Source organism: Eubalaena glacialis, chromosome 2, assembly GCF_028564815.1.
Source record: "Eubalaena glacialis isolate mEubGla1 chromosome 2, mEubGla1.1.hap2.+ XY, whole genome shotgun sequence".
Classification (NCBI taxonomy): domain Eukaryota; kingdom Metazoa; phylum Chordata; class Mammalia; order Artiodactyla; family Balaenidae; genus Eubalaena; species Eubalaena glacialis.
The window spans coordinates 131,267,914-131,328,861 of NC_083717.1; the positions used below are offsets into that span (position 1 = coordinate 131,267,914).

Here is a 60,948-nt window from a genome sequence, read left to right on the forward strand (position 1 = left end):
AAAATGCTGAACTCTGCAGATGCATTCTATAAATGTATAAGTATGGCAGAAAGCCAGAAAGTTCCTGGAAGACAACAGGATGTCAGCCCAGCTTTATGAAGCATATGTATTGTCATCACATTCTTTGTTTTTTCTATATTTTCAAGTTGTCATAGTTTTCTTTTTTTTTAAATAATGCATTACTGTCTTTTTAAAAAATTTATTTATTTATTTATTTATTGGCTGCGTTGGGTCTTCATTGCTGCGCACGGGCTTTCTCTAGTTGCAGAGAGCGGGGGCTACGCTTTGTTGTGGTGCACGGGCTTCTCATTGCGGTGGATTCTCTTGTTGTGGAGCATGGGCTCTAGGCACACAGGCTTCAGTAGTTGTGGCGTGCGGGCTTCAGTAGTTTTGGTCCACGGGCTTAGTTACTCCGCAGCATGTGGGATCTTCCTGGATGAGGGCTCGAACCTGTGTCCCCCGTATTGGCAGGCAGATTTTTAACCACTGCGCCACCAGGGAAGCCCTGTATCACATTCTTTAACAGACCAGGAGGAAGCAGAGGCATGGGCCACATCTTTGACATAATGTATTTCTGCAATTCTAAGGTACACCAACAGCATTTGGGAGAAACAAAAAAGGCAGTGCATTAAATGTTCACACTAGCAATAGGCTACATCCATCCTGATTTCGGAACTTTAAAGTGAGAACAATAAAACTGTATCTTAGAAGTAAGGAGTATTGTACTTTCTGTTTAGGTCTTCTACAGCACATTATTCTATATCCTGAAGAAAAAGTTATTTCAATAATAGTGTTGCTAAATACATGCAAAATTGGCTTTCAAATAGAAACGATAGAATCAGTACATTCAAAACTAGGCATAAGGTTAATTGAATAGTCTTTTTCTGGACTCAAACTATGGAATATAAAGATTTGGTAAGACTATGAATAGTAGAGACCAACTTCTCTAAGCCTAGTTTTCTCATCTACAAAACGGGTAAATTAAAGTACCACCATCATCAGATTGGTGTGAAGACTGAATGAAATAATACATGTAAAGTGCTTAGCATAGTGCCTGGAACACAATACTGTCTCCTGCTCTGAAGAAATTCAGAAGGAACTGCAAAGAAGGGGCTGGGGGATTACTTATTCCTGGTACTATTCAATCCCATCCAACAAGTATTTCATGACCGCCTACTGTATGCTAAGAATTGGGCTGAGAAGTGCGTTAGGAAGAAATAAAGAAGAGTGTTGTGCCCATCTTGTCTTAGGAAGATGAGAAATATTGGGTACATTTAATTTTATTAACTGAACTTTGTATTTAAATATTGACTGCTATACTTAAGTTATCAAATATTATTAAACTTTAGGTATTAAGCATGTTATGTTGCTCTAAATATACATACTTAATTTAATGTATACTCTTTTATATACATGACTTCGGGATAATTTTGTATTTGTCAGTAATGCTAACCAAAGAATATTTTATTTTTAAGTGGTACTCACCCTTGCTTCTGCAAGAAAATTAAAATAAATGAGCCAATTGGAGTAGAGCTCTCACCTCTAATTACTGGGCCTTAGGAGTAAACAAATGAAAAACTACCCTTTAGTTCTGAAATAGCAAACTTGGAGATATACTAGGACATGGCAGGTCCTTGTTCCTGATGATAAGGGTGAATGGCCTTGAAGGACATTTGAAGATTAGATGTTATCCTAGGTGTGTGTACTAGTCAGTTTCCAAGATGGCCCCCAGTGATCCTTGCCTCTGATAAGAGCTGCCCCAGTCAAAATCTGATTGCTTTCTCATGGAAGACCCCAAGCAAGAATTTCCTGGCCAAGCCCTTTCCAAATTCCTGACCCATATGTGACTGCAGTTGTTTGAGGCCACTACATTTTAGGATAATTTATTACTGATACAGAACGTATTGAGGTAAGGTTAAGTCATTGAAGGTTACTAAATAGAGAAGTAAATGGTCAGACTTGCATCTTAGAAATAATTCTGCCTGCAAGGTGGAAGTTGGATGAAGGAGGTGGACGCTGGGAAACTAAAGGCAGGACACTAGTGAGGGAGCGATCATACCATCCAAGGATGAGGTGGTAGGGACTGAAACTGCATGGCAATCAAGCTGGAGGCTAGAGAAACAGATTGTTAACCAAAACTTCAGAAGCGGAGACCTGACTGAAATAAAAAGTGTTTATTTGTGGTTTGTTAGGACTGCATCCGGGGAGACACAGATTCTAGAAGCATTTGAATTGTGTTTGGCCGTACAACAAAGTGGGGGAGGCTTATAAAGGCAAAAACTGCAAGGTTACAGTCAGTTAAATGAGTTTTTATGGCGAATTGTAATTTGGAGCTGGCAAGAAGTAAGGGTGCTTATTAAGTAAGGATTGGATGGGGTCTGAGATCGTTGCACAGTTATAAGGGGAGACCCTGAGACCATAACGTTGCAGCTGGCAGGTGTTGTTCTGAAGACAGCTGGTGGTGTCCTTGGGTCTGCTATGGTTCAGTAAAGTTCAGGTTCTCAGTGGTGCAGAGACTGTCTGAGACCAGATCCTCAATGGCTCCCCAACTCCATTTTTGTATGCCTGAACTACGATTACTCCATTATAATTTCTACTTGTCATCAGGATCAAGCAGTGTTTATAAAAGATAGAACTGCCTCCATTAAGTGACTGATCGCCTGTGGCAGGAAAGGTAGAGACTAAAATGGTTTCTGTGTTGTTTTTTTCTTCTAGGATCTTGCCATATTTATAGATTCCCCAGCTTTGACTACTTGCTGAAGAAAGAGTCAGTCTCATGCTACTTCTCCATCTCAGCTCAGAAATCTCCCTTTGAAGGTCTCACTCTTTTATCCAAGATAAATGTATTTACTTGCACTTCGTGGATTTATAATAAGTACTAGCTATAAATACCTTCCCATAACTCGGGGGGTATGTGGGTGTTTTCCTTAAACTAAGTGTTCTTTAAAATATTTCGTTCTTCAAGATTTTTCTCACATCAGCAGTTTTCTATTTATTTGAAGAAACCCTAAAAATGTAGTCTGCATTTCATATGTTCTTTTAAGCTACTTAAACAATATTTTTAAGACATCAGTGATGTAATCTGGTTTTAAGTTTTAATTGACTTACTTTAAATTAAAACTTAAACATATGCCCATTAAGAAATTAGCCAAGAAAAAACAGTAACATTAATCTCCTAAGGTTTTGTTTTTTAAAAAAGGTTTTCTTTTTAACTTTGCAGAATCTTTTGGGAATAACTAGTTTTTACTTTGAAGAAACATTTATCGGAAGTTTAGCAATTCTTTCTATTTTAACTCAGGCTATCCCCTTGGAACCAATGCATGCCTCTGGACCCGTTATGGCTTTGACTCTAAACAAGGCTCTCCTGGGGACTTCCCTGGTGGTCCAGTGGGTAAGACTCTGCACTCCCAATGCAGGAGGCTCGGGTTCGATCCCTGGTCAGGGAACTAGATCCTGCATGCATGCTACAACTAAGAGTTTGCATGCCCCAACTAAGAAGCCTGTGTGTTGCAACTATGAGCCTGTATGTCACAACTAAAAGATCCCACATGCCACAACTAAAGATCCCAAGTGCCACAACTAAGAGCTGGTGTAGCCAAAATAAATAAATAAATAAATATTAAAAATAAAATAAAATAAACAAGGCTCTCCTTCTTTGCTCAGGCAGTACTGTGAGGGATTTCCCAGCTACCTGTGTGAACCAAAGAAACTATAACTCTTCCCTGTAAAAACCCCTGTGTTTGGGGCTTCCTTGGTGGCACAGTGGTTAAGAATCCACTTGCCAATGCAGGGGACACGGATTTGAGCCCTGGTCTGGGAAGATCCCACATGCCGCGGAGCAACTAAGCCCGTGCACCACAACTACTGAGCCTGCGCTCTAGAGCCCGTGCTCCACAACAAGAGAAGCCACCCCGGTGACAAGCCCACACACCACAACGAAGAGTAGCCCCGTTCATTGCAACTAGAGAGAAAGCCCGCGCACGGCAACGAAGATCCAACACAGCCAAAAATAAATAAATAAAAATAAATAAATAAAAATAAAATAAAATAAAATAAAAATCCCTGTGTTTGAGCACATAAAACTCAATAAAAACAAAAACAAAGAAAACAAACAACCCAATCGAAAAATGGGCAGAAGACTAAATAGACATTTCTCAAAGAAGACATACAGATGGCCAACAGGCACATGAAAAGATGCTCAACATCACTAATTATTAGAGAAATGCAAATCAAAAGTACAATAAGGTACCACCTCATGCTGGTCAGAATGGCCATCATTAAAAAGTCTACAGATAACAAATGCTGGAGAGGGTGTGGAGAAAAGGGAACTTTCCTACACTGTTGATGGGAATGTAAATTGGTGCAGCCGCTATGGAAAACCGTATGGAGGTTCCTCAAAAAACTAAAAATAGAGTTGCCATATAATCCAGCAATCCTACCCATGGGCATATAATTCAAAAACATACATGCACCCCTATTTTCATAGCAGCACTATTCAGAATAGCCAAGACATGGAAACAACCTAAATGTCCATTGACAGATGAATGGATAAAGAGGATGTGGTACATATATACAATGAAATACTACTCAGCCATAAAAAAATAATGAAATAATGCCATTTGCAGCAACATGGATGGAACTAGAGACTATCATACTAAGTGAAGTTAAGTCAGAAAGAAAAAGACAAATATCATGTGCTATCACTTATATGTGGAATTTAAAATATGACACAAAAGCACTTATCTACGAAACAGAAACAGACTCACAGACATAGAGGACAGACTTGTGGTTCCCAAGGGGGAGGGGGGTGTGGGGGGAGGGATGGATTGGGAGGTTGGGATTAGCAGATGCACACTACTATATATAGAATGGATAAACAGCAAGGTCCTACTGTATAGCACAGGGAACTATATTCCGTATCCTGTGTTAAACCATAATGGAAAAGAATGTGAAAAAGAATATATATATATGTAAAACTGAATCACTTTGCTGTACAGCAGAAATTAACACAACATTGTAAATTAACTATACTTGAATAAAAATAAATTAAAGAAAAAAATCCCTGTGGGGAATTCCCTGGTGGTCCAGTGGTTAGGACTCAGCGCTTTTACTGCCAAGGGCCTGGGTTCGATCCCTGGCCAGGGAACTAAGATCCTGCAAGCCACGCAGTGCAGCAAAAAAAAAAAATCCCTGTGTTTGAATCATTTCAAAGAAACATAGAGCATAGATCACAGTAAGGTTCACTTCAGGATAAGCTGTGTGGTATGAGTCGGGGGCACTTGGGAAAACTCCCTTCCAGAGACTGCTTTTCCTTTGTTTTTCCACAGAAACTGGGATCCCATTATTAGATAAGCATGATTCTGGCACTAATTCTGATGGGTGGGTTTTTTCCACCACACTAAGCAATTCTCCGATACCAGCTGAGTGTCCTGCAATTCAACTCAATTCTGACACTATCTGCCCAAAGATAGCATCAGATCCCACAGGTTAAGGGTTCTGTCCTGCAAGACTGTCCCTACTTCAGATGCCAATCACAAGTCCAGGTTGTTACCTGTGCTTCTGACCCAACAGCTATAAATTAGAGGTTTCCATGACTCCCTTCTTGGGTTCGATTAATTTTCTAGAGCAGCTCACAGAACTCAGATACCAGTTTACTCACTAGATTACTTGTTTATTACAACGGATATTAAAGGATTCGAATCAACAGCCAGATATAGAGATATATAGGGGGAGGTGCCCAACAAAGGAGCTTCTGTCCCCATGGAGTTTGGGGCCCAGCACAGTGGCATGTGGAAGCATTCTTGTTCACCAGCCTAGAAGCATTCTTGTTCTCCAAATCCCGTCCTTTTGGGTTTTTATGGAAGCTTCATTACATAGGCACAATTGATTAAATCATTGGCCACTGGTGACTGATCAGCTTCTAACTCCCCTCTCCTCCCTGGAAATGGGGGCGTGGGACTGAAAGTTCCAACCCTCTAGTAGTAGGCCAGGAGAATCAACCATATTCTCCTGGCCTACTGCCCTCAATCTGAGGTGAGGTCCAAAAGTCACCATTAACATCACAAAAGACACCTTGGTCACTCTCTTCACTTGGGAAATTCCAAGGGTTTTAGGAGCTCTGTGCTAGAAAAAGGGACTATGACCAAATATATATTTCTGATTATGAATAACAATATCACAATGAGTCATTATTAGATGACTCCAGTAGTCCCTTACTAAATTGTATGTGACCTTTGTCAATGAAAAAATTAATCAGTAGTAGATCTAAGAAAGAAATGGAAAATTGTATTGGTGCCAACCTGAGGATTATAACCTGGGAGACAGTCTTTCAGAAAGCTCTGAGGACTATTTCCCTCTTTAGAGGTCAAAGTACAGTTATCTTTGAGACAAAGGGCTATAGTCAATTGACAGTTTACACAATCCAGATTTACACATGGGTCTTGGCCCTTTACAAGATTAAGAAGGAAGGTTATCTCGTTTATGAGATTAAGAAAGAATGTTATCTCCTAAAGAGGTCTGGTTAAAGCAGATGCACAACATGCACCAAAGGGAAGGGAGGCGGCCCAAACAGGCAAAGAAAAATTTCATGTTTAAATTTTTCTTATCTTGCCATAAAATATGAATTTTATTTCATCACCTTGTAGAAAGGGATTTTCCACTGCCCCCTAGGTTCATTCTCCACCCTTCTTCGCCCTGATTTGTAGGGTGGCTGATCCGTACAGACTAGTTCAATGCCTTTGACTTCTAGTTGGGTTCAACCAATGAAGACCCCCAGGAGAGATCAGAGGAAGAGTGGACAGTGAAGGTGCTGTTATTATTATTTTTTAAAATTTATTTATTTTTGCTGCGTTGGGTCTTCATTGCTGCGCACGGGCTTTCTCTAGTTACAGGGAGTGGGGGCTACTCTTCGTTGCGGTGAGCCGGTTTCTCACTGCGGTGGCTTCTCTTGTTGCGGAGCATGGGCTCTAGGTGCATGGGCTTCAGTAGTTGTGGCACGCAGGCTCACTAGTTGTGGCTCTCGGGCTCTAGAGCACAGGCTCAGTAGTTGCGGCACACAGGCTTAGTTGCTCCGCGGCATGTGGGATCTTCCCAGACCAGGGCTCGAACCCGTGTCCCCTGCATTGGCAGGCAGATTCTTAACCACTGCACCACCAGGGAAGTCCTGAAGGTGCTGTTATAACTGCCCAACTTCAACCCTGAAAGGTCACCTTGGGCTGCTTGGGTCCCCTGACCAAAGGTCACGGCTCCTCTTCTGGCAAGCTCCATGTCTCTCTGGAGAAGCTGCTCCCTCCCTTCATCCTTCTGGGACTAGGGGTGGGAATAGCCCTGGGACTGCTGTTCCTTGTGGTCTCTCCCTACACACTACACACACTTGTGTAAATAGTACCTTTATTAAACCCACCTTGAATTATCCTAATTTGAGTGTGCCATCTGTTTCCTCCTGAGACTTTGACAGATACTCCTTGATAGAAGCAATTTACCAAGCTATTATTGGCCATAAACATCCAATTATAAATTATGAGATTGCTTTACAAGGTATAACTACCAAATGGTAGTGGGACTAAGACAAACAAATCTTCATAGAGATAAAAAAGAAACAACACAAAGCAACAGAAAGAGCAAGAGGTTTGAAATTAGGAGATCTCAGTTTGAGTTCCAGATCAGCAGTTTACAACACTTCTGGGCCTCATTTTTCTCACCTATAAAGTATGAGTTTTAAAACAGATCAGTGGCTTTAAATTTGTATTTCACAAAACCCCCCAGTTTCACAGAGGTACTTCAATGTCCACCAGCGTGGGAGGGGAGAGAAGCAAAGAAAAGATAGGAGGAAAGAGACAGAGCCCCATCCCTACTCCAGCTAGGGCAGCTGTGTTGTCAGATTTATGTGGAACAAGATAACCAAGGACGTGACTGAGGAGTCCAGATCAAGGACAGGCTACTTTGCTCTGGAGATTTCTCAGGTCATGGATGCAAAACTGGGTATTCCTGCTGCTGGTCCTCTAGGGAAAGGTGGGCTTTCATATGTGTGTGTGTGTGTGTGTGTGTGTGTGTGTGTTTAAAGAGCAGTTTGGGATTTCTACCCTTTGTGTGCAGTAACACTGGGTGGGGAAGAACACCCTCCCTCCCTCTTCTAGGACCCATTGCAGGTATCTGTGGTGGAGGACAATCCAGGCAATGCTGGGGGTGATGGAAATCAGCCTAAATCTGAGTCCCCAAACTCCCAGCAGGGACCAGTAGGCAAACCAAGTGGAGGACTGGGTCCCAGCCTGAGTCAACCCTCTGATGTTCATGGATTTATTACTGAGAGGAATTCTGGGGAGGGAAAAAAAAAAAAAAAAGATTTTCCTGGGATTGGGGTGTGTGTGTGTGTGTGTGTGTGTGTGTATGTTGTTAGTTTTAATGTTAAAAGGAATGTGACTGAATTTTAGATCCGTATTTGGTAGGAGCGACATATATTCATGACTATGTGTAGCACGTAATAGGTGCTCAATAACTGTGGAATAAATGAATGCATGGATGAATTCTGGGTAACACTGCATTAGAAGATAAAAATTCTGCTTTTAAACACATGTATGAAAAGCAGTAATCTAATTCACACTGGAAGTCCGGTTCGCTCTGATGGCCGACGAGCATGGGCATACCTCTTCTGGCTATATCTTTGCAGGTTCCTCAGGGACTATCAGGAAGGGCTACTGGCCACGAGCAAGAGGAGAGCAGGGAAAGAAAAAGAATAGAAAAATCAAAATTTCAATTGATGCACAATTTTTTTTTTAATGCTAATACTCTTTTTTAAAAAAAATAATTAGGCTGTGTTGGGTCTTCATTGCTGTGCGCAGGCTTTGTCTAGTTGCAGAGAGCGGGGCGGGGGGTGGGGTGGGGGGGTGGGGGGGCTACTCTTCGCTGCGGTGCGCGGGCTCTAGGTGCACAGGTGGCTAGCGGGCTCCAGAGCGCAGGCTCAGCAGCTGTGGCGCCCCTGCATTGGCAGGCGGATTCTTAACCATTGTGCCACCAGGGAAGTCCCACACTTCTTTTTTTTTTTTATCTTTGTCTTTGGTATTTTCTTTCCATTACGGTTCAATAAGCTCAAAAAAAGCTTTAAATGATTTAAAGCTGCAAAGTAAAGTCACTAGATTTTTTTCCAGTTTTTCATTTTGAAATCATTATAGATTCACAGGAAATTGAAAAGCTAGTACATAGAGACTAGCGTACGCTAGAAACTGTATACCCTACAACAAAATATATTTTTTAATGTAAAATCCAGTTAAATAGTTTGGGACCACTTTATTCCATTTAATTATTCTTCTGAAATGCTGATTAATTTATTATTTTTTATAATTAATTAATTTATTTATTTTGGTCTGCGTTGGGTCTTTTTTTTAGCATTTAAAAAAATTTATTTATTTTATTTATTTAATTTTTTGGCTGCATTGGGTCTTCATTGCTGTGTGCAGGCTTTCTCTAGTTGCGGTGAGCAGGGGTTACTCTTCATTGCGGTGCATAGGCTTCTCATTGCGGTGGCTTCTCTTGTTGCGGAGCACCGGCTCTAGGTGTGCGGGCTTCAGTAGTTGTGGCTCGCGGGTTCTAGATCGCAGGCTCAGTAGTTGTGGCACACAGGCTTAGTTGCTCCGTGGCATGTGGGATCTTCCTGGACCAGGGCTTGAACCAGTGTCCCCTGCATTGGCAGGCGGATTCTTAACCACTGTGCCAACAGGGAAGCCCTGCATTGGGTCTTCGTTGCTGTGCACGGGCTTTCTCTAGTTGCAGCGAGCCGGGGCTATTCTTCGTTGCAGTGCGCGGGCTTCTCGTTGCGGAGCACAGGCTCTAGGCATGGAGGCTTCAGTAGTTGTGGCTCGCAGCCTCAGTAGTTGTGGCACGTGGGCTCAGTAGTTGTGGCTTGCGAGCTTAGTTGCTCTGCGGCAGGTGGGATCTTCCTGGACCAGGGCTCGAATCTGTGTCCCCTGCATTGGCAGGCGGATTCCTAACCACTGCGCCACCAGGGAAGTCCCTGAAATGATGATTACTTTAATACTTAGGATCCAATAGAGTTGATCACATTTAAAATGGTATGTCAGACACACTTCTGATTAAGGAATCAAGCTGGTACCAAAAAAAGTCATGACGCTCTCTCTTTCAGATGATAAGCCTTTAGAAAAAGGTCACTCAATGGGAAAGTTACAGAGATAAAGGGTTGTATTTATGGTGTTTCCAATAATTTGAGTCCTCTGTGAAACTATCAGCTGCCTGGCTTTCTGGAAGGTAACCAGTAGAGGGCACTCTAGGCCTCAAAGACTGCAGAAAAAGCTCCAGGATTGCCAGAAGCCTTAATCGTTTACCTTCTGCAAGATACTTTCACCTTATTATGAGCTTGCCTGTTGGATGACTGCAGAGTAGGTTTTTTTTTTTTGTGCGCATGTGATGAAAATAAAAAATTATGAACTCTCAACCATGTTAATATTACACAAATAATTTTTTTTTTTAGATCCAATGTTCTTGCATCAGTGTTCCCTAATTATTCAACTTGGTTTTTGAATCAGTTACTTTTATGATACAGGATTCCTGGACATAACCTACCCACAATTATCAGGATTTCATAACCCTGAACACTCTTGCCTGAATCCATATACATTGCCTGAACCTAAGTACAATGTGGATCTATTTCTACGACAGCTTTTAATTATCCTATAAAACACTGACGTGCTCCCAGCAGTTTGGCAGGGGAGCAAAGCATGCTCTTTTTTCACCTTTTATAAACAGTGTATAAAATAGGATTATAACTTCCCCATGAACATGCAGATACAACTAGAACTTCACCAGAAACAAACCAGCGGGTACTTTAGATGCATCAAATTTCCTCTGGAAGTGGGAGGAAAACTAATATTTGCCAAAGATCCAGCATACGTCAGGCGCTTGCTAGGTGTTTCCTGCACACGAGCTCATTTCAGGCTCCTATTGTCGTGCCTACTTTACACCTGGGGAAACAAAGGTGCTCAAGGACATCCAGTTAGCTAGTGGCAGGGGGAGAAGCAAACCCAGATGTTTCTGGCCTCGTGTGCCTTTTTTTCCCCCGGGGAGCTACTCTGGTCTCTGTTCAGCCACTCTGCCACCATTTTCCCTGTCACTTTCTGGGACTGTACTTCATAGGCGGGTTCGTTTTCAGTGATTCCTGGTTGTCTATATTTTGGAATTTGCCTGTTGATTGAATATGCCATCTGTTGTTATGAAACTGACGAAACTGCCCCAAACAAGGGTAATAGAGGTTTAAAAAGAAAAAAGAACTTTTTTGTAGGGGCTGAATGTTGGGAGAGGGGGGTTGGGCAAGGGCGGTGAAGGGAGACTTTTGTTTTTCAGTCTGTTATTTCTGTAACGTTTGAATATTTTATGATTTGAACATATTCATGCAGTATTTTTTTTAATAGAGAAGGAGAAAAAGAAACTTTCCGGGAAAATATGAAAAAACAAGGTAGAAAGGGCCACAATACAGTATATATTCTATTTTTATGATATATTTATAGTAATTTGAAGATAAAGACCTCTTTTGAGAGAGCGAAAAAGACCAAAGTTTCATTATATGGCTATTCTCTTCTCTTCATCCCTCACACCCTATACTCAGAAACACAAACAAAAGCCTCTTTTTGTTTCCTCTGATGGAACAATGATGACTAAGTGAATAAATCATCCAGTCACCAAAACTTCATTCCCAGTCATTTGACACCATTTAGGGAATACTATGTTGGAAATGTGCAGCTGTTCGAATCCCCACCAGCACCACCCCTTCAGATGAGCACATCTGAGGAACAGGAAAGAAGTAGTCAATACTACAGTTTCTAAATGAACGGTGGATGTTCCATTTAAACAGTTATACTGTTAATTTGAAGGTGAAAAGGGTGGAAATATGTTTCCCTCTTTCTTCTCCTTAACTCCAGCACAGATTATCTTCATAATAAATTGAAGGAAACAAAGTTAAATTTTTTAAGGTTAAATTTACAAACTACAGCCTCTTAAATTCATTCACGGTCCTGTAAACAACTCTAAAGTAAGGTTTGTACCAGGAAACTGAAGTACGATGGTGTTAAATTTTAGACACGGAAAGGGTTTAATAATCTCCCCCTGATGATTCAGTATCTGCTGAGAAGAGTTTACCGCAGAGAAACTCGACAATAGGAACAGTGTCACCACACTTCCCCCTCCTCTATTACTCATACTGCTTTGAAACCTTATTAAAGCTGGTGCATTGTGAAAGCCCTATTTATTCTAGTTATTCTGGCAAAAATTCCCTTGTTAGGTAGCAAGAGCACCTCAAACCTCTTTACAACTTTCAGCAGTCAGTATCCTACTTTCCCTCGTTCTCACCACCTGAATAACCTGGAATGCTTATGTATTCAGCAGTGCTTCCTGGGTGAGGCAAATTTTGTACATATATATTATTATATATACACATGTATACATATTGTGTGTGTACACACACATGTGTATATGCATACGCATTACACATATATGTATATATGTGTGTGTATGTTCATATGTCTATCTTAAGAAACTGAGGGCCTACAGAGCAGATTTTCCTTTTGCCTGCCTTTACTGGTTTTCTCTCTGATCCTTTTAAAATCACTGAGTTACTGGCGGATAGATTTGTTCTTCACAAACCTTTCAAGGTAATCATATGTGTAAGATCTAGCTAACAAGCTGAGTGGATTTGCTGCAGTCATTGTGACTATGTCATGTTCACCTATTTGATATTTTTACTTCATTCTCTTGGTTCTCAAGATTTCTTGGCAAATATGCTTTTCAGAGAGCTTCTTAATTCATCAATTTAGGTGGCCTTTTGTTTTTAATAGTATGAAAATTTATTATTTTACGTAACAAGAAGTCCAGAGGTGGGGCAGCTTTGGAGTTGGTTAACTCAGTGGCTCAATGTTGTCAAGGACACAGATTCTTTCCACTTGTTCCCTGGCCATCCCAACTGAATTGGCCTTTGTCCTCCCGTTTGTTCCTTCATGGTCTCCTCGGCAACTTCTCTTCCTGATAATTATTCTGGATTCTTTCTCCGGTTTCCTTACCTGAAGCAGTTTTGCATCAGGAGATCTGTCTGGGGTTTTGCACCTCTAGCTTGCCCACCACCCTCCCCTCCAGAAGGTTACCTGATCTGACTCCAGCTGGTATAGCTCTGGGTCCCAAGGTCCCTCTCCTGGCCTGATCTTGAGAAATAATTTGCACCTTGAATTTAAAACCATACGCAGCTAAGGGGTGGGACTCATTGTTTCTTCCTCATTACCTGGGCACCCCACCCCCTGGTTCTTCTGGGTCTCCAGCGTGTCCTGCTGCTTCTCTGACCTGGAAGTCTTCCAGGGTTCAGACTGGTCCTTCTCACAGAATGGTCTCTCCCCTGGGAAAGTCACCATTCTGTGGCTCCCCCTCTCACTCCTCCGTGACTCTCTTCACCTTACCTAGGGAGAGATTCCGGTTCCCATCTCCAATCATGGCATGTTGGTCTTGTCACCTGCATGTTCTGTCATTACTGTGACTTGAACGTGCCCCAAGCTGAATGCCTCATTCCTTCCCCACCCAGACTTGTCATTGTGTAGCTGCTGTTAACATTTATTATTGTATTTCAATGTGGTTTAAAGCTAAGATCTGAAAAATAGTGGGATTATGTTCAGTACAAGCCACTTCTTTAAGAAGTACATGGGCCAAAAATGAAGATGAAAAATTGCTGCATTTAGTTATGAGGTCCACTGATGTAAATGAAAATTAAGAGGAAAACAATAGCTCTAGCTCCAAAGGCTGAAGGCCTGAATTTCAGAGTGACTGGATGAGACATGACAATTAAATGCAATGTGTGATTTTTTTCCCTTTTTTTCCTTTTTGAAATCTAGATTAAAAGAAAAAAAAACCTACAAAGGATATTGTTGGGACAACTGGGAATATCGGAATATGGACTGTATTTTAGATTACACTAGTGCATTAATGTTAAATTTCCTGAGTGATATTCTTATTCCATGTAGGAGGAATGGCCTTGTTCTTAGGAAATACATACTAAAGTATTTTGGGATGAAGTGTCAGTGTCTATAATTAACTCTTTTTTTTTTTTTTAACCATAAGCTCTTTTTTAAAAAAATTTATTTAATTTATTTTATTTTTGGCTGCATTGGGTCTTTGTTGCTGCACGCGGGCTTTCTCTAGTTGCAGCAAGAGAGGGCTGCTCTTCGTTGCGGTGCATGGGTTTCTCATTGCGGTGGCTTCTCTTGTTGCGGAGCACGGGCTCTAGGTGCGCGGGCTTCAGTAGTTGTGGCACACGGGCTCCAGAGTGCAGGCTCAGCAGTTGTGGCGCACGGACTTAGTTGCTCCATGGCATGTGGGATCTTCCCGGACCAGGGCTCAAACCCATGTCCCCTGCGTTGGCAGACGGATTCTTAACCACTGCACCACCAGGGAAGCCCTATAATTAACTCTTAAATGGTTTAGCTGAAAATTAAAAATTAAAAAGCAGAAAGAGAGAAAGCAAACGCAGTGAAATTCAGTTGATAAATCTAAATGAACAGCATATGGTGTTCATTGTGCTACTTGTAACTTTTCTGTTTCCAATTTGTTTGAAATTTTTCAGAATAAAAAGTTGGGGAAAAGCAGTGACTGGTGGAGAAAATCACTTTTCTGATTCAAGGACTCCGTGTGTGTGTGTGTGTGTGTGTGTGTAGGGGGTATCAAGGTTTAAGTTTATATTTAGAAATTTCGGAGGTATAATCATTCAAGAAACAGATGTGATCATTGTCTGTTTAAAACCAATAACAGTTTGAACTGTTCTAATGGGTGGAAGGGCTGCTTAGGAATGCTTCATGAAGACAGGGGTTGCGTCAGTCTGCTCTCTGAAGGCCTCTACCACTTGGCAGACAGCCCTGTTCTCTGGACATACGCCCCATGAAGGAATTGGGCTGCATATCTCAACTGCAGTGCTCAGATACAGGAATGGTCGCCTGGCTCTGTCCCACGGATTGGGTCACCATGGGAGGTGGGAAGTAATGCACTGATCCTGTCAGTTGTCAGGCTCTGTTCTAGGCTTTCATGTACATCATCTCTTACCATTGCACAACTTCCTGGTGTGGTAGGAATTATCATTCCTGGCTACAAATGAGAAAACTTTTTTTTTCTTTTTGAAAACACAGTTGAAACTAGATATGGTTTTTATTTCCTTTTTTTTCTTTCCAGAAGAAAGGTTTTTTTAAATTTTAAAAGTAATATTTTTACCAGATCAAAATCTGTAACAAGAGCTGCTAGTTGTTGATATGGCATAAAGTAGTCTGATTTATGTATATTATGTCATTTGCCTCTTGCTGCAACCTCATAGGTAGGTATTCCTCTGAAGGGAGATTAAGTAACTCACCCAGCTCACTCAGCTACTAGGTGGCAGAGGTAGAGCTAGAACTGGAACTCAGATCAGGCTAACACCAAAGTCCATGTTCTTACTTACAGCTGCCTTCTAATTATAAAAATGTATGTGTTTATTGTAAAAATATTTGAAAAATACAGAGTCTGAAGAAGAAATAAATTCCCCTGAAATCCTGTCTACCAAAATAAATCGCCAGTAACATTGTTTTCAATCTTTTTCTCTGCATATACCTTTTGCATATATAATATATATATTTGCATAAATATTAAGTGAAAAGCAAGAGACAAAACTACACTGAATAATTCTACTTTTCAAAAATATGTGGGGCACTTCCCTGGTGATCCAGTGGTTAAGAATGCACGCTTCCAATGCAGGGGGTGTGGGTTTGATCCCCCATCAGGGAACTAAAATCCCACATGCTGCGTGGCATGGACAAAAAAATAAAATTAAAAAAAAAAAGAAAGGCTTATTTAAAAAAATGTGGAAATGATAAATAAATAGGACTCTTACTCCACATTCATTTTTAATCTAACATTATGTAATGAATGTTTCCCAATATCATTAAATATTACTCAGAAGCATGATTTTTTAATGGCTGCATATTTCATTGTGTAAATTTTCTGTAATTTAGCCTTTATATTGATTCTTTTTTTTTCCATCAAAAAATGGTGGGAAATATCTACATAAATTTTTGTTCTATTTTTATGAATGATCAGATATACACTGAGCTCCTACTGTGTGCCAGGTACCTCTGTGCTCGGCACGAGAGACAATGGTGAGCAAAAGAGGCACAATTCCGTCCTTCAGGGAATTAGCAATCTAGTGGGGGAAATTTAATAAACATTAATCCACTGATCATATACAAAATTGTACATACATCCTGTGATAAAAAGGGAAGGCACATGTTGCTGGACGGCACACACCACCAGAAAAACCTGCCCTAGTGTGTGGGATCATGGAAGGTCTCCCCAAGGAAATAATATTGGGCTTGAGATCTGAGTGAAAAGTAGGAGCTAGCTGAGCAAGGAAGCTGGACAAGAGCATTCTAGGCAGTGGGAACAGCGGATGCAAAGTCCCTTTGACAGGAAGCAGCACAGGGCATTGGAGGAAGAGTCAGTGTAGCAGGTTTACAGGAGGGGGTACAATCCTGAAGCTGGGTTAGGAAATCTCTCTTTTTCTTTCGTAAAGAACCAGTTTTTACAATCTTGGTTTAACTGAAAATTTAAAATTTAGGAGTTGTTTAATTTCCACATATTTGTGAATTTCCTAAATTTCTTTCCATTACTAATTTCTAATTCCACTCCATTGTGATCAGAGAACATACTTTGTTTCAATCCACTGATTCAAACTAGAAAAGCAAAGATAATTTTTTATTTGTTTTGTTTTCCTTTAATCTCCCAAGCCTTGGCACGGCACATAGTGGCAGTAAATAGAAGGACCAAAGTATCACCCCCCAGATTCGCTTACTGGTTATAGGGGAAAACACAGCTTTGTAATGAGAGGGATCAGACTGCAATCGTATGACTGCACTGATCGATCTTGGCCTCAGTATTGGTGGGGCAACCAGATATTGTGTGCACCTGACATGATGTAGTATAAAGGACACAGCATTACCTATGAAGTATTCTCACCAAATATGTTTAACCTGAATCTAACCAACCTTGTATATCCAACTACCAGCTTACAAGGAATAGAGGAACAAGGGAAATGACATCCCAAGGAAACCATCAGACAAAGTGAGAAGGTAGGACATTCTTCAGGACATACTGAGTTCTTCAACAAGTCAATGGCATTAAAAAAAAAAAAAAAGTGTTGGAGACTATTCTAGATTACAAGAGACTTCTGAAGAATAAAACGAGGGGCTTCCCTGGTGGCGCAGTGGTTGAGAGTCTGCCTGCCAATGCGGGGGACACGGGTTCGAGCACTGGTCTGGGAAGATCCCACATGCCGCGGAGCAACTGCGCCCGTGAGCCACGATTACTGAGCCTGTGCATCTGGAGCCTGTGCTCCGCAATGGGAGAGGCCGCGATAGTGAGAGGCCCGCGCACCGCGATGAAGAGTGGCCCCCGCTTGCCACAGCTAGAGAAGGTCCTCGCACAGAGACGAAGACCGAACACAGCCATAAATAAATAAATAAATAAATTTAAAAAATAATCTGTTTGTACTTTAAAAAAAAAAAAAAAACGAAATGCAACATGTGGATTTTGTTGGACAGTGGTTTGAACACTCCAGCTGTAAATGACATTTTGGGGAAAACTGGGGAAATTTTAATATAGATCAGGTATTAGATTATATTAAGAAATTGTTAATTTTGTTAGGTGTGATAAAGGTCTCTCTCTGATGCACAGCCAGGGCTCAGAATCTCAGGTTCGGGCTCAGTGAGACTCAGGCAGCAGACTTAGGTGTCCACAAGACCAATAGTAGTCCTAATCTCCCTGGATTTACCTCAGCAGGGAGAGAAAACCACTGCTACAGGAATATCTCTGGATAAAAAGAAGTGGTTGCTAAAGGTCTGATATCTGAAAAGTATGGATGGCAGGTCTGTAATACATAAAAATTCCAGTAAGTCCAATAGATCCTTGGGAAGAACGTGGATTTCACTGGAGTGAAAATTGTTCTGGAGCCCCCAAGGATCCAATATTATGATTGATTCTTCAGAATAAATCAATAATAAGTAGAGTCATGCGCTGCCCTATTTTTCACCTGTTCTATGTCACTGTCCAGGAAGAAACTAACACTTCCTGTTGGAATTTTTGGTAGAACTTCAGCTTTGGTCAGTTCTCTCTCATAACTCCTTCCTCATGTCCACACACAAAATGTGGGGATGTGAAAAAGCCTGCATTAGTAAATGGGATTTCTTATTTTGCCTTAGAATAGGCTTGTTTGTGCATCGTATGAGCTGAAGTTCATGCTACCTTAAAAAAAAAAAAGTTGTGATAGTTTAAACTGTTTTGTTTTCTGTTAATTTAACTGTTCATAGAATCCATCACCCTAATAAAGTTAACCACAAATCGGACAGCTGGATCACCACAGTTTGGATGGCCACCTACCTAGTTCCACTGACTTTGATCCAGGAATACTGCAGAAAGTAAGGTCCATGAATCTTTATTTTAGATCTCACTTCTCTTATCTTGATGTAGAGCTTGCAGCCCCAGATTCTACATAATGTTTCTAAGTATTGGGAAAAGGAGGAAAGGAGGACATTCACATGTATTGAGTAGCTATTATTGGTCAGGCATTATACTAACTACTTAATCTATTTTCAATCATTTAATTGGGGATGAACATAAAGTAGTAGTTAAGAAGGTTGACTCTAAAAAAATGAAATCAGAGGGAGAGAGAAGGATGGAGGGAAGAAGCAGGGATGTAAAACTGGTAAAATATTAACAATTATTGAATCTAAATGGAGGGTATACAAGTACTCTGTACTATTCTTTCAACTTTTGAAATTTTTCATAATAAAAAAAAGAATGTCTTTAAATAGTTAAACATAGTTGTCATGTGACCTAGCATATGACTGCTAGATACATAACCAAGAGAAATGAAAGCCTGCATCTGCATACAAAAAAACTTGTACACAAAGGCTCACAGTCCCATTACTCATGATAGCCAAAAGCTGGGAACAACCCAAAAGTTGATGAATAGATAAACAAAAGTGGTATATCCATACAATGGAATATTATTTGGCAATAAAGAGGAATGAAGTCCTGATATATATGCAAAAACATGGATAACTTTTGAAAGCATTATGCTAAGTAAAATAAGCCAATCATAAAAAAACACATATTTTATGATTCTATTTACATAAAATGTTTAGAATAGGCAAATCTATAGAAACATGAATTAAATTAATAGCTGCCTAGGGCTCGAAGTAGGGGATTGGAGGTGGAGTGGTTGTTAATGGATATGAGATTTCTTTTAGGGGGTATGAAAATGTTTTAAAATTAGATTGTGGTGATGGCTGCATAACTTTGAATATAATAAAAACCACTGAATTTTACACTTTAAGTGGGTGAATTGTATGACATGTGAATTATATCTCAATAAAGCTGTTTAAAAAAAAAAAAGAATGACAAGTCTGGAGTCAAGACTGCCTGAGTTTGGATCCTGCCTCTACCACTTCCTTTGTCATGTAAACTTGGGCAAGTTATTTAACCTCTAAGCAACAGTTTTTAACCTGTAGAGAAGTACTAGCACCACTACTAGCCTTGTTTGGGGGGATAATCTATTAGAAAGTCTACGTGAAGTGCCCACAGTAAATGCTCAATAAATATTAGCTATTATCAATATTACTGGTTATCCAACAACCCTAGAGGTTGGTATTAATCCCATTTTTCAGATGAGGACTCTGAGGACCCAAAAAGTTAATACTTTGCCTATGGTTACGCATCTAATAGAAAGTAAGAGTGGGCATTCTGATGACACATGACTGCAAAAGCCAGGCTTTTCCACCATGTAATTTTGCCTGCCAGAGTATATGTATCTTTTGTGGTATAATATGCATTTATAGAAAGTGCTTTAAGAGTCATGTAACTCATGTGAGAAATCAATATGCTGAAAAAAAACCACTTCTAATTTTGACATAGCCTTTTATGCCAAAGTGATATTATTTAATATTCCCCAGACTTCTCTAGCTTAATCATCTGATATAAAGGGGATCAATAAGATCACAATTCGTCTTTGTGAGAAACAAGCAGACTTTCCCTCTATTCATGTGGTATTCTGAATGGCCCTGGGCTATTTTTACAGCCAGGTTAATGGAATTAATAACATATTATCTAAGCACAGCACTGAACACTTTCCACCTGTGTTAAAGCTGTTGACATATTTCTTCTCTTCCCCTTCTCAGCCAAGCTCCTTTAGGGCGGTTAAGGATTTTATTTTATTTTATTTATTCATTTTTTGGCTGCATTGGGTCTTCATTGCTGCACGTGGGCTTTTCTCTAGTTGCGGCGAGCGGGGGCTACTCTTTGTTGCAGTGCGCGGGCTTCTTACTGCAGTGGTTTCTCTTGCTGCGGAGCACGGGCTCTAAGCGCGCAGGCTCAGTAGTTGCGGCACACAGGCTTAGTTGCTCCGCGGCATGTGGGATCTTCCTGGACCAGGGATCGAACCCGTGTCCCCTGCACTGGCAGGCGGATTCTTACCCACTGCGCAACCAGGGAAGTCCCTGGGCAGTTAAGGATTTTAAACATAGAATGTATTCAGTAAATTGTTTTTGAATGAATGAATAAATGAATGAAGGAACAAATACATGCAAGCCACACCCTTCAGCAGTCATTGGCTCTAATGTGGCAATAGATTTTCCTACAGATTGGGTACTTCATATTAAGGACCAGATGGAGAATAAGATTTACAACTAAAGAGTCAAGGTCCTCCTCATCCCAGAAATGGGCAAAAAGCCATAATAATCCATATTAAGCTGTAAATTCAACTACCACTTATTTCTGAAAAATACTAAAAGTTCCCTTTAATCATCTCCCTCTCTACCCCACTCCCAAAACCAAACACATATATACAGCTGGGATTTTCCTGTTTCCTCCTTAAACCTGTTAAACAATGTCTGATTAAGGTTAACAATCTAGAATATGATGTACTTTAGTGGCATAAGTGGTCTATACTATGGAAAGCCTTCCAGCTACCATAGGACACAAGTCTGTGTGAATACTTAAATACAGAAGTCTAGCCTGCTACACCAATTAGACCTGAGTTTTGCACCTCCCTAGAGGGAAATTATATACCTGGCACATGTGTGTCTGGCACGTACTATGCATTCAGCAGTAAATGTCTGCTGCCTGAATGACAGAAATAGTCCGCTTTTCTTTGGTTCCTATTCATATTGCCCATATTTTAGATTAGAATTCTCATTTTTTCCAGTACAAATTTGAGTTCCACTGTGCGGGTTATGGGCAATGCTATAGATGAGAAAATAAGAGGAGGTTTGAAAATCAGTCCCATTAGAGAAAGAGGAAAGTGAAGAGGTTTATGGAAAACCAGAGTCCTTTATACTAGATTATTCTCTCGGGTTTTAACTCTCTGCCAGTCAATTCAGTTCTCCTTATTCTGTGGTCATGGTATGGCCTCAAACCTGTCTAGACTTTTTTTTTTTTTAAGTAAATTTATTTATTTTATTTTTATTTTTTTTGGCTGTGTTGGGTCTTCGTCGCTGCACGCGGGCCTTCTCTAGTTGCAGCGAGCGGGGGCTACTCTTCGTTGCGGTGCGTGGGCTTCTCATTGCGGTGGCTTCTCTTGTTGCGGAGCACAGGCTCTAGGTGTACGGGCTTCAGTAGTTGCGGCACGCAGGCTCAGTAGTTGTGGCTCGCAGGCTCTAGAGCACAGGCTCAGTAGTTGTGGCGCACGGGCTTAGTTGCTCCGCAGCATGTGGGATCTTCCTGGACCAGGGCTCGAACCCGTGTCCCCTGCATTGGCAGGTGGATTCTTAACCACTGCGCCACCAGGGAAGCCCTAGACTTTTGTTAATGAATGCCCACAAAGCGGGGAGAGGAGGCAAAGCAAGAGGCAAATCCACTCCCAATTTTGAAAAAACAAAAAAACAAAACAAAAACCCCTCAAAGCACAGGTCTTACTAAGTAAAAGTCAGTGATGTCATCTTTGAAAACAGAGGGCAATGATTTAGTGCACTCAAAGACTGTGAAGATTGTGGGCCTCCCTGATAATTCCCTGACCATAGGCAAAATAAATATCCAGAGATAAATGAGGCAGGATATTCTACTGTAAAATCTGGAAACACAGGACCACTAAGATCCTCCCCAGTTCATATGAAATTTCATTCAATTGTTCAACAACCTTTTAATTAATTAATTTTATTTATTTTTTTGGCCATGCCATGCAGCTTATGGGATTTTAGTTCCCTGACCGGGGATCAAACCCGGGCCCTCGGCCGTGAGAGTGCCAAGTCCTAACCACTGGACCGCCAGGGAATTCCCAGCAACCTTTTAATTTAAGTGCTTTCTATGTACCAGGGAACTATTTTAGGTGTTGAAGATCCAAATTAGGGGCTGAAAAGAATGTGAAACATGAAGAACATTAGGAGACAGTTGTAAGAAATAATATTGGTAGAAACCTTCTCTCAACCCTATAAGGCCCCATAGAGTACTGGCTATTCTCCCTCTTCCTTGACAGGTAAACTTCTTGAAAGAATAGTGTGTACCTATGTTACTGTATAGAATTATGAATAAGCGTTCAGAAGCTTGTACAGCAATGTGAGATGGTCATGACACCCAAGCCTGTCATCAGTGGACCTGTCTTGTTGAAAAGAGTCTAGATCAGTTTGGTTGTCATCCAACCCTTAGGGTACCTTACACCTGGTGCAAGCGGCATGCTAATCACGCAGAGCCATCAGTCCATGACAGGTTAGAAATTACAGATACTGTGCTTCACCACGGACATTTGAAAAGCACAGGTTTATACCACACATTCTCCACATCATCGCTCGTTCAGTCTTCAAGCCCTTTCAATCTGGCATCTGCCCTCCTCACTCTGCTGAAAATGCCATAGGAAAGGTCACTCTCCTCCTTATGGCCAGGTTTGGTGGATTCTTTTTTGTCATCATCTGTGACATCTCAGCAGCACTGACATTTTTTTTTTTAAATAAAATTATTTATTTATTTATGTTTGGCCGTGTTGGGTCTTCGTTGCTGTGTGCAGGCTCTTCTCTAGTTGGGGTGAGCGGGGGCTACTCTTCATTGTGGTGCGCGGGCTTCTCATTGCGGTGGCTTCTCTTGCTGTGGAGCACGGGCTCTAGGCACACGGGTTTCAGTAGTTGTGGCACGCTGGCTCAGTAGTTGTGGCACACGGGCTCTAGAGCGCAGGCTCAGCAGTTGTGGCACACGGGCTTAGTTGCTCCGCGGCATGTGGGATCTTCCCGGACCAGGGCTCGAACCCGTGTCCCCTGCATTGGCAGGCGGATTCTTAACCAGTGTGCCACCAGGGAAGCCCCCCTTTGCTTCTTTAACATTGCAGAAATTGTGTTCTCCTCCTACCCCTCTGACAACTCCTTCTCTTTGTCTTCCTTCCAGGCTTCTCTTCTTCTGGCTTCTCCTTGGCCTGTTCCTCATCTCAGGCTACATGCACACAGATTATTGCTGGGCAATCTTACTGATGTTCCATGCCTTCCACTATATCCTGCTGACTTCTAAATCTCTATGTATAAACTTGATGGTATACTAATGTGCTGAGAATGTTTACAAAAGAAATAAGTTTTAAGTTAAAAAAGCAAGATAATCAAGTTTTTTGTTTACAATTGTTTTCAAAATTACACTTTAGCCCCAGAAACCATTTTTATTCCAAATGAAATTTTATATGAAATTCTAATACATAAAACAAAATAAAAGCAGTTTCTTTGAAATGGAGGTGAGCCCTATTCAGTCTTTTACTTTCCTGGGGCTTCTCAATAATCACTAAACTACAGGGTTTCTTAACCAGAGGTCTTTGGACCCCCAAGGGATCCATGGAAAGAATTCAGAGGACCCATGAAAAATTACACCTTCATTTTAACTAATCACTATTTGAAAACTACTAGTTCCTTCAATTATAAATATAGGCCATAAACCACAGTATTATCAACAGTATCTATGTGTTCATCACCAATAGAAATCACAGACACATACAAGTCATCCTGTGTTGTTGCAGATATCTCAAAGTATCATTTACCTTCTTCACAACATATTACGGTAGTTATTACTGCCCTAGATATTGTTGTACAATGTGTTAAAAAAAGCATATGTATGAAGGTTATCACTTTTGATTGATACATAAGAGGTATATTATTAAAACATTATTCAGAGAAGGGATTCATGGGCTTTACCAGACTGCCAAAGGGATTAATGACACAAGAAAATGTTTAGAACCCCTGTGGAAACTCAGGGCTCCACGACAATTTACCCACATGGAACACAGAGCTTCCAGAGTAAGGTCTCTACTTTGGCCCTAGTCCTCCTCCAAACTGATTTAATGGAAGTGGTGATAAAAAGGCCCTTTTTGGGGCTTCCCTGGTGGCGCAGTGGTTGAGAATCTGCCTGCCAATGCAGGGGACACGGGTTCGAGCCCTGGTCTGGGAAGATCCCACATGCCACGGAGCAACTAGGCCCGTGAGCCACAACTGCTGAGCCTGCGCGTCTGGAGCCTGCGCTCCGCAACAAGAGAGGCCGCAATAGTGAGAGGCCCGCGCACCACGATGAAGAGTGGCCCCCGCTTGCCACAACTAGAGAAAGCCCTCGCACAGAAACGAAGACCCAACACAGCCAAAAATAAATTAATTAATTAATTTAAAAAAAAATTTTAAAAAAAAAAGGCCTTTTTTGTTTTTTGTTTTTTGTTTTTTAATTTATTTATGGCTGTGTTGGGTCTTCGTTTCTGTGCGAGGGCTTTCTCTAGTTGTGGCAAGCGGGGGCCACTCTTCATCGCGGTGCGCGGGCCTCTCACTATCGCGGCCTCTCTTGTTGTGGAGCACAGGCTCCAGACGCGCAAGCTCAGTAATTGTGGCTCACGGGCCCAGCTGCTCCGCGGCATGTGGGATCCTCCCAGACCAGGGCTCGAACCCGTGTCCCCTGCATTGGCAGGCAGATTCCCAACCACTGCGCCACCAGGGAAGCCCCCTTTTTGTTCTTGATGTTAAGGAGATATTCTCAGTGAAGAGCCTCTTGGAACCTCATTTTAAGTAATAATTTTATATTTGAAGTGAAAATATCTTGATTTTTAAAAAATATTTACTCCCAGTGCTGTTTAAAACTCACTTATAGGAAATCTTTTCTCTTTTGATCCTTCCTTTTTGCTGCATTCCCTCAATGTTTATTCAATTGTTTATCACTGAATACTTATTAGTTCACAGGTCTATCTTGTCTCTCCAGCTGGATTATAAAAGTGCCCTTGAGAAGTTTATTTCTCAGGATGGCCAGAACAGTATTCTACAAATAGACACTCAATAAATGCTTCCTGATGAGTGTAAGGCTTTTCAGAAAAGTGAACTTATTTGCCATAAAAGCAACATTAAAAACCAATATGGCTGAGCAATTTTATTACAAGGTGGTAAAAAAAGAGGAGTCTCAGATTCTGGACAGTACCTGTGAAAGGAATTAAGACACTATGTTTATAAATAACTTTTATTTACTAGTAAGGATTAAAAGTCTTCTTTAATAGAAAGTGATCCCTCGGATGACCTGAAAATTCTATTTTCTTTCACCAGCAGAGTGGGCCAGGCTTTCTCTAATGAGCAGATTATGTGATGAAGAACATTGCTAAATTCTTTCTAAAGTCTTTGATCCAGGAATTCAGCCATGGCTTATATGTGGATGGACACGAGTTTTACAATCAAAGCTCAAGCACAGAATAATGGAAAATACAACCATGATTTTTAAAACTATAGGATATTCCATTTCAAAGATGCTATAGCTATGGTAGATTTAAATTTTCCTTATCTATTGAAACCACTGTTGTACGAAAATTACTGCAAATCAGGCTTGTAAATCTAAATTCAAATAGCAGACCTATGACATTTTAGTTATATGATTTATTTCATGCTTTCAAAATGTTACCTTCATTAAAAATGTATTTAATATTTTTTTCTTTCCAAATTTCCTGTTAAGTCTTTTCTGAGCCAATCTGATGCTTAAATGATCTCAAATGTCAACAATACTAAAAAAACAGCTAACATTTTTCTAAACGATGATTAAAGCCTTGCACCCTTTCATTTAATTATGAAATTAATCAAGTCCTGTCAATTCTCCTACATACCTCTCAAACATACCCACCCCAAATGCACTTGCCACTGCCTCAATCCAGGCCTAATTGCCTCCAATTTCTTCACTCTCCCATACATTCTCAGTATGGTCACAAAGTAATCAGATTTGTGTTTCAGAAAGATCACACCACCCTTCTGCTGAAAACCCCGCCCTGGCTCCTCACCATGCACAGGCCTCATGTTCGTTAGCACGGTACCCATGGCCCTCAGTGATCTAGCTCATACCCACCTCTCCTGCGCTTCTGTCGTCACAGTGCTTCACACTAGACTAATCAGCTATAAAGAACTATCTGCAGGGCCCTGTACAGCTTTCCTTTCTCCAGGACCATCCTTTCATACTGAGTTCTGGTGAAGTCCATCATCCTTCACAACCCAGCTCAAACATGACTTCTTCTAAAGGCCTTCTTGAAGCCCATCCAACTCCAAAATTAATCACTCTCTCTTCTAAATCTTGTAACATATCATTGTACTTACCATGTTGTATTATAATTGTTTATAGGCTGGCCTTTTCTACATTACTGTAAACTTTTTGAGACCATGAAAGGTATTTCATGTTTGTTAAATCGAACTGAATTTGATCTAACGATCTAACTGGGTAACAGAGATGGGATGTTTCCAGAGTGATTCATAGTGGCCAGGATGATCATGTTTCTCCACAGCAAACATAAATCTTACGTTTCTTTAATCACAGGGATTACCAGACCCTCTTGGAATGGCATACAAAACACAAACTCCTTTTTTTTTTATTTTTTATTTTTTTTTATTATTTATTTTTTTAAACATCTTTATTGAAGTATAATTGCTTTACAATGGTGTGTTAGTTTCTGCTTTATAACAAAGTGAATCAGTTATACATATACATATGTTCCCATATCTCTTCCCTCTTGCATCTCCCTCCCTCCCACCCTCCCTATCCCACCCCTCTAGGTGGTCACAAAGCACCGAGCTGATCTCCCTGTGCTATGCGGCTGCTTCCCACTAGCTATCTATTTTACATTTGGTAGTGTATATGTGTCCATGACACTCTCTCACCCTGTCACATCTCACCCCTCCCCCTCCCCATATCCTCAAGTCCATTCTCTAGTAGGTCTGTGTCTTTATTCCCGTCTTGCCACTAGGTTCTTCATGACCTTTTTTTTTTTTTTCCTTAGATTCCATATATATGTGTTAGCATACTGTATTTCTTTTTCTCTTTCTGACTTACTTCACTCTGTATGACAGACTCTAACTCCATCCACCTCATTACAAATACCTCCATTTCATTTCTTTTTATGGCTGAGTAATATTCCATTGTATATATGTGCCACATCTTCTTTATCCATTCATCCGATGATGGACACCTAGGTTGCTTCCATGTCTTGGCCATTGTAAACAGAGCTGCAATGAATATTTTGGTACATGACTCTTTCTGAATTATGGTTTTCTCAGGGTATATGCCCAGTAGTGGGATTGCTGGGTCGTATGGTAGTTCTATTTTTAGTTTTTTAAGGAACCTCCATACTGTTCTCCATAGTGGCTGTATCAATTTACATTCCCACCAACAGTGCAAGAGTGTTCCCTTTTCTCCACACCCTCTCCAGCATTTATTGTTTCTAGATTTTTTGATGATGGCCATTCTGACCGGTGTGAGATGATACCTCATTGTAGTTTTGATTTGCATTTCTCTAATGATTAACAATGTTGAGCATTCTTTCATGTGTCTGTTGGCAATCTGTATATCTTCTTTGGAGAAATGTCTATTTAGGTCTTCTGCCCATTTTTGGATTGGGTTAAAACACAAACTCTTAAATATAGATTGAGTATTTCTGGCTTAGTGCAAAATATATACATTACGTTTTATCTTAAATCTTTTGGCAGGGTACATAGTAGATTAAAGGATGGTTTTACTTACACTGTGCACTAGGAACTGGCATCTATTAAACTTTATCATACACATACCAGCAGAAAAGTAGAGTCCTAACGGTACTGGAAACTTTTGTAAAATAATTCCTTTGGGGAAGAGTAAAAATTATGCCAAGGGTGCCTATTATCACATCCCAATGGAACAAAAGTAGGTGGCATGAGAAATACAGGGACATTTTGTGGCTTCAAATATTTACAGTGGATGGCCCCAAGTCATACAGTAAGCATTCAGGTAGGTGCAATGCATAATTTTCAAGATCTAAATCCACTCCTCTGTATCTAGAGCCACAGCAAATTTCTTTCTGGGGTGAAAAATACTAAGGAATGTGCACAAATAATATTTAAGGATAAAATCTCCCCTCTTACCAGCATATACTAATAACTTAAAACTAGTTTTAAATACAGGAATCTCCCAATTAGTCGTAATGATTTATTTATTATTATTATTATTTTAAAAATTTATTTTATTTATTTTTGGCTGCGTTGGGTCTTTGTTGCTGACCGTGGGCTTTCTCTGGTTGCGGCAAGTGGGTGCTGCTCTTCCTTGTGGTGCGCAGGCTTCTCACTGCGGTGGCTTCTCTTGTTGCGGAGCACGGGCTCTATGCACGTGGGCTTCAGTAGTTGCAGCATGTGGGCTCAGTAGTTGTGGTTCACAGGCTCTAGAGTGCAGGCTCAATAATTGTGGTGCACGGGCTTAGTTGCTCTGCGGCATGTGGGATCTTCCCGGACCAGGGCTCGAACCCGTGTCCCTTGCATTGCCAGGCGGATTCTTAACCACTGCGTCATCAGGGAAGCCCAGTCGTAATAATTTAACACAAGAAATTAACTCATGATTAACTTTCTTATTTGCTCTTTTCTGTATTTTGCAAAGGTTCTACACTGAACATGTTATTTTTGAAATACAATTATTTTAAAAAGTTACCCAGAAAAATATCAAACATATTAGCTTTGCCCAATTTTTAGGGTTTTCCTATGAGAATGTCATTAGATTTTCTTTGTTTCGCCTAAGGCTCAGTTGCAAAAATTCTATTCATTTCTTTTACATATTGCCAAGAGAAAATCTGAGTGAAATAAAATATCTAGCTCAGAGAAGGAAACTTTTTGTTACAGTGGCAATGACACGTCAACTAATCCCAAAACTTTTTTCTATAGCCAGGGCACAAGATATCTAATTCAGTCACCTGGTATTTCTTAAGAACTGCTATACTGTGATAGCCATAAAGCATTTTTTTTAGCAGGTAGATAAAACAAAACTAAAATAAGGAGTGAAGTAGTGCTAAATCAACTTCGTAACAAATATAATTCTAATGCAGCAATTATTCAAAGTGTACATATTACTCAATATGTAATAGCATTAAAAATGGTAAATCAACAATTTTATTTTTTTTTTATTTTAAAACTCAGCTAAGCCTTAAAAACAAAATAAAACAAACAAACAAAAACCCGGATACATTCTAAAACCTAAATATAGTTCAAATTAGGAAAATGGCTAACACCAGTTTTGCTAGCTTCTCATCCCCTTTCTCCCTCATGTAAAAGACTTTTTGAAGTGGAAACTATAAAATTTCTACATTCCTTCATAACACAGTTATCAATAAGCAGTAATGAGTAAAGGGACTATCACTCTTTTTCTCTCTATCCTTGACCCACAGCTATTTTACACACAAAAGATTTAATTAATTTAATCTTCACATACGATTATTTTCTACTTATTTCATAAAGTCTGCATCTCTTTCGTATCTTATTTCTTGTGTGCTATAGCAGAGTTTTATGATCTCTAGAACAAAATACTCTGCTGCCATTTTTTTTTTTAAATTTTATTTATTTATTTATTTACTTCTGGCTGTGTTGGGTCTTCGTTTCTGTGCGAGGGCTTTCTCCAGTTGCGGCGAGCGGGGGCCACTCTTCATCGCGGTGCGCGGGCCTCTCACTGTCGCGGCCTCTCGCATTGCGGAGCACAGGCTCCAGACGCGCAGGCTCAGTAGTTGTGGCTCACGGGCTTAGTTGCTCCGCGCCATGTGGGATCTTCCCAGACCAGGGTTCGAACCAGTGTCCCCTGCATGGGCAGGCAGACTCTCAACCACTGCGCCACCAGGGAAGCCCTCTGCTGCCATTTTTACATTTTATAAAACTGTGCCTAATTATGCCAATTTGGGAACTGCCTTTCTTTTTATCTGGTGATTTAGTTTGCAGCTAATTAAAAAAAGCCCCATCAGCTCACAGGAACACACAGAAAGCTTTGGGCCACATGCCCAGGAATTTTGTGATTCACTCAGTAACTATCATCTTCCCAAAGGAAATATTTGAAATTCCACTATTAAACAAGAAAAAAAAAATGCTACTAGAAAATATACCGTTAACATAAGTGCTTTTTCATTTCTGTGAGAAAATTATACATTTGAAAAAATCTGTTCCAAATTTTTGTTATGCCAAATAAAATACCAAAATGTTGTACATGCATAATCAAATTAGCTGACAGAAAAAAGAAAAATATTTATATACCTAGATGAAAAATAATCAAAGCTACTTCCAAGTGAACACGTCTAGGGTACATGTAAGAAAAATCTAATAAACTAAAAAAAAAGTCAACTGGCGTTTTATATTTTCAACGATTTATCAAATGTTTGTTCTCAGATACTACTGTTTCAATACTCTAAAAAAGTTGGATCAAGAATAAACCTTCTTGGGGCTTCCCTGGTGGCGCAGTGGTTGAGAATCTGCTTGCCAATGCAGGGGACACGGGTTCGAGCCCTGGTCTGGGAAGATCCCACATGCCACGGAGCAACTAGGCCCGTGAGCCACAACTACTGAGCCTGCGCGTCTGGAGCCTGTGCTCCGCAACAAGAGAGGCCGAGACAGTGAGAGGCCCGCATACCGCGATGAAGAGTGGCCCCCCTCGCCACAACTAGAGAAAGCCCTCGCACAGAAACGAAGACCCAACACAGCTAAAAATAAATAAATAAATAAAATTTAAAATATAAATAAATAAATAAACCTTCTTTCTCTTAATAATGGGAACAAATTCTTTTGTGTGCCTTTAATGACACAAGTACAATCAAAAGCAAACATGACTTCTTTAAATATTAATGATGTTTTAGACACCTCACTGGGATACAGTAATATCTCTTTTACCTATAGCTCAGTTATTTTACAAACCTTACCGAGAAAAAAAAATAAAACCAAAACCCAGACAATACACCAAGTTCTTTGAACAGCCATAAGGAATGTTAGAAGGCTCAGTCAGGCATTTTGCTCTCAAGCCCTCACTCTGAGTCTATTCAATTCCCTCTATACAATTCTAACAAACGTAGCTTTCCAAGTCACATGAGATAAAAAGTAACAATAAGAGAAGCTGCCATAGGCAAAGCATACTGATAACAGCAAAATGCAGTATCTGAGAATTTACAAGCATGAAAATCAAAAGGAAAGCAAAACAAACAAAAAAGGCATAAAAAGCCAAAATTGACCTTTCTGAGGTTAATTACTTAAGAGCAATCATATACTTCAGGAGACTCTCAAGTTAGTATGCTAGCACACTGTATAATTGAAATGATGACCTTGAGTCTTCAATACAATTCCTTCTATTTAATTATCACATGTTGATATCAGCCTGCTTTTTGATAGGGGAACTGGTTTGCTTGGGACTGTACCAGCTTAAGCCTAGCATAATTATTATATAATTATCTCCAGGTATAATTATTACTAGCTCTCCTTTTCACTCTCAAAAAGAATAGTTTGGACTGTAAATTTTAGAGTCATCCTACTGAATGCTTACTATGTGCCAAGAACTATTCCAAGGGCTTTCATTTATCCTCACCGTCCTGTGAGATGGGGTATAATTATTATCCCCTTTTTTAGATGAACTAAGGCTCTGAGAGGTTAAGTGATTTTCCTAATCACTAAGATCATTCAATTAGGAAGTATTAAAGGCCTATATTTGAACAACCCAGACAGTCTGATACCAAAGTCCTAGTGTTCAACCACCATAAGACACTGTACTATTTCTCTTTAGAAAGATGGGTAGAGGAACAGCGAAAGGGAGATATCCAAGCTTTTGGAAAAGGATTGAGAGGTATCAGCTTTCTAGAAAATGCGTGTATACAAACTGTCCCATAAACGGATTTCACAGTCCCATAAACTTACAATACTGAAACATCTAAGAAAAACTTGGAAGTGTAAAAATATTTCAGATTTTTATGAGCATGGGCTTTCTTAGAAAACAAAAATTCCAAGACTATTTTTCAAGTATTCTTGAGATGCTACTTTAAACACATACTAAATAATTAGTTACGTCCTGCTCAAAAAGTCATATTATTCCATCTTTTAAAAAAGAAAATTAGTAACTCACTGTACGTTACTATATGAAGGCAGAATGAAAAGTATACTGGACTGCAATCTGTTTTGCTACTCAACAGCTGGGATGTCCCTTAACTTCTCCAAACTTCAGTTTCTTCATGTGCAGCAGAGAAATATGGTTTAGCTTGTTAAGAGGACCTAAGGAGATCAAACGGATTTCAAGTGCCTTGAGAACTATAAAGGATTACCTAAATTTAAAGTATTAACTAACTAATATACAGTCATAGATTTTCAACAACCTGGATCATAAATTTATGCCACATATTCCGAAACGATAATATTTCTTTATTTCCTCTTCTATTTTTTACTTCAAAATTTGGGGAAAAAAACCATAGTCTTTGACTGGTCACATGTGAAAAAGAAAATTACACTAAAAAGATTAAGAGCAGCCATGAACAACAACTCAGGGGCTACACTTTATACTTCATTCTGTAAAACAGACCCTGTTTATCAGGTAATTAGTCCTTAAACAACCTGTGAGATTAAGTAAAATAGTTACAATAATAAAATAAAGAGGTTCAAAGACTTACAATAAATCTTATTGTTAACGTGGTTCTTAACTATATTTGCTTAGAGTGAAGTTTAAATAATTACATTTATATAGTATTTTCCTGTCTTCCAGAAAGCATTTCCATATCTGATCCTCAGCAACCAGGTATGGTAGATAGATATCATCATTCTCATATAAAGAAGAAACTGAGGTTCAGAGAGATTAATTTGCACAATTGCTTTCTGACAGGAAATTGAAGTGGAAGGATGACTCCTGATCTACATGGAAAGAAAGCAATTATTTGGATGCTCTAGAGCAAAAGCAAAGCCTCAGACCTATTTATTGGCTGAGATGAGACACAGAACATTTATAAATTCATGCTGTCTCAAAAGCAATATTCATTGGAGCCTGCCTGCACATCTCTAGTAGCTTTAATGTTCATAGAAAAATGAATATTCATGTCTGTTTGGGATCTCAAACTATTATTAAATTTGCAAGCAAAAACAGGACCAGTGAAGAACTGAACCAGATTATTTTTTCAGAGTGGCAAACCTGATGAAAAGTGTCCCAACCCCTCTATGATTTACCATTGCTGAGATTATTCCTTACCAAGGAAACACTTAAAAAAATTTTCTCCCAGAGCTCATTTGCTAGATTCCATAAATTAGCTGTTACAAAGAATCTGTATCAGAGAAATTCAAACCTAATAAGAGGCTTTTCTTCCAACCTACTAAAAAGGCACATTAAATACACAACATTGGCCACATTATTTTAGATAATGATGGAAAACAACAGCTGATAGCCAGTTTGGGACAAATGCCAACTGTTTCCATTTATCTGAAAGTGTCAAAACTAATTGCTACAACACTCAGTTTTCAAAGAATATTGATATCTCTAAATGAGAAAGTATGTCAACCAAAAATCCTAAAAAACAGACTAAAGATAATGGTGCCTCCCTGATCTGCAATATTAGTTAAAAAAAAATTTTAGCATCCCGAAGTAAACACATCTCAACAGCTTTACATATTTTCATATACTTTATTTTTTAAACACTTATAATTTTGCAAGCTAGCAGTAAAATATTGTCCTCAATATTTTACTAATTAGCACCGTATACCTTTTAAAGCTAACTGGAACATTGTTTTATTTAAATGATTGTGAAATAAAATGATCATTTCAAATACCTAATTAGTCTCAACACATGAACCATTAATTATCATTATTTTTGGCTTTATGCACAAAGATGTGTTTAAAAGATGAACTTAATATTAGTATCAGTTCTGTCAATCTAACAAATCAAAGTACCACAGTTTAAAGCAATATTTAACCTCTGAAATTGTTATATAATTAAAGAGGCATATAAGAAAGTTGAGGAATCACTATAAAAACAAAAGATACTGCACAACTTTAAATTTAGAGTCCCTTATTTTTTAGAAGAATGAGGAAAATAATGAAAAATTTCATGGTACAAGTATCGGTTACATATATGGTTTAGTGTATATATGTCAGTATTCTCACGCTTTGCTTATGAGTTTGGCCTTACCAAAAAGCCATCAAAATGTCCAGGATAATTCACAGGGACAGCTGGAAGCCTGAAATAAAATTGCTCAGTGCAAAAGATCCCAAGCCATTCATATAACCAGGACATTTAACTCCTATTTTTGTTTCCATCTGAAAACCCTGCTGAAAATATGAAAAAAAATTTAACTAAACTCAAATTACTTCCACATATTAAAACAAAGGGGATTTTTCATTTCCTGTTTTCTAATAAGAGCATTCTTCAGAGCTATGGGTTTAAGTTCTAAGCTACAATCCACTACTTACTAGCATGCCTGTTTTGCATACCAGTAGAATCAAGTCCAGTTTTGCCATTTGTGGATAACTATGACAAGATACAAAAGCATGTGTTTGCCATAAATAGCTCTGGCTAACAGCAAACTGCTCACACTGAACAGATCAAATTCTCTATAAGGAGAGCTGCCTGGACTACAGCCAAATCCCACTACTAATGTTTAAGACTGCTGTATCAACTTTTTTTCAAATTTGTGAAGTATATTAAGAAATAGTAGCTGAAAGTTCCTAAACATGAGAAGTATTATTAAACTTTTCAAGGACATTTTACAAATTATTTTCATTATGACCAAATGTGCAATAAGAGCTTCCTGCTTCTTCTACTACTAGTCAACTAATTAGAAATGTAAACGTGAATTAAAAAATAACTACCCTAATTTATCCAGAGAACAAATCAGATATTGAAGAGTATTTATGTCAAAGTGCAAAAAAATAATTCCTGATCATTATTAACACATAAGGAAATAAATAAAGCTTATAAAAGTACACCTCTATAACATTAATATTTTGTATTAGTTGGCTTTAGGACAGAATACTTTTTAAACCAAATAAACACAACAAACTGGAAAATATCATGCAAGAATGTTGTACAAAAAAATTCTTAAATGACCAGTGCAGAGATTAATAATAGCTGTTTACCCTAGGAGTTGCTTCACATGGTATTCTGCAAAATGTCCAAGGAAAACAAGGCAACGTTCTGTAATATGCCACAATTTTTATTGCAACGTGGCCATTTTTGTGAGGGTGCGGTTTGATCTCAAAAACAATGTTCCATTTAAGGCTCTTTTATACAGAAATTGCCATCATGACTGATATTCAAAGTATCTTTAGTGTCGCAAGACTAACATGGTAAACATAAAACTCCTACACTTATTCAGTAGTGTACACTCAATGGAAAACAAAAAGGCATTAATAACAGCTATTTCTTTTAAGAAGATACACAGGTAACAGGAATGAACACTGAGGTACTAGGATAAGTTGATGACACAGTTAACTTAATTGGCATTCCTTTTGGGGTGGGGGATTAAACTCATTACCAAAAAAGTGCTTTCAATGCATAGTATTATATTTGCGCTGCCATGTCACAAAAAATAGGCTTGCCAAGGCAGGTGAGGTGTATGAATGCTCAAGCCTCACAGAACTGCAATCAAGTGCAACTATAAATAATACTGAATAAAGTTTACCATCTCACCAGTGGATAATACTTTCAAGGCATTCAATTAGCTTAACCCTTTGTAGTGTTCTAAGCTATTCACATTGACATTCACATTCATTGTAGTGCTTGCTGCAAGGGAGGCATATAACCAGTTGTTTTGGCTAAAATATGATGGGAAGGCATTCCTTGGGTTCTACATAAAGGTAACAGTATCAAACAGTCTAATGGCAATCACTGACAGGTTGCTTACATGAATGATATTTCCTTCATTCATTGTGTTGGAAGGACCCAGTGGGAAGAGGAAGAAAAAAAAAAAAACCAAAACCTAATACTATTCCAATTGACTGAGCTGGAGAAATGGAAGCTCCTTAAGATCCAGATGGCACTTGACTGTCATTTTATAAGGGTTTTCCTTCAAGTGAAACTACTACGTTGCCTCCCAATTTCTCTCCAAGTGTTGAACGGTCCTTTATATCATCCAAGCCATTTACTTGCCACTCATGTTTAATACCTAAAAAGAAAAAAACATTATCCCGTTACTTTATTATAAGTAAGAGAGGGCAATTCTTCTGCACAAAATATTCAGTGTTTGTACCTGTAAATTTCTTTTTAATGGCATCTTTAGAGCTAGCATAAATCATCTTGCTTTTTAAAGGTGCACTTTCAGGAGCCCTACAGGGGGAAAAAAAATAGTTGAATCCTATTTAAAAGAAAAAAGAAACGCAAAACTGACTATGTTAATAATAATCCTTGCATTTTAAAAGTACTTTTTTCTTTTGTTTTTACACACCAGAATATAAATACTAGGTCTTCTTTCTTAGACTCTTTTGTTTCGTATGTGGCATCGTACAAAGCATATCGGCAATCATTCAGAGGTAGCAACTTCACAAAAGATGTGTAGGGGTCCTCTACAGTATCACCAATGTCACCCACCAAGATCTGCTTTGCTTCCTCTACAATTATTTGTCTTTTGTCATCGCTTAAACAGAAGAGAACTGCTTTCTTTCTTTTTTTGATCTCCTCTTGTGTAGAAGATTTTCTTACTTTCATATCATTAAAAACTTTGATGACTTCATCATTCACTGTAACTCCAGAAGCCTGAAAATAAAGAAAGAACAGTAATTTAGAACAAGTATTTCGGTTTTAGCCAAAATTACTGTTTGCCTAGAGAGGATTCACTTTAGTCTGGATATCAAAAGTTGCATCATACCATGCAAGTAGTCCAATCAGATTTGCAACTTTTTAAGTATCAGTATATGATGCACCTAAGGATTCTAACTCATCCTGCCCCATTCATCCTTTTTTAAAAAGGGGCTTGGAGGGTGAAGTAATTGGCAGGTAGAGGGAAAGGGACAAATACAGGCTGCCCATCCCTGAAATGTTTCCTATTTCACTGGGTGATGTCAGAGCTTCAGGAGCAGCAGCAAAAATACCTTCTGTATTGTGTCAACCCGGCAGGCCTTAAAAAAACACTTTCGGATTTCAGTTAATGCTTCTACTATTTTTTTCTTTAAAGTCATCCTAGCCAGGGCCCTTTCCTCATAAGGAAAGAGAATCAAGTGTGAACTCCAAACCGCCCACGGCTACAACATAATTGCCTCACAGCTCAAATGCAGACGCTTCAAAACTAACGGATCGCGTGTAAAAGCTTTTTACCGCGAGAAAGCGTGTTCAAGAGTTTTCCCACCTCCTTAATCTCCCCCTAAGGGTTTTACGACAGGCCCTCAAGACCCCCACCGAAAGCGTCCAGCAAGGGCTTTACAGCACGTACCAATCTGAGAGCGCGCGTGGGAATAAAATTAGCAAGGGGGGGGGCAAAGGCGGCGAGCGGGGTGGGGGTAAAGCTCGGCGGACCCTCCCGCGCCCCCGGCTGCCGCCCGCCCCACTTAGGCCCCGACCCTCGCCCCGCGCCCCCAGCCCCGCGCCCGGGCCCTCCCCGCCCCCAGGAATCCGAAGAGCGGCCGGGCCGGGCCTGACGGCGGGAGGGCAGGCGGGCCGGTGGAGAGAGAGCAGCGGGGCCGCAGCGCAGGAGCGCCCACCTTGGAGGCCAAAATCAGGTTAAAATGGCGGCCTCAGGCCCAGGGCCCCGCGGTGCCGCGCGGGGGGCTGTGCTCGCCGCGCCCCGGCCCCCCGACCCCCGGCCCCTGGGTCGGCGCGCCCGCCTTACCATAGCGCCCGCGGCTGAAGCTGCGGCGGCGGCTCGGGCTCCGGCGGTGTGGCGCTGCGAAGGGAAGGAGGGGCGGCCGGGAGGCGGCGAGTGCGGGGCACGCCGGGAGTGCGGCCCAAAAGGCGGCGGCCGCTCGGGGGGCTGCGGCGAGGGCGGGGCGGTCACGTGGGCACGCCCCGGGCAGGCGCTCCAGCTCGCCGGCCCACCCGCGTCCTCGGCCTGACCCAGCGCGCGCGCGCGCGCAGCCGCCCCCGCGGGCTGTGCGGCCGTGGTCCGACCCCCGGGCCCCAACTCGGAGGCCTCCAGCGCCGGGGCGCCACCCGTCCCGTCCGCCGGCTCCCACTGCAGGCGTTTCCACACTGCCTCCCGAGGGCCAGGGCGCAGCTCCAGGGGTTGGGCGCGTGTGAGGCGAATGGCGCTCCAAGGTGTCTCTTTTATTCGCTTGTGGTTTCCACTGAAAGGGGCTGGATTCCTCCGTTGTGGGTCTTTTTGGAAAACCCCCATCAGAGCTGGCGCGAATTATTTAGATCTCCTTCCATCAATTCAATGAGAATAAACACTGGGGGGGGGGGCGGAGGGGGTTACCCTAGTTGACTGAATTACTCAGCAAAAACAAAATGATAAACAGAGGTGGGAAATCGCTTTCTAAAAGTCTGTGGTTGGAATAATAATAATAGGGGGAAATGTGGGGTAGTAACATCCCCTGGTAATATCCTTTTATAGATTAGACGTGGTAGGAAATGGATTGTACTCTCTGCTAGGAGTCTTCCTCAGGAGGCCCCAGCTACGACAGCTGCCATCAAATAAGTGGACCCAAGAGTAGAGTCCTCCCTCTTTGGCAACCACAACCTCTTCTAGCAAAACCCATATAACTGAGCCAAGGCTCTTCTCTAACTAAACCTTTTTGATACTTGTTACGAGTATCCATCGCATTTATCATAGAAAAAATTGGCACCGTATACTTTGAGGAAATTTTTCATGAAGATTCAATGCTTTGAGTGTATAATGAAAATGTTTTAAATGAAACACTTTATGTGGTTACATTTAATAAAAGGAAGATTTAATAAAGGATTTCATTCATCAGTGTTTGGGCTAATTTATGCTACCTTTTTTCCTGAACATTTATCATTTCTACCTTTCTTCATTTGTAAAATTGGTAATATGAATTTAAAACTCTGATTAATAGTTGAACTGATTTTGTGAAGAAGACTTGCACTAAAAAAGTAGAATTGTTGAGTGACTAAAACTGTTGGAAACAAAATAGTAAGTGAGTGCAGATAAACCTTAAGGTGAACGAAGCCAGAAGTGCAGTGTAACGGCAAGAACTTCGGGCTGGGAGTTGGGAAACGAGTATTAATCTTGGCACTGCCCCATCCCTGTAAATTCGAAGGGCTTTCAATCCCTGCAGACCTTCATCTGTATTATAAGCTGTGATTATCTTTAAAGTCCTTTCCAGCTTTAAAATTCAGTTTCCTAGTATGCCAGTGTTTCTCAGGAAATGGTGTGCATATGTTCTCAGGATTAAGTAAATTTAGGGATGGAAAATCATAATGAGAAGGGTTATGCCCTAGTTTGTGTGATAAATTCTTATACCCAAAAGTTAATATATTATAAATGGAGCATGTTAGGTATTGCACAGGAAACACCTATTTTTTATGTCCATAGCTTGTGCTTATTTTCTTAATGGGAAGATTGACTTGGTTTATTTTTATTTTATTTTATTTTTATAAATTTATTTATTTTGTTTATTTATTTTTGGCTGCGTTGGGTCTTCGTTGCTGTGTGTGGGCTTTCTCTAGTTGCAGCGAGCGGGGGCTACTCTTCGTTGCGGTGCGTGGGCTTCTCATTGTGGTGGCTTCTCTTGCTGTGGAGCACAGGATCGAGGCACACGGGCTTCAGTAGCTGTGGCACGCGGGCTCAGCAGTTGTGGCACAGGGGCTTAGTTGCTCCGCGGCATGTGGGATCATCCTGGACGAGGGCTCGAACCTGTGTCCCCTGCATTGGCAGGTGGATTCTTTACCACTGCACCACCAGGGAAGTCCCTTGACTTAGTTTAGAGACAAAAATTGAGAAAAAATTTCCCAATATCTAAGCGTGAGTCTTAAGCAAGTAGGTAATAATACTTTACATTAGGTGGTACATTACAGTTTATGAAACCTTTCCCTTTCTTGATGTCTCTTGAGGCTCCGAGAGAATCATGGAGAATGAATCTCCAGGGCTCCAGACATTTGCTCTGTGTGGGTATCAGCAGTTTTCCTTCTTGAACTCTTCCTCTCAGGGTCCCCCTCCCTTCTCAGCCTTGAATTTTGCATCAGAGAGATTCTACAGGGGCTACAGCCCCAGCAGAGACCAGGTCTGGGGACATGGGGAGCTATATTAGGTGTTAGGACCTTGCCTACCAAAGCTGGGGATTCTGAAGATGTTAATTCCCCCCTCCCCTCAGCTGTGATATCAACCCCTCTCCAAGCCTCCCTGTCCCTCTCCCCTTCCCCAGAGTTCACACTTCCCATGTACTAGGATTCTTTTCCTGAAGATGTTTTCTTGTCTTTGCACATATTTCATTGCCTTGTAATCACTTGTTTACGTGTTCTGCCACCCCAGTAGATTGGAAGCTCCTTCCAGGATCTGAGTCCTACTCATCTTTGGATTTCTGGAATCTGGTACATAGTAGGTGCTCAATAGATGATAAAGTAACAACTTTAAGGTGCTTTAGTGCTATAAAGAGAACAAAAAGGAAGCTCCCGAAGACTGCGAGGCCTTTCTACGTGCCCTTGTGAGGCCAGATCTTAGACTGTCAGAGCCAGTAACAACTCTTCACACCTGTTGTTTATAACCAGAACTTACCGCCACTTGGTAAAGCGACAGTATTACCAAGCATTGATGCATGAATTTTGGCCTTTGTGTGGTGGAGGGGTCTGAGTGTCAGACATCATGTGTATCAGTTTCCTGTGGCTGCTGTAACAAATTACCACACATTTAGTGGCTTAAAACAACACAAACTTATTGTCTTACAGTTCTGGAGGTCAGATGTGAGAAATGACTCATGGGGCTAAAAGCAGCACTTCATTGCTTTTGGAAGCTGTAGGAGGAAAATCTGTTTCCTTGCCTTTTCCAACTTCTAGAGGCTGCCCACATTCCCTGGTTTGTGGCCCCCTGAGAGCACCTCTGCTTCAGTCATCACATCTTTGATTCTCTCTCTCCTGCCTTCCTCTTTCACTGCTAAGGACCACTGAGATTACCACTGGGTAATTTAGGATAATCTCCCATCTCAAAAATCATTTACTTAACCACATCCACAAAGTCCCTTTTGCTGGACTTCCCTGGTGGCGCAGTGGTTAAGAATCCGCCTGCCAATGCTGGGGACACGGGATGGAGCCCTGGTCCGGGAAAATCCCACATGCCATGGAGCAACTAAGCCCATGTGCCACGACGACTGAGCCTGTGCTCTAGAGCCTGTGAGCCACAACTACTGAGCCCGCATGCTGCAACTACTGAAGCCCGTGTGCCTAGAGCCCGTGCTCTGCAACAAGAGAAGCCACTGCAATGAGAAGCCTGCGCACCGCAACGAAGAGTAGCTCCCGCTCACCGCAACCAGAGAAAACCCGTGCGCAGCAATGAAGACCCAACGCAGCCAAAAATGAATAAATACATAAATAAATTTATTTTTTAAAAAAAGTCCCTTTTGCTATGTCGGGTAACATATTCACAGGACAGGGACATCTTTGGGGGGCCATTATTCTGCCTACCATACCACATCTGTTCTCTTTAGCAGTTTCAAGCCCAAGGAAATGATTAATGGGTGGGACAGAAGGACCCTAAACAATCCCGTACTAGAAGGCACACGTCTAAACTCTAATTTTCCATTTGCTGGACCACACATGGTTGACAGCAACAAAAAACCATTAGGAACTAAGTGAGAGTAACCTCAAAGAGGACGGATCAGCTCTGACACAGCAGTGGTGCAATCTCGGGCCGTTTCCATTTAGTTAACTGCTCCACAGCTGTTTCCTCATGTGTAAAATGGAGCTTATGTTACCTCCTCCCTCTCAGGGTTGTGGTGAGGATCGAGTGAGATAATGTACGTAAAGCTCCTTCCAGCACAGGAAAAGGTACCCTGGGGCCATTACCATCAGTGCAGAGTAAAGGGGAGAGCATGATTTTACCAACTCACAGGCAACAGTCATGAAGCAATCCCAAGTCTCACTGGTATTGTTTTGTAAGACTCAGCTAAAGTTTTTGCTCAAGATTTCTTAGAAAATTGGAAAAGTGAATACCCGTAATGCATATTCTCCCACAAAACAGACTAGATGGAGTTTCTGTGGCATGTAAAATTTCAGAATCATTTTTCAAGTCTTCAGTAAGACAGTGAATCTGGAAGATTATGTAGATAAATTCTGTTCAAGCCCCACTCCCTGTCAAGACACATCATACTCAGCTCCCACAGCCACTTACTGACAAAGACAAGTGTAAACGTAAAGATGCTCATCACTTCCAAATGTACTTTTCTACCCACATACCTGCTTCATTCGACATCTCTTTCCTAGCCCACGCCTGAGCTAAAAGACAGGTCAGGAGGAAAGTCATGCATTTTTCTAAATCCAAGTTTGAACTTAGAACTAGAAAATAAACATTGTGGGAGATGTGTGTTGGAGTCTGATCTCTATGACTCACTCCCTGATCCACAAAACTCACTTTGCGTCTTCCATGTCTCATCCTTAGTTCTTTCTAATTTAGGAAGATGACCTCACAACAAAGGAACTTAGCAGTCTATGTCAAGGGAAGAGGGGATGAAGTAGAGGGTAGCAGTAGTGAAATGTAGTAAGTAGTGAAATGTAATTCAAAATGGTCTCAAACTCTACATTTATAAATGCTAGTTTCAATTTATTTACTCACAAACACATTTATCAAATCCACCTATCAGTTGTTTCTGATATTAATTGAATTCGTGATAAGTAGCAACTGGTTACCTAAATTATACAAACCGTACAAAAACAGCATCTGAGAAAAGAAACTTGCTAGTAATTTATTTAAGGTGGAGAGCCTTTGTTTAGCTTACTTTACTACAAAAGCTGTGGATTTTTATATCCCAGAGAATCATACAGACATGAAAAATGTAACATACTAAAACTGTATGTTAACAGACATGAATAAGAGTAGGCAAGAGATCGAAAACCAAATCAAGAATGAGAAGAGTTTATTCATTTCATTCATTCATTCATTCCTTTATATCATTCACTGAGCATCTCTGCTAGGGTAAAGAATGCAAGGATAAGAATAACACAGTCCCTGCCTTGAAGAAAGTCAGTTCTGTGAGAATACATCAAGGAAGCCAGTATCTAAGGGACAATCCCACGCATGCTCCAGTGGGGTATGTACAGGATGCCTTGGGAGCGGAAGGAAGGCCAGCTCAGTTTGGAGCGAGTTGGGTCTTTTTTTTTTTTTTTTGGCTGCGTTGGGTTTTCGTTGCTGTGCCCGGGCTTTCTCTAGTTGCGGTGAGCGGGAGCTACTCTTAGTGAGTGTGCGGGCTTCTCATTGCTGTGGCTTCTCTTATTGCAGAGCATGGGCTCTAGGCGTGCAGGCTTCAGTAGTTGTGGCACGTGGGCTCAGTAGGTGTGGCATGCAGGCTCTAGAGCGCGGGCTCAGTAGTTGTGGCGCACGGGCTTAGTTGCTCCGCAGCATGTGGGATCTTCCTGGACCAGGGCCCGAACCCGTGTCCCCTGCATTGGCAAGCGGATTCTTAACCACTGCACCACCAGGGAAGTCCCACGAGTTGGGTCTTAAGGGATAAGTGGAAGTTAACTAGGCACATAGGGACAGGACATTCAAAGCAGAGGGAACCAAATGTACAAAGCCTCAGCAGTACCAGTATAAAGCACAAGAAACCCCAAGTTGCTAGCTACAACTGGAGCCTATGAGCTTGGTAGAGAATGAAGATGGGAGTGGTAGGAGGTACCAGTTCTTGTGAGCTTTGTATACAACCGTACAGTCAGAATTGCATTCTGCAGGGCATAAGGGAGACAATAAAGGCTTTTCAAAGGTGTTTTTTTTTTTGCGCGCGCTCCAGCCCGCCCGTCGGACGCTGCCAGGCTCGCGGGCGGGGCGCAGCCTGAGGGTTGGGGAAACTTTGTCACCCTGGTCCCGGAGAAAGCAGCGTCCTGCTTGCCGGGCAGCTCGCAGGGCGGGGACCTGGCCTGCAAGGAGGAGCAGGGAGCAGAAGGCGTACCTCGCGGGACCAGAGTGGCTGCTCCAGTAATAAAGAACCCCTTTTGAGGTGTTGTGATGCACGGAGGGACTTGGTGGAGTTCTTCGGGCTGAACAGCAAATTAAAGATAACTTGCGAGAGGTCAAAGCCCAGATTCGCAGCTGCATAAGTCATCACCGGGAATGCCTTCGAAGCCATGAGGTGTGGCTGTATGAACAGATAGATCTCATCTATCAGCTTAAAGAGGAGATGCTTCAGCAGCAGGTCCAACAGCTCTACTGGTTACATGGGCCAGTTCAATTGTCTTATTCATCAGCTGGAGTGCACCCAAAACAAAGATCTAGCCAATCAAGTCTCCGTGTGCCCAGAGAGACTGGGCAGTTTGACCCTCAAACCTGAAGATTCGACTGTCCTACTCTTTGAAGCCGATAATAACTGCCCTGCACCCAGGCAATCACCACGTTTGGGTCTCTCAATATCATTCAAATTCCTGAATACCTGATGGCTCATGCTAGTTCATCAAATATTGGGCCCTTCCTGGAGAAAAGAGGCTATATCGCATTGGAGAGCAGAAGTCAGCATCCAGCACCACAGCGGTCCCTCTCAGCAAATGGCTCCTTGGAAGCAAACCTGCCAGCGGTTGCCAGGCTCCTTACATACCCAGTACCAATCTGCAGGACTGGCTCACCCAAAAGCAGACCTTGGAGAATAGTCAGACTTCTGCTAGAGCCTGCAAGTTCTTCAATAATGTCTGGGGCAACCTAAAGGGCTTGGAAAACTGGCTCCACAAGAGTCAGCAACAAGAAGTTTCTGTTGCTGGTAAACAAGTTACCAAAAGTGTAACAGCTATTCTACTACCAGTTCTTACTCCAGTGAAATTGAAAAGGTTGGAGATCTAGTGCTTCTTGATCAAGATGAGGTGGAGCTTTCTGATTGGCTGGTGACTCCCCAGGAATCCCATAAGCTTGAGAAGCCTGGGAATGGCAGCTGTGAAACCAGTGAGAAGTTTAAGCTCTTGTTCCAGGTGTTCCAGGAGTCCTATAGTGTGAATGATTGGCTCATCAAGCCTGATTCCTGTACCAGTTGTCAGGGTAAACAGCCCAGAGGTGTGGAGATTGAGAACCTGGGCAATCTGAAGTGCCTGAATGACCACTTGGAGGCCAAGAAACCCTTGTCCACTCCCAGCATGATTACTGAGGATTGGCTTGTCCAGAATCATCAAGACCCATGTAAAGTAGAGGAGGTCTGCAAAGCCAATGAGCCCTGTATAAGCTTTGCAGAGTGCGTGTGTGATGAAAATTTTGAGAAGGAAGCTCTGTGTAAATGGCTTCTGGAGAAAGAAGGAAAGGATAAAAAAGGTATGCCTGTGGAACCAAAACCTGAACCTGAGAAACATAAAGATTCCCTGAATATGTGGCTTTGTCTATCCAGAAGAGAGGAAACAACAAGCTAAGGCACCAAAGGCAATGGCTTCTTCTAGAATTGCTGATTCCTTCCAAGTCATAAGGAACAGTCCCTTGTCAGAGTGGCTCATTACCCCCTCATGCAAAGAAGGATGTCCCAAGGAAGTGCCTCTTACAGAGGACAGAGCTGTCATACCAAAGCTTACAAGCCACTTGGCCACTTCCTGGTGTCCCTTTAACACGGCTGACTGGGTCTTGCCGGGAAAGAAGACGGGAAATCTTAGCCAGTTATCCTCAGGAGAAGACAAATGGCTACTTCGAAAGAAGGCCGAGGAAGTATTACTTAATTTGCTCCTACAGGAGGAACACAACTTTCCCCCAGACCGTTACGGCCTCCCAGCAGTTTGTGATCTCTTTGCCTGTATGCAGCTTAAAGTTGATAAAGAAAAATGGTTGTATTGAACTCCTCTACAGATGTGAAGGAATGGAGTACTAGAGTCAAGCAAATTTTCTGCAGATTATCACAAATCCATGAGCTGAGTGACTGCGGCTTGCCAAATCATTGCGTTTCTGGGTCTGATGTAGTTCCTTTTCTGCCTAATTTTGAACTAGTGAAGGGAAATAATAAGTCATCAAATTAGGAGTTACTGTGTAAAAGAAAAAGGCTGTTTGTTGATGATGAGGTGATTCAGTTTCTTCTTACAGAAGTATTAATTCACCCCTACACTAGAAACACAGCATCATAGTGGATAGGTCTTTTTCATAAGCCTCCACGGCTCCTTAGTTTGGGTTGTTGTTAGAAGTACATTAAAGCACTGTAGTTTTAAAAATGAAATAGTTCTATAATCAAGGTGTGTTGATGTATTCTAAAACTAGTAAACTTACCTAACCTTTTGATTGCCCTTCTTTGGATGCTTCCCTTGTTGTGGGTTTTCTTCCATTAACGGTGAATTCTTCTGTTTAATTAATATAATTTAATATATTTTAATATAATGTAATATATTTCACACAAATAATTAACCTTGCCAATATAGTGGTTTTTTCTTACCAAAACATGTATTAACAATCTTGGCAATTTTTGACATTAATTACAAAACATTTTAGCTTACATGCCAGATTCTACATTATTTTTCTTTTTTTGAAACAAACTCAGCTATTGCAAGTTTCATCTTAATTCCCTTCTCTAAACGTTATTATTAAAGTATCTAGACAGCTCTTTCAGAAGGGCTCCATATAGCTTGAAGACTATATTCAGGGTAATCCTAGCCTCTTTCAAAATATTCTGAAGAACTACAGAAAGAAGAGCCCCGGTGCTGACTAATCAAAAAGCAAAAGGCAAGACATGTTGGAAATGTAGTACTTGAATTATTCACTATCCTAAGTGTTACTGGTGCATCCTGTGTAAATGGAAGCTGAACTGGAAACCTGGTGCTTTTAACTAGGCATAAATTAAATGTCCTCTCACTGCAAGCATAGCATACCTATACCTTATAATGCAGTGACATTTTAGTGAATAGGCTGTTTTGAACACTGTGCCTTGGGGTGTTTATTGAAGCTTTATGAAAACTATTGATGTTTCCTTAGTATCCTTAAAATTATGTCCATGCTTTAAAAAGTTTCTCTGTAGGAGAGAAATGGTATTTATACCATGTTTTAAAATTCTGTAAGATGAGACATCTTAGTTGCTTTCCAGGCTTTTAAACTATTAAGCCGCTCAACTTGCCTATATGTTATTGGAAATACTTTAAAAGTTTGTGATGTGGTCATCTAGAAGGCCCTTTTGGGGAAACTTCACAGTCCCAGTGTCATTGCCATACAACTTCCTTAGAATTCTTGAACCACAGCTGAAATGAGCCTATTATTTTTTAGTTCCCCCAGATACCATTTAGAACTTTAAAACTAAAGGTGGTGGGTAAAAACTTAAGGAGCCTTTCCATTATCTTAGGTTGCAGGAAACTTTGTAGTATTTGAGGTTTAACACATTGTGTATCACTAAATTAACATTAATCACTATGCTAATGAGTATGTAAAACACTGTTTTGCGTTGATGCATTTTGTACCTCCCTCCATTAAAAGCATAACAGCCAAAAAAAAAAAAGGTGTTTTTTTAATAACAGCTATGTTGAGATATTGTTCACATACCATAAAATTCATCATTTTAAAGTGCACCATTCAATGTTTCTGAGTATATTCACAGTTCTGCAACCATCACCACAATCTAATTTTAGAACATTTTAATCACCCCCCAAAAGAAAACCCCATATCCATTAGCAGTCCCTCTACATTCCCTCCTCCCCTCAGTCCCTGGCAACCACTAATCTAGATTTTTGTAGATTTTCCTGTTGTGAACATTTCAGACGAATGGAATCATATGTAGTCTTTTGTGACTGACTTCTTTCACTTAGCATAATGTTTTCAAGGTTCATCCATGTTGTAGTATATGTCAGTAATTCATTCTTTTTTATGGTCAAATAATATTCTGTTGCATGGATATACCACATTTGCTTTATCCATTCATCAGTTGATGGGTATTTCAGTTGTTTGCACTTTTTGGCTATTGTGAATATTGCTACCATGAACATTTGTGTACAAATTTTTGTGTGAACATATATTTTCATTTCTTTGGGATATACACCTAGGAGTGGAATTACTGGGTCATATGGTAACTTCATTTTTAACCATCTGTCAAACGTTTCCAAAGTGGCCACACCATTTTACAATCTCACTCACAATGTACAAGGGTTCCAATTTCTCTATATCCTTACCAACACTTGCTATTGTTTGTTTTTTTTATTTTAGCCATCCCTGTGAGTGTGAAGTGATATCTTATTGTGGTTTTGATGTGGATTACCCTAACGGTTAATGTTGAGCATCTTTTCATGTGCTTATTGGCCATTTGTTCACCTTCTTTGGAGAAATGTCTATTAATATCCTTAGTCCATTTTTTTTATTGTTATTTGTCTTTTTATTGAGTTGTAAGAGATTTTTAAAATATGTTCTGGATATGTCCCTTATTAGACATATGGTTTGCAGAAACATTCTCCCATTCTGTGGATTGTGGGCTGTCTTTTCACTTTCCTAATGGTGTCCTTTTTTTTAATTGAAGTATAGTTGATATAGAATATTATATTTCTTAATGGTGTCCTTTGAAGCTGAAAACTGAAATTTTGATAAAGTCAAGTTTATCTAGTTTTTCTTCTGCTGCTTGTACTTTTGGTGTTATAAGAAACCATTGCCTAATCTAGGTTTATAAAGTTTACTCCCATGCTTTTTCTTTTTAGTTTTTTCTAAGAATTTTATAGTTCCAGCTTCACAGATAGGTCTATGATCTATTTTGAGTTAATTTTTTAGTATGTCAATGTAGGGGTCCGACTTCATTCTTTTGCATGTGGATATCCAGTTGTCTCAGAACCATTTGCTGAAAAGATTATTCTTTCCCTTAAATTTGTTTTTTAAATGCTGTTATAGGTATGCTGGCAATGACATTCTAAAATGCTATTAACTCTTAGATTTATGATTGCTTGCTGACGAATTAAATTGACAACAAGAAAGGAATTTCTCTTGTATTTCACAACTAGATGACTTGTGTGTCTGAAAATTAATTTCTCAATAAGCACGTCAGGAATGTAGTTTTGTTTTCTAAGTATTGAGTTTCTACTGTGTGCCAGAAAATGTGCTTGGCGCTGAGTATAAAATGAACAAAACAGACACAGTCCCTGCCTTCATGGATCCTGTAGTCTAGTGAGAAATTAACAGGGGTCCTGATATAGTTTAGGGAAATTGAGGAAGGTTTCTCTGGTTGAAGAGTCCCCCCAAAAAACAACAGCATGAAAAGAAGACTGAGCAAGGAAGGAGCTTGACCTTTGGGGGAAAATAAAAGGCCACTGGAGCTACAATGTTCCAGACAAGGAGAGAAATACAAGATGAGGCTGAATAAGTGGTCAGGGCCGGTGAATGGAGGACCTGTAAATCATTTCCCAAACCGTCCGTGAAGGCTCCCCGGTGTCCCAGCAAACTCTCAGGGACGCCGCGTTTGCTTTGAATTTTAAGGGAAACATAGCGCCATCTGTCGGACACAAAGGGAACTACTCAATCGTGCTGGTTTACACTTTAATTTCAGATGCCTCTACGTTCCATCCGAGGGGTACTCGGCAGCTGGTGTGATAAAAAGCAAGTCCCTCGGGAAAATCAGTGTGGAGCTGGAAATGAGGGTGATTGTGTCCAACCCGATTCCAAGGTTTGAGAACTTAAGCAGTGCCCAGCAGGTGCAAAGCTGCTAAGACATAAATATTTTTTGGACCTAATTACTTAATAAACAGAACTGGTAGGTATTTCTTCTGGCCCACGAATGCCCTGAAAAAACTATTATGATATTAAGGCCACCGTGAACGGAGAAAAGTTGGGAGCCTCTACTGTTAAGGATTTTTGGGCTTTATTCCAAGTGTTACAGGCAGTTATTAAAAGGTTTGAAACAGGGAGAGTGACATGGAGGCTTTAAGTTTTTCTAGTAAAGTGATATTTTAAAAATCTAGACATTTTACCTAAAGTGATTTTGCTTTCAATTACTTGTTCAATTTAAAAGATGTCTTAGGTTTAAACTCTAATTAAGGACTCCAATGTTTTCCTCCCTAACAGACACTTTTGCCCCAAGGTGAGAGACCAATCAAGAACCCAAGCAGAGGTGGGCTTCTTTCACTGGCTTAAAATTGTTCCTCCCTCCACAAACTGTCCACAAAAAAGGAGAGAAGGGGCAGGACCCACTACTCTGATGGCTCTTGGTTCACTTAATGTTGGAAAGGATGGAACAGAATTTTAAACATAGATTAGGCCTGGAAAGCTGCCTCCTTTTTAAGTTGCTTGAAATTTGTATCCTCTCAAATGGGTTTGACAATTGTAGCAGAGATTGCTGGTCCTACCAGTGTCCACTGGCCCCCTTCTACTTTAATAAAAGAGCATCAGTCTCCATTTTATTTGGAGTTATGCCCCCCTCCCCAGCTAACAGACTGAATTTTCCAGCCTCTTTTGACTAGGAGATGTGGCCATGTGACCAATTCAACTGACGATATGTGACCTTCCCAGAAGGCTGCTTAAAAGGAGCTGAGTTAGCTGGAAGGTGTATTCTCTTTGCCCTTCTGCCCTTCCTTCTTTTGGCTTGTGGCACAGATTTGATGGTTGGAGTACTACCAGCCCTCTTGGACCATGAGATGACCTTGAGAATGAAAGCCAGATGCTAGGGTGATGGAGCAGAAAGATAGGGGGAGCCTGTGTCTCTGATAACTGTGGAGCTACCATACTAGTCCTGGACAGCCTTCCTCTGGACTTATATATGTTAACCTAAAACAAATAGATATTTCTCCAGCAAAGATGGGCTTATTCAGGATCAGCAAAGAATTGCAGTTCAGGGTCTGCAACCATGGTGAGCCGCATGCAGTTCCTCTCTGGGCAAGGGAAGGAGAATGCTTTTTATTTTTATTTATTTATTTTTTGGCCACGTTGTGCAGCTTGCTGGATCTTAGTTTCCCAACTAAGGGATTGAACCCGGGCCACAGCAGTAAAAGCTCAGAGTCCTAACTACTGGACCACCAGGGAACTCCCTGGAGAATGCATTTTATATGAAAGCAAGTGGGCGGACTCTGGTAAACAAAGGGTCTATGATTTTTCATTGGCTGAGTCCTTGCCGGGAAAGAAAAGTCTTTCTTCTTCCTCTGGGGGCTCTGCTAACCTCTCAGGGCATGAGAGCTCCCCCTTTTGGTCTCCCAACTTTATTTAATTGAGGTTTCTGTTGATTCATTTTTTATATACATATTTGACAGAGAAATTTCTGTCTTATTCAAGCCGCTGTTACTTGGTCTGGACTGTTTTTTGTTTTACGCCACAAAATCTATCCTAATAGTCCTCATGTATGATTACCCAAAATAAGGTCGCAGCCATTGAACCCTTTCCCCAAGGTGGGGATTGCCAGTTTCACAGATGGGTTTTATTCAGTATCAAAGAATATTTTTTTCCTCTGGAAACTATTTCAGCCCCAACTTTATTCTCAATATTTTTAGCCAGTGCCCTCCCGTGTCATTATTTAGGCAGGAGAGAGAGAGAGAGAGAGAGAGAGAGAGAGAGAGAGAGAGAGAGAGAGGAAATCCTTTCCCATCTTGATATAAAAATATTTTCTTATATATTCTTCAAATAATTTTGAAGTTTTGTTTTTTGCATTTAGGCCTCTAATTGAGTGACTCTGAAGGAACACCATAGAAGAGCACCAGAGAACAGGCTTTTATTGGGCTATCCAAAATGCTCAAGAGGAATGCTTGTGTGGTTGGCTGGGTCTTATGACAATCTTTGTCCTTGGAAACCCCTTTCCAAACCAATGAGGACAGTTTGCCTTGGCTGTGTAGAAACATACTTTTTGACCCAAATTTGAAAAATCCCTATGAAATAGGAATAACCAAAGGAAGTACTTGAAATTATTAAAAGATTTTTAAAACCCTTGGTCTCTTTTTGACCATTTATCCTTTTTCGGCGGTAGCTCAGAATATTTTTAAAAATGTAATGATTGCATTATTTATCTATGTAAGATAATTTTACTAAAGCCTTCATCTCAAAAGTTTGCCCTTCAAGATTCTGCCCCTGGAATTCCTACCTTCAAACATGCCCATTTAGAGAGAAAAGAGCTCTTGTTACGTTTGGGGTAGGGGGAGTGGAAGATGTTTTTGAATCTACTAGGAAAGAGTTCAAGCTCAGAGTCTTTGATCTGCTGGGATTTCTAACACATGTGAACCCTCAACACACTTTCTCTAATTCTACCAGATGTAGCCAAGTTGTTCAGAGAGAGTCCATCAACTCATAAGTTGCTTTAGTTACAGATCTCTTGCTTTATATTATACAGGATGGATTTCCAGATGTTCTTTTGATTTGTAGTTTGCTCATTTCCCTCCAAGAAATTGTCAAGAAATGGTCTGGACTAGTGGACCCTTTATCTTTGTTTGCCCTAGGAGGTGGCATTGTTAGGGCACTCGGCAAGTTAAATACAGTATTTTGCAGACTCTGACACTGTTTTTGTTTAGACTTTAGAGAGAGAAAGAGCCGAGTTGAAATGGAGGAAGAGTATTAGGAAGGAAGCAGATGGCTTGAAAAAAAATTTTTTTTCTTCCTCTGAAATAAAATGAGACTGCCCAGCCTTACTGAGATCCAGGAGATCTCAGGATGAAGTTAAATATGCGGTTGTAATACGACCCAGCACACATCTCTTGGCTTTCCTGCAAATTTAACAGCCATGCTATTTTATTGAGTATCCACTATGTGCCTGGCACTTTATTGGCCCAACTCTTTCTACAGAAAGGCTTAACCGACTCATTACTAACTCTAATGGTAAACTAAGCAGAGAATTCAGTGATAGTCCTTGAAGCAGACATAAAAGTGTTCAAAGAGGTACATTCTGGTTGTATCTGTTTATCTGTCCTTTCAATTAAGAACAGATACTTGAGACTTAGGAGACATTCTCATTTCTACCAATTCTCAACTTTTAATAACCAAAAATAAGCACCATTATAAAATGAGATAGAGAACATTGAATACTCGACTGTCTCTGCAGCTTCCATTTTGCCCTGAGAGAGGCAAAAATACTTCATTGATGAGCTTATGTCACTGGCATATTTCTCATCATTTGATCCATAGACTAGCATCAGCATCCAAGAACTTTGAAAGTGTTAGTCTTTTGCTACCACAGTGTTGCAGACTGAATCATTCTGAATCATATTGCTTTTTTAACCCTTCAAATGAAAATTTGCAAGCTTTGGATGAACATAGAAGAATAACAGAGATGGAATAGTTGAATAAATTTCAGGAGTAGGATAGAATCTGAGACAATGAGAAAATGACTGTAGGGGTAGTTCCATCCATTTGTTCATTTACACAGAAAATTCTTCCAGGAAAAAAAAAAGTTTAAAGTTGCTTAAAAGACACAGGGTTGAGCTATCAGTATACTACATTTTAATTTTCAAAAGGGCACAGGGATGGTAAAACAATAACGTTTAGCCTTAAGTTTCCTGGTGGTCAAGGCAAAAGGGAAAGTCCTTGAGTTAAATAGCTCTAATTAGCTAATAAGAAGAAGCATAAAGTTTGTAAGGAGAAAGTTTTTTCTGGGACTAAATTCTAAGAGGAATTCGGTTAAATAAAAAAATTAAAAGTTGAATAATATATGTGAGGAATTTTTGCATGCTTTTTTCTCATTTAATTCTCACAAAAGTATTGTGAAGCATAGTGCGTCATCTTCGTCTTACAGATGAGGAAACTGAGGATCAGAGCAGTTATGTTGACTGGACACAGCTGGGTTTTGAACCCTGATATAGCTGAATTGAAAGCCTACAGTATGCACCACACTGCCTCTCAGTGGACACTCATGTATATTGTGTAGTTTTGGACTGTGAGTTCATTTTCAGTGGGGCTTTATCTGTGGCAATATTCTGCAGCCTGGATTGAGGCATAGTCCATCCACAATAGTTTTGCATTTGTTTCTGTTAGGCACTTCAGGTATGACTAGTCCCCAAGGGCTTCTTTTTCTAGGATCTTGAGGTGAGACCTTAGATTATTAACTTGAGACTTTTCCTCTTTTCTAATGGATGCATTTTAGTGCTATAAATTTTCCTCTTAGATCTGCTTTAGCTGTGTCCCACAGATCTTGATATGTCGTTTTTTTCATTTTCATTCTGTACAATTTTTTTTTTACTTCTCTTGATACTTCCTTTTTTAAATATTTCTTTCTTTTTTTTTTTAGATTTATTATTTATTTATTTATTTTTGGCCATGTTGCGGCACATGGGATCTTTGTTGAGGCATGCGGGATCTTTCATTGTGGTGCGCGGGCTTCTCTCTAGTTGTGGCATGAGGGTTTTCTCTAGTTGTGGTGCGCAGGCTCCAGGGCACGTGGGCTCTGTAGCTGTGGTGCATGGGTTCCAGAGCGCATGGGCTCTGTAGTTTGCAGCACTCAGGCTCTCTAGTTGAGGTGTGTGAGCTCAGTAGTTGTGACATGTGGGCTTAGTTGCCCCACAGCATGTGGGATCTTAGTTCCCTGACCAGGGATCAAACCTGCGTCCCCTGCATTGCAAGGCGGATTCTTTACCACTGGACCACCAGGGAAACCACTTGATACTTTCTTTTTGAAGTATGTTCTTTAGTTTCCAAGTGTTTGGAGATGTTGTTATGTTTCCATTGTTGATTTCTAGTTTGATCCCATAGTGGTCACAGAACACACTCTGTATGATTTCAGTTCTTTTAAATTTGCTGAGGTTTGTTTTATGGGCCAGGATATGGTCTATCTTGGTATATGTTCTGTGGTTATATGAAGAGAATGTATATTCCACTGTTGTTGGGTGGAGTGCTCTATGAATGTTGATTAGATCCTATTGGTTGATGATGTTGTTTAGAGCTATATCCTTGCAGATTTTCTGCCTAGTTGTTCTACTAATTTTTTTTTTTTAATAAATTTATTTATTTATTTATTTATTTTTGGCTGCATTGGGTCTTTGTTGTGGTGCGTGGGCTTCTCATTGCGGTGGCATCCCTTGTTGTGGAGCATGGGCTCTAGGCATGCGGGCTTCAATAGTTGTGTCTCGCAGGCTCTAGAGCACAGGCTCAGTAGTTGTGGTGTACAGGCTTAGTTGCTCTGCAACATGTGGGATCTTCCCAGACCAGGGATCGAACCCGTGTCCCCTGCATTGGCAGGTGGATTCTTAACCACTGTGCCACCAGGGAAGTCCTATTCTACTAATTGTTGATAGAGGGATGTTGAAGTCTCCACTTTTAACTGTAGATTTGTCTGTTTCTCTTTCCAGTTCTATTAGTTTTTGTTCCACATGTTTTGCAGCCCTAAATGCATACACATTTAGAATTACCATTCTTGGTGAATTGATCTTTTTATTATCATATAATGGCCCTCTCTGTCTTTGGTAATCTTCATTGCTCTTAAGTCTACTTTATCTGATATTAAAATAGCCACTCCTGGTTCTCTCTTTTTTTAAAAAACTTATTTATTTATTTTGGCTGGGTCTCATTTGCGGCATGTGGGATCTTTAGTTGCGGTATGCGGACTTCTTAGTTGAGGCATGCAGACTCTTAGTTGCGGCATGCCTGCAGGATCTAGTTCCCCGACCAGGGATCAAAGATGGGCCCCCTGCATTAGGAGTGTGGAGTCTTACCCACTGGACCACCAAGGAAGTCCCACTCCTGGTTTTCTTTTATCAATGTTTGCATGCTATATCTTTTTCCACCCTTTTAACTTTCAAGCTACCTATACAGTTAAATTTGAAGTGAGTTTCTCGTAGACAGCATATAGTTAGGTCATGTTTCTTAATCCATTTTGCCAATCTCTTTTTTTAATTAATAGTCTATTTGAGCACTTTTAGGTTTACAGAAAAATAGAGCAGGAAGTACAATGTTCTCATATAGTTCCTAACCTCAGTTTTCTGTATTAGTATTATCTTGCATTAGTGTGGTATATTTGTTATAATTGATAAGTCAATACTGATACACTATTATTAACTGAAGTCCATAGTTTACATTAGGATTCACTCTTTGTGTTGTGTGTTGTATGTTGTATGGGTTTTAACAAATCTATAATGACATGTAGCCACCATTATAGTATCATACAGATTAGTTTTGCTGACCTAAAAATCCCCTGTTCACAGCAAAATTGAGTGGAAGATTCAGAGATTCCCCATATACCCACTACCCCCAATACATGCATATCCTCCCAAATTATCAACATACCTCACCAGAGTTGTGCATTTGTTACTACTGATGAACCCACATTGACACATTATTATCACCCAAAGTCCATAGTTTATATTAGGGTTCACTCTTGGTGTACATTCTATGGGTTTGGACAAATACATAATGACATATATGCACCATTATAGTATCATACAGAGTAGTTTCCCTGCCCCTTAAACCTCCTGTGCTCCACCTATTCATCCCACCCTTCTCCCTAACCTCTGGCAACCCCTGATCCTTTTACTATCTCAGTAGGTTTGCCTTTTCCAGAATGTCATATAGTTGGAATCATATAGTACGTAACTTTTTCAGATTGGCTTCTTTCACTTAGTAATATGCATTTAAGGTTCTTCCGTGTCTTTTGACGCTATGATAGCTCATTTCTTCTTAGCATTGAATAATATTCCATTTGTCTATTTGTACCACGGTTTATTTATCCATTCACCTACTGAAGGACATCTTGGTTGCATCCAGGTTTTGCAATTATGAATAAAGCTGCTTATAAACATTCGTATACAGGTCTTTGTGTGGACATAAGTTTTAAGTTTTCAATTTCTTTGGGTAAATAACAAGGAGTGTAGTTGCTGGATATGTTTTGTAAGAAACTGCCAAACTTTCTTCCAAGGTGGCTGTACCATTTTGCATTCCCACCAGCAATGAACAAGAGTTCCTGTTACTCCATATCCTCCCCAGCATTTGGTGTTGTCATTGCTCTGGATTGTGGCCATTCTAATAGGTCTATAGTGGTGTCTCGTTGTTCAATTTGCATTTCCCTGATATATGATGTGGGGCATCTCTTTATATGCTCATCTACCATCTATATATCTTCTTTGTTGTCTTAAGGTCTTTAGTCCATCTTTAAATTGGGTTGTTCATTTTCCTATTGTTTTGTTTTAAAGAGTTCTTTGTATACTTTGGATAATAGTTCTCCAAAAATGTCCATATCCTAATCCCTGGAATCCCTGTGAATGTTACCTTACATGGCAAAAGAGACTTTAAAATGTGATTAATCTAAGGACTTTGAATGGGGGAATTATCCTAAATTGTCTGGGTGGATGTAATCTAATTACATGGATCCTTAAAATCCGAGAACCTTTGCTGGCAGTGGTCAAGGAAGATGTGACAATGAAGAAAGACACAGAGAAATGTAATGTTGGTAGCTTTGAAGATGGAGGAAAGGGGCCATGAGCCAAGGAATGTGGGTGACCTCATGCAAACAGAGCCTTCAGAGCTTCCAGAAAGGAAAGCAGCCGTTTGGAAACTTTATTTTAGCCCAGTGAGACTCCTGTCAGACTTCTAGAACTAAATTTGCATTGTCTAAGCTGCTAAATTGGTGGTAATTTGTTACAATATCAGTAGAAATCTAGTACACTGAAACTTTCTATTTTTTCATCTGTTTCAAGTGTGTTTATAATTGCTTATGACGCATTTTTATCATGACTGCTTTAAAATCTCCGTCAAATAATTCTAACAAGTTATCTTGGTGTTGCCATCTTTTTTTTTCTCTCTTTCAGTTTGAGCTCTTCCTGGCTCTTGGAATGAATAATTTTTGATTGCATCATGGACATTTTTGCATTATGAGACTCCGGATCTTATTTAAACCGTTTGTCAGTAGCTGGCTTTCTCTGACCCCACTGACAGGAGAAGCTGGGGCTGAGCCTTGTGACTGCCAAATGCAGACAGAAGTCAGTTTTCCACTCAGCTTGTGTTGACACCAGAAAGGGGGTGCTCCTTATTATTGCTGGGTGAGTTCTGCCCCCTCACCTGGTCTCCACTGACACTGTGTGGGGAGAGAGGGATACCTCATCACTGGCTGGTGGGGATGAACGTCCAGGATCTCTGCTTGGTCTTCTGCGACACCACTTCAGTGGGCGGTATTGGGCACTTCATTTTATCCTTCTGAGGGTGGAGGTCTAGGCTCCCCACTTTGTCTTTGCTGGTGTGGTTGGGGTTAAGGCCAGTTTCGTCTGCTGGAATAGAGTGGTTATTGTTTGCACGCTTTGTCTTGTTAGGCTGCTCTTTCCTGATCCTTTGGCTAGAGAAGGATTTGGTTGAGGCTGGCTTTTTTGTTCATGCCATCTGGAATTTCCAATTGCTGACTTCTTCCGCACTGTCTGGATACACGCATGAGTCAAAAAGGAAACCCAGGGGACTTCCCTGGTGGTGCAGTGGTTAAGAATCCGCCTGCCAATGCAGGGGACACGGGTTCGAGCACTGGTCCCAGAAGATGCCACATGCCGCAGAGCAGCTAAGCCCGTGCGCCACAACTACTGAGCCTGTGCTCTAGAGCCCGCGAGCCACAACTACTGAAGCCTGCGTGCCACAATTAATGAAGCCTGTGCGCCTAGAGCCTGTGTTCTCAAAAAGAGAAGCCACCGCAATGAAAAGCCCACACACCGCAACGAAGAGTAGCCCCGCTCACCTCCACTAGAGAAAGCCCGTGCACAGCAACGAAGACCCAATGCAGCCAAAAAATAAATAAATGAATAAATAAATTAAAAATAAATAAATAAATTCTAAAAAAACATAATAACATTTGTGTAAAAAAAAAAAAAAAGGAAACCCATGAAACTCATCACTGTGTTTTTCCTCAAATCCCAAGGTCCCTAGTCAGTCTGCCTTCATCTCCACCTTTCAGTCTTAAGTTTGCTTTATACATAATGTCCAGGGTTTTTAGTTCTACTGAGAGGGAGGATTGGGGGAAAGGATGCCAACTTTATCATCCCGGAAGTGGAAGTCTGCCTAAAAGATCACTTTCTACATTTTTTAAAAAAATTTTTAATTTTTTTGGCCGCACGGCCTTTGGGATCTTAGTTCCCTAACCAGGGATGGAAACTGCGCCCCCTGCAATGGAAGCGTGGAGTCTTAACCACTGGACCACCAGGGAAGTCCCTAAAGATCACTTTTTAAGGTTGGCTTTTCTTCTTATAGGTTTTTGGACCACGTATTGGCAGATTTTTTTCCAGTTCACATTTTTAATAAAGGTGTAATCCTATGAGGGTTTTGGCTTTATATGGATTTTTCAGTCCAACTCTGATTTGAATGAGCCCCAGGAATTATCTGCATGTAAGTTTTATAACCCAAGCCCCTAGCCCATCAACTCTCCTTGAGCTGCTGCCCATTCACCCCAGTACAGCTACAGCTTCAGCTTATGTCACTGCCAGAATGTTTTTTCAGCCACTCTCTTGTGAACTCAGCTATGAATTTAAACAGATGCTTGCTGTGTTTTAGTTAGCATTTCTGGGTGTTTAAAAAATTTATTGTCGTAAAATATACACAACATAAAACTTTCCATTTTAACCATTTCTAAATATACAATTCAGTGGCATTAAGTCATACTATCATGCAACCATCACGACTATCCATTTGTAGAACTTTTCATCATCCAAACAGAAACTCTGTTCTGGGTGTTTTGAACAAGTTTTTAGGTTATCTGTTTCCTGCTGGTGAAGTGGTAGTCAAAAGACATTTCAGGTGGAAGATACAGCCAGTGAAAAGGATAGCTTAGAAGAGTCCTAATACCTGAGAGACAGCGGAGTCCAGTGTGACAGGAACCAATAGATAGATGGTGTGGTGGGAAGTGTTAGATGAGGCTGACAGAATGGTGACAGACTGTGCAGGCCAAGCTAATCCCACTGCAGGTAATGGGGAAAGGAAATTTGTAAATAAGAAATTGAGTTGCTTAGTGTTGTTATTTAGGAAGATTGCTCTAGTAATAGGGAGATCTTGCAGACATAACAGTCCTGTTAGGGGAACCACTGACAGAAACCACCCTCCCTGGCCAGGCACGATAGTAACCACTTGCATGAGTTATCTTACAACAGGAGGTCCTGGTAAGGAATGTGGAACTAACAAGCGACCACCAACCGGAAGAATTCGGGAAAGGTCAAAAGGAGAGAGGGGACTCCAGTTTATATGTCCTATCAACCTCTCAGAATCCTTCTCGCTGGAATCCATCTTGGCTGAGCGATGCACACCACCAGGAAGGACCCTGAGTCAGAGTGACTGGCCAGAGACAACCCGGAAACTAACCCCATTACCATAAAACCTGAGACTGTGAGCCACATGGCAGAGCAATCCTCCTGGGTTCCCTTACCCTGCTGCTCTTCCCCCCGGGGCGCTGTTTCCCAATAAAGTCTCTTGCTTTGTCAGCATGTGTGTCTCCTTGGACAATTCATTTCCGAGTGTTAGACAAGAGCCCACTCTAGGGCCCTGAAAGGGGTCTCCATTCCTGCAACACTCCTACACTTCCTATTATCCAATGTATGAAAAGTTTGATATATTTTTAGTTTTCTAGTTGTTTACAGCAGGATGTCAAATCCTGCACCAATTCCTCCTCCGTGGGTGGAAGCAGAGGACCAGCATAGGGTAGTTGCTAGGTTTCACAGTGGGACTGTATGCGATTGCTCAGAGACTACACATATAGAGCTAGATTAAAAGACAACCAAGGATGAGAGTACAGGTCAATCTCGACTTTTAAGGAGTGGCCAGAGCAAGGACCAGTGAAAGCAATTAGGAGTTC

General features: G+C 40.7%; 1 protein-coding gene, 1 non-coding gene and 1 pseudogene across 2 annotated transcripts; 2 read left to right on the plus strand and 1 right to left on the minus strand.

Annotated features, from left to right (window-relative positions):
• Positions 1 to 5,073: 5,073 nt before the first annotated feature.
• On the plus strand, positions 5,074 to 5,146 carry TRNAK-UUU (transfer RNA lysine (anticodon UUU)). The gene has a single exon. It is a non-coding gene; the product is annotated as a tRNA-Lys (tRNA).
• Positions 5,147 to 35,311: 30,165 nt separating this feature from the next.
• CFL2 (cofilin 2) lies at positions 35,312 to 38,293 on the minus strand. The gene is made up of 4 exons (XM_061182437.1): positions 38,061 to 38,293; positions 36,684 to 36,991; positions 36,489 to 36,565; positions 35,312 to 36,404 (listed from the first exon to the last, which is right to left on the minus strand). Exons 1-4 carry the CDS (start codon positions 38,061 to 38,063, stop codon positions 36,292 to 36,294), a joined length of 501 nt encoding a protein of 166 aa, XP_061038420.1. The 5' UTR covers positions 38,064 to 38,293; the 3' UTR covers positions 35,312 to 36,291.
• Positions 38,294 to 42,798: 4,505 nt separating this feature from the next.
• LOC133084691 (nuclear receptor coactivator 4-like) lies at positions 42,799 to 46,285 on the plus strand (annotated as a pseudogene).
• Positions 46,286 to 60,948: the final 14,663 nt, after the last annotated feature.

What these genes read in the sequence shown, in the direction of transcription:
- CFL2 (XM_061182437.1), bottom strand. An exon ending in GACCTAGTATTTATATTCTG is followed by an intron (nt 36,566 to 36,683) that starts GTGTGTAAAAAC and finishes TTCCCCCTGTAG; the next exon opens with GGCTCCTGAAAGTGCACCTT. An exon ending in CATTAAAAAGAAATTTACAG is followed by an intron (nt 36,405 to 36,488) that starts GTACAAACACTG and finishes TTTTCTTTTTAG; the next exon opens with GTATTAAACATGAGTGGCAA.